Source organism: Triturus cristatus, chromosome 3_2, assembly GCF_964204655.1.
Source record: "Triturus cristatus chromosome 3_2, aTriCri1.1, whole genome shotgun sequence".
NCBI lineage: Eukaryota > Metazoa > Chordata > Amphibia > Caudata > Salamandridae > Triturus > Triturus cristatus.
Genome location: NC_140584.1, coordinates 75,559,332 through 75,631,420, shown reverse-complemented (window position 1 = coordinate 75,631,420; position 72,089 = coordinate 75,559,332). Strand labels below are relative to the sequence as shown.

Here is a 72,089-nt window from a genome sequence, read left to right as displayed (position 1 = left end):
TAGAAAGTAGGTATTTTCTTGCTCAGTCATCCCGTGTGCCTCTGATGGAATGTGGATTGCCTGTCTGGGTTTTGGATGACAGAAGGCTGGTGAGCAGGAGTGGCTCCATATAGTCTAGGTGGGTCAGGAAAGGGCTAAATAGACCTGGGCTGCAATTGGGGATGGGGGAGGAGATTTCCCTGCACCTCAAAGGGCCTGGTCTGCCTCTGACCATGCCGTCTCCACCTCCTGCCAGGAAGTCACACCAGAGAAGGCAGAACTGGTTCTGGCTGGACACAGACACTCTCTGCCTAAGAGATCAAAGCATTTTGGGATATAAATATTGGGACCCAGATCCCTGAATTCTAGAACTCTTTTGGACCAAGAAGACTGCCAAGAAGAAGAGCTGGAGAAGCTGTGAGGAGGAACTACCACTTTGCTGTGAGCTTTGTTGTGTGGGCCTGCAGTGGCTGCTTCTGTCTTGGGCAGTGAAAGGACTGGACTGAACTTTCTACTATCTACTTTTGTGAGTTTCTCCAAGGGCTTGAGGTAGAGCTTGCCCCTTGTTCAAGAAGTCTCAGGAACAACAAAGACTTGGGAGAGAAGGGGGTGGGAGAGAAGGGGGTGTGAGATGGAGGAGCAGTTGGTGGAGTGGGAATCCCAATACGTGGTCAAGCTCAGTTCACAGCTAGCGACTGCTAATGAGACAAAATGTGAGGAATATCGCAGCCCCATGCATCAGAAGGCCAGGGCAATCTTGAGATCTAAACAATTTAAAGTGTGTGAGATGGGAAATAAAGTGGGGAAATTGCTAAGATGGCTTACAGGCGGGAGGAGGGACAGAGGTGGGTGCCCAAGGTTACCACACCTGCTGGACAAGAAGGAGAATCAGCAGCAGAAATAGCACAGGCATTTGCAGACTATCTACGTTGCCTTGGGGGGAATTATGGCTGACATCCCCGTGCCACTGTTTGTGGGGAAGGGAGTGAAGCCTCTGGAGGAGGAGGTCTGGGAGGAGGAGATTGCGGAGGCTTTCACTTAGGTGAATAATTGGAAGGCCCCCAGACCTAATGGTTTTCCCCCTGAATTCTTTAAATGTGTTAGGAGTCGGGTAGTGAAGCAACTATAGGCTATGCTTTGTGAGTCCAAATGAAAGGGGACCTGCTGAGGGATCTGTGTCTCCTCACCCAGTTTTCCTCATACAGTCTGATCTCACTCCTGGGTGTGGAGGTGAAACTACTGGTGAGGGTGTTGGCAAATCACCTAATGCAGGTTATACACCAGATGCTGGCACAGGCCCAATCAACCTTTATGCCATAAAGAGCCATCAGATATATCAACAGGAAAGGTTCCAGGGAATTGACCTTTTGGCATGTAAGAAAACAATCAATGAATTCAAAAGAGTTTCGTTTGCATAAACTGCAAAAAATCATAAATAAAAAGATAATAAAAAAAACAAGCATTGGCACAACTAATAGATCTTGCCTTTGGGACATTATAAGCATTTAGCCATGCAACACATTATCCTGCGTGCTACAGCATCTACTGTTCTTTAACGTGAAAGCTTGGACACCACTAGACACATTATAGCACTGTATTGATAAATACTAATTTAAAAAGTCATAGGCTTTTGCTTCAGTTCTTTTGACAGCGAAACACATTTCCTTCCAAAAACAATTGAATATATGAATTTCTAGACATGAGACTCTTGTTGCACGTTTAAATATAAAAATATTTTACAGTGGAGAGCAAATAGTGCTTTAAACATGGACTTACTTCATTAGAAAGAACTGTAATTAAAACAGTTAACAATATATGGAGCTGTCCCATGTTTGCCACTTTATTACCAAGGTGTGAAAGAAGAAAAAAAGCAGTAAGCAGGAGGGGTTCCGGGCATGAATAGGCCCCCTCGGAAAGCATTGGATATTTGAGATCAGTCTTTATCTGCACAGCAAATGTGATGGGATAGGAGGAAGAGACAAACAGGAGACAAAGAAAACAAGTCAAGGAAATTGTGGGAAACTGTTAGTTTTGTAAACTAAAGATCTGTGTATGTGTGTAAACTATAAATGCCAATAGCTAGGTGTGTTTTATTAGAAAAGCCAAAAAAACACAATCTCCCTCACACAGAAGCCGTGTGTTCAATAAATGCACCCAGTGGCTGATACACGTGCGTAAGTGTAGATCCATAATCAGGGAAGACATTTCTTCTGCCAAAAGATATCCACCTACGGGTAACAAACCTGACTATGTGTGTCTTACACTCACTTCCTCAGTACTGGTGGAGAATCTGGTGGCTTTTGACTTAAGAACATCGCACTTGACGCCTACTAATATTAGGATGGCACTTAACCCCCCAGATTCATTTACCAACCGAACATTTAATATGTCAGCGCCAATTTGTATTGGGGACTCGTCTCTGCAAAACATAGATTGATGTTTAATGAACATATCTCCTTCATCTCAATCATTGGAAGCTATACAACTAGGGGTAGTCAATAGCCATTGCATGGGACCAATTTCTAACAACAGCACTGGTGGGTATGAACACGTGGAAGAGCTCTTTAGGACTACGGGAACACTACAGGATGCTCTATCTTCCACCCCAAGTAATTACATTATAGTACCATTGGTTCCCAATTTGGGAAATGACATGGAGAAGAGCTTGCACAATTCTATCAATATCCAGGATACCACCACAATGACGCTCGTTTCCTGGAACATAGCAGGGCTGTCCTCTAGGACCTCTTCACCAGACTGGTTCGTTTTTATAGATAAACAGGATATAATAGCATTTCAGGAGACATGGGTGCTTAAACCAGTTTACCGCCCTGGTTACCTAAATTTTTCAAAAAGGCAGACCCGCAGGAGGGTTAACAATTTGGGTAAGGCAGCGTTCCTGCTATAAGATTGATGAAATTGTGATCGATAATCTCGATATTATGGCAATACTCATCCGGCCCAAATACCCCCCAAACCTACTTGTTGTCAATGTGTATGCCAGGGGCATGGTGGTAGGAAGATTATCTAAGACAATCTCTGAACTCAACAGTTTGTTAGACACAATGAGTGATTCTCATAATTTAGTTATAGTAGGTGACTTCAATACTACATTTGAGCCTCTAGATAACGAGGATAGCAATCTCAGTGCAGATGAAGATGCCCAATGGGGTTTTCCCCTATTGGAGTGACCACCAATCAAGAAATGGACCAAGGCAGCACTCCAACTCAAAGCATTAGGCCTAGAGAGGGGAGTTAGGGCAGTGAACAGTAGAACACCCTCGTACCGCCTTGGAACCCACACATATAGCAATGGTCTGAGACACAGTCATATTGACTATATTCTCATTCATCTAGAGAACTGGTCGTCTCTTGTTGATATGGAGGTTTGTGCAAGGAAGGAAAGCGACCATAACCAGTTGATGTTAAAATTTATGGTATCAGGCCTCCCAAAATCCCTGCCCATAGTTAACGAAAGTAATGACATGAGGGGGTCAAACGGTCAAGGAATGTTGGAAATGAAAGTTCTCTTGTGAAAATGAAGGAAGTGGTGGCAATTACCCTAGATGGTCTACACAAATTTACCAACCATGGTGAAATTAACTCTAATATTACCCAAGTACATGAGGCCAAGTTTGATAAGATTAGGAGTTTCTTTGTCAAACCATATAACCCAAGCAATAGGCCACCCCTAAACCAGGACCACTCGTACAACAAGGCATGCAAGGAAGCATATAAGCAGTTATCCCGGGCAATCAAAACCAAAGACATGGGCAAAATCAAAACAGCACGAAAAAAAGTATAAATCCACACAGATAGCAAAAAAGGAATGGGATGAATTACGCTGGCTAGAACTCTTACAGGCTAGCAAAATGAAAAAAAGGCAATCATTTTGGCAGCAGGTAAAGTGGGACAGAGGAGGCTCGAGCCACATACCCAAAAATCACATAGCTCCTGATCAGTGGGTCTCTTTTTTTGAGGATCAATTTGCAGTAGGAGAGTATGTTCTTCCCTTTCAACTGCCCAATATAGATTCAATAGCAATTTTTACAACAATTGAAGTGGAAGCCGCCATGAACTTAGTGCCAAAGGGCAGGGCCCCTGGCCCTGACTGCATCCCGGCGGACTTGTTTTTATATGATAAAGACAACTGGCTCCAGTATATCCAGTTGCTTGCTAATTCGATAGCCAGTGGAGCTTCTATCCCCGATTCTTGGCGAGGAGCCAAAATACTACCCATTTACAAAAAGGGGGTTCGTTCCAGTCCTAGCTATTATAGACCAATCAGTTTAATCGACTTCACCCAAAAGATCATGACCAGGTTAGTGCTGAATCGAATCCATATTTGGATTACAGAGAATAACATACTATACCCATTTCAGGCAGGTTTCAGGGCCCTCGTAAGTACAATTGACCAAGTCTTTAATTTTATAGCAATCTACTGGCGTGTCGTATTACTAGCGGGTGGCACTATCTATGCTGCCTTTGTAGATCTCAAGGCTGCATTCGACACGGTCCCGAGAAATAAGCTATGGGCTGTTCTGAAAGATCTAGGGCTACCTTTGGAGCTCTTACAGCTTGTATTTAAATTGCACAAATCTAACTATGCACAGGTCCACTGGGGATCACAGGGAAACATCACTCCCAGGTTTCCAATCTCAAAAGGGGTATGCCAAGGGTGCGTCCTGGCTCCCACCCTGTTTTCATTGTTTATAAATGGGGTGGTTAACTATTTTTTATCGCACTCTACTGATGATCCTTCTGTTGCAGGCACAAAGGTCCCAATACTTATGTTCGCTGATGATACCCTAATTCTATCAAAAACTCAAGTAGGGTTACAGCGAGCATTAAGTCGCTTCGAGGCATTTTGCACAGCACACGAGTTAGTGGTAAATGTGGACAAAACTAAATTTATGGTTCTGCACAAACATAAAGTAATCAAAGCTAGAGTTGTTATGAATAAGGAGCTAGTGGAACAAACTGACATATTTACTTACCTTGGCATAACACTAGGCCGTAACCTAAACTGGAAACCTCAGATAGATCTTATGGCACTTAAACACTCCCAGCTGGCAGGAGAACTTCTGAAAGAACATAAGCTCTCCCAGACCAAGCCGGTTGGCCCTGTACATAAGATATATAATACCAAGGTTATGGTCTCTATTCTCTATGGTTCGGAACTCTGGGGTTTTGAGAACCTGTCCCCACTAGTCCTGGCTCAAAATAGATTTGTGAGAGGTTTAACTGGTCTTCCCCAAAGCACTCCACTTTTTTGATCTAGGGTGCAATACACTGGTAGAGGTTGTAAGATTTAGACCACTAGCCTACTGGAGAAGACTATGGTCTACCCCGGAGCTAGTTCATTATGCTCAAGCGCTCAAAGATGTTAGAGATGCTGATACCTCTCATAAGGTTAGTTGTTTGCAGAGGGTGAAAAGCTCATTAGTGAACATGGGTATGAGCCACTGTGGGAAGATCGGGCAAAAAATGTGTTTCCCACCAAAAAAGCTTTTAAAGAGGCATACTGGTCAATGATCAAAGCTGCCAATTTGTGTTCCATCAACACCTCATCACTGACCAGTATCTTCCTGGGGCACAAGTCCGAACCAATGTATGAAGACTTCTGGGACTTCATAACGAAGTCCACTGACAGAAAATACTTCTTCCAGTTCCGGATAGGCACATTACCGATCAAACATCTCACTAAAAACTGGCATAATACCCCAGACAGGAAATGTTCATTTTGTCAAAACCTGGATGAGACATTACCTCACATTGTATTTGTATGTCCAGCATGCAGCTCTCCACGGAGCAAATGGCTAAAACCAATTTGCTCCAACATGGGCAACAGGTCGAGTGCTACCGCAGTACAAATATTGAAAACAAGCACTCAGGAGACCATTGTGATTGCCTTAGCAAAATTTTTAGGTTGGGTATGGAGAATTCGACTTAAGATTGGAAGCAAGTAGTAGGTGACAGCAATCATTTTTTATATCTATTCTGTATTTGTCGCATTGTCATGCCTTATAATTCACTGCCTGTATTGGGTCTCTAGCACACAGTGAGATTAAGCTCTAAATGGTCTTAGACGAAATGAAAGGTAACCAACACAAATAACTGCTAAAGGATAGTATTAGTTATACATTTTTTAAAACTGTATAAGCTTTTAACGAAATATTAAGTTGTCTGTTTTGATCATGTATTGCCAACATTTTTATGAACTGTTTATTGTTAAGTATTGGTGACAATGTGTGTATGTTTTTTGTTATATTACATATTTATTGTGTCTTTTATGATCAGCATGATCGAAATAAACACTTAACTAACTGTTTGTAAACTAAACATGCCATCAGCTAAGTGCATTGTATTCGGAGAGTCAAAAAACACAACATTGCTATTTAACGAGCCAAGGCAATAGTAAAAAATAGTGTACCGAAAATAATAAATGGCCAGCAGGAAAAGACAGAGTGGAAGTAGGAGTTGGATGACGGTCAAATTGCTGCTTGGGATGAATCTGTAGCAGCGGTTAGGCGCTATAGACAGGAATGTTTATATAAAGGACGAGTACATACATATCTGCCGCACGGAGCAGAGGAAGTTCCAGTAGATGAATGGGCGCTGCATAGGCTTGTGAATGTGGCTAAAACATTCCTCAACGCACCCGAAGGCCCAGCTCTGGGCTACAAGCTTGGCCACACAGTGCAGCAGTGACTCAGGCAGCCGTGGGGGCCGGGCGGGCAGGCGTCGATGAGGAAGCACTGGCTGGAGGCCCGTGGTGCTGTTCAGAGTATGGCCCCAAACAGAGGAGCTTGACAAGGGCTGAGGCAGCTCGACCATGGGAAGTCCAGGACACAACTGAGGAGGATGGGCTGGTCTGAAGAAAAAAAAAAGAGTGCAACGAAAAAGTAAAAAGTAAACTAAAGAGTAGGGGGACAAGTAACAGGGGCAGTGTCCATGGGAGAGAACATTTACGGTCAAGTTTCGCATTACAAGTCTAGCTCTCACGGCCGACGAATCAGGCGATAATATTTTTAAGGGCAAAGGGCAAAGGGCAAAGGTTCTGCTTCCGCTAACCTTGATCACAGACGGCGCGAAGCATGAACACCAGAAGGATGTTCTCAAAGCATTTTCTGCTGAAAGGTGGGTTTACCTTTTGCTTAGTAATGGCGGCTTTGAATGGGATATATGCTGAGCCAAAATAACAGCTGGTTGCCTTCGTTTGTAGAAAGGAAATACATTCGATCGAACCACAAGGGATATTTGGACTCAATAAAAGAAGACTTAATCGAGGAGAGTCTAGCATATACAGCCTCAAATGATACGGGTGAAAGACTTTTGAACAAAATAGTTTGACTTTTAAATAGTGAATATTGAGAGTACATAGACTAAGAATAAATCACTGATATGATATATTATTGACACACAGGTACATACATATGCTGAAAGATTGATGGTGAACTACCAGGACGGAAGTAAAACCGGTTATAAGGTATGAGGGAGAAAGAATGAGTATATTAGACCGTTATATTCGTCAGTCACTCCTGATTAGATACATCTGCTTAGCTGTGCTTAAATTTCATGTAGGTGTTTTCTGACCTTTTAAAAAAAGAGGAAGACAGGGAATGGCAATTCTATTTTAGGGCTTGATTGCATGCACAGTACACACCCTAGTTTAATGTTGGCGGCTAAGCCCAGTTTGATAGGAGTAGAAATACACTTCAAAATATTTGCAGAATTGCACCACGTCCCACAATTTCATAATAGGAGTCGCATTGATAATACAATGAATAAGTGCATTATCTAAATGTATTAAATTGCTGTAGACACACCATACGTAGATTGATAGGTTGTCCCAGAAAATTAATTGTGGGTTTCCACTCAGCATAACAGATTCACAAATTGGATAACTTTATTGTATATCACAACAATCACGGGTGCATAGTGGTGTGGTCTGTTGAATACACACTACAACCTGTTGTTTATTATATTTTACAGCCCTGAAGAAGTCATGGGGAACTCCCAATCCGACAAAACACATGCTGGCTGGGCTAAAGAAAGAAAAAAAATGAACAAGAAAAGGAACCTGTGTGCGTTATATTGTGTACTTGATTGTGATAGGATCTAGCGTGTGCTAAAGGTCTTGTTTAGTGTATGGTGATGAGCTTTCATATCTGTTTATAGGGAGGTAGGGTGATTCCTCCTTCCCTGGGGACACAGCAACATACACTGTTGTATGAACTCGTGAACAGTGAGCGCCAGAGAGTAACCCAGTATATTGTGACCCACTCTTTTTATGTTTGTCTTCTTCCGTGTTCGTATTACTCTTGTCTGTATTGGATTCTGTAAAACTATCTGACTGGCACCTTTTCTTATCCTTGGTCATTTTCCATTTGTGGGGTTGCACGATTATTTACTACGTTCTTTCTTTTTGTCTTTCTTTTACATGACTTCCCCTTCACCCACTCCCACAGATCTCTTATTCGGTGCACCCTTCTGTGTGTCTCTCTCCTTTCCCAAGCCCCAAACTGACCACCATTCCCCCGTACCTGAAGGCAATGGTTCAGTACTCCCTCCTTCTCTCTGACAGTCGCCTTTGTTGGTCTTCCCTTTGTGCTGAACTGCTCTCTGGTCGACACTTGACTGCTGTAAGACATTATATAAAGTACCAGTTGCTCATCCTTCGATGGTGCTGCATGTTGCCCGCTTGTCCCCTTCTTCGTCCTCACGCAACTCACCCTCCTCTCATTCATCGCTCTCATAGTACAAGACCAGAGCATCCTCACCGGCACCCTCCACACACTCTCTCTGACGTGCCTCTTTCTTTCTGTCCCTCTCACATTCATCCATGTTCGATGCTGAATCCTTGGCTTGTCTGACGAAAAGGAAACATTCCCTTGGGATAGGGTTGGCTGTGGCGGACCCCCACCATGTCTTCCGGCCAGCGTCTCGAGGCCGTTATGTGCCCCACTGGCAGAGCCCCCTGTCTGTCAGCCTCTGACGCTGACTGTGCCCTGACCCCCCCTGGCTGCACTAACCAGGAGCGTCCTGTGCATCACCCTGCCCTTGAACACTTAGAGACAGCCGCCCTCTCCCTGTCGGGACCTCTACCAAGCCTTTGCTCTTGTCCCCACTTTTGCCAGTAGCCGCCCCTCCATCCCCAGTCTCATCACCCCAGGCTTGCTCCCAGGCAGAATCCTACTCTTTGCGTGCTTTGCACATTGCTATCCAGCATGCCTCAGTCTCCTGGACCAGGTAGCGTTGTTCCCTGATTTGGGCTTCAATATCTACAGCTGCCCATCTATTGCTCTGTCCCTTTTATCCCATGTGCTCTGCTTCTCCCACCCTTGGCTTCCTCCCTATCTTGAAATCTGAAATCTATGGAGTGACCTATATATATATTGTTTTAACCCTAAGTAAGATGTACATTTGTGTACATTTGTTAATCAGATCTACAGAATATCTATATATTTGGAAACATAAATATTATACATATTTATACACAGAGATACACATATCAAGATATATATACACATAACATGCCTAAAAACAGAGTTAATACATATTATACGTATCTGTCTTTCCGTGCTCCCACATATTAAGCGCAGTCTTATGTCCCCTTACGGCGGCAAGCCACCATGAGCTGGTGTTGGCCATTTACAGATGTTTGTATTTATTCATTCTAAAAACAATACTCGGAAATTGTGAAAAAAACACAAGATTAAATTGAAAAAAAAAATGAATGTGAGCTTCAAGAGACTGAGATCTGCCCACTGCTTCCACGCCAGTCTGCAGGAGGGGAAGGGGGTCGGTCTCTGTTCTAGCGAGTCTAATCTCACGGTGTTGTTTTCAAGGAGCTCTCTATCAGTATTCCCAACAGTCCTGCGACAGCTGTTCATTCTCAGCTTCTTCAACCTGCCTGACCCCATCTCCGCCGGCAGACCAGCAGAGGATTTGGGACAAATGAGTTCTATTAGCTGCTCCCGATGCAGCCAGTTTATTTGTGCTGTGACAAATATTTCCCCCATTAGGGTCTTTGTATCTCTTACCCGCTTAAATTTATTCACTTACATTCCAAATCAGCGCCTCATTTAAAAACCCATCTCGCTAAATTGTTCCGAGTGAAACAAAAAACGCGCACTAGTAATACCAAATGGAATTGTAATAGGAAGGAGAGGATTCAAACTTTGATTGGATATTCCTCGTCATAACTTCTGGTAATACGATACTGCTTGGTCTCAAGACAATACTGCTTTCATATTACCATGAACACTGTAAATTGTGCAATCAGTATTTTAAAAAGGCGTTGGTAAAGCTAAAATGTAAAACATGTTTACCACACAAAACACAAGATCGAAAACCATATGCTATATTTGTTTTATATACATATATATTATTGAAAGTAACATAGGTTTCGATATTGGCAAGACTATATATATATATACACATATACACACACACATATATATATATATTACAGAGTGGCTTACCAAAGAGAGGAATTCCTTGGATTTTTCATCATTGATAACTTGGCACCCGTTTGACAGATCTTCATGAAACTTTGTAGACCTATTCTTTCTTCTACATTGCTGGATAATGCAAAGTTTTGCAGTGAACGGTCCAGGGGGTGCAAAGATAAAAGAGGGGTCCCAAAAGGTGTTTTTCCACCAATGGAACTTTTGTATCGTGCATAGTGTGAAAACAGATGGATGAATTTACATGAAGCTTGGCAGAATTACACATTATGGTGCGCAGATGATCCTTTTGTATACTACAGGTAAGTATTTGTTAAGTTATACGGCATTTTAAATAAGTGATATCTGTTGTTACTGTATTTTCGTGAAAGTTTGCAGTATTTTGCAGAAGTAGCAAAGTTTGTAGTGATGTCGAGTCATTATGTGATTGGCTAATGACTGCCTTTACAAAAGTTAAAGGCAGCCATGTTGATTTTAGATGCACTTTGCCTGTGTTCTGCGTTTGAGCCTTAGATACAGGTAAGTATTGCGTTTGATATTTTTCCCCTATCTTAATTTTTATAAGTTTCTCTATATTTAAAATAAATGTATGGTGTGCAGTGGTACTGCCCCAGGAGTACCGCAGTATGAAAAATACATTTAAAAAAATGTTTTTAAAAGTATAAATTAACCATAGTACACTGAATTATACAAATATAGTGCACTGCAGTGCATTTTCCATTTTAAAGGTATTTACATTTTCAATAAAAAGACTACATAGTACTGCAGTAATACCTAGAACTTACTGCAGTACCTAAAAATGTTTTTAAAAAATGTGCAGTTCTCCCTAAACTGCTGTAAAAAAATGTAGATATACTAAAAAATACATATGTCCACCTATTAATTTTTAAATTGAGTGGTAATAGTTGGGGAACAACAATAAAACCTACTACTTACCTACATCTGAGACCCTTACGCAGAGCTCACTGAAATGCAGAAAGCAGACAAAATGTGCTAAAAACGACGTAGCTGCCTTTTACTTTAGGTAAACACAGCCATTAGCCAATCACATACTGCCTTATCATGAGAATGTACTCGGTACACGGCAGCACAATATGTAACAAACTATTTTCAAAATTATAACTTTAACATTGCTTACACTTTTCACATACACTGCCAAAAATGACCATTCACACCAAATAATCAAATTCCCTGCCACATTACTTCTTCATCCATTAATACACTTTCACACTACATCTGTTTCAATTATCACATTCCACTGTAAGCCACTCCACCCTATGCCATTACACTCTAAGCTATTACATTCTATGCCACCCCAGTCTACGCCACTCCACTATACTCCACTTTACTCGATGCTAATCCACTCTACTGCACTCCACTCTCCACTACTACACTGTAGGCTATTAAACTGTATGCCACTCCATTTTTGGACACATCAGTGTACACCAATACACTGTATGCCCTTCAACTCAATGCTACTCCACAATATGCTATTCCACTGTATGCAACTCTACTCTGCAACACTACACTCTATACTATTCCACTGTATGTCTCTCTACTCTATGCCCTTACAGTGTACACCACTGCACTGCCCGATATTCTTCTTTACGCCACTCCACTGTACACAGATCCACTATACACCACTCCAATCTAAGACAATCTATTATACGCTATTACACTGCACATTCCTCCATTCTACTGCACTTCATTCCACAGCACTCTCCTTTAAGCCAATCCACTCTACTGTGCTACACTCTATGCTATTCCACTGTATGACACTCAACTTTACACCACTGTACTCTTCGCTAATCCACTATACTCCACTCCTCTCTACCCCACTCCTCTCTACTCTACTCCACTCTACATCTCTCCACTTTACGCCACTCCACTCTACACCACTACACTGTAGGCTATTGCAGTGCGGGTGACTCCATTTTAGGACACTCAAGTGTACACCAATACACTGTAATCCCTTCAACTCTACGCTACTCCACTAAACACTATTACATTGAACCGAACTCTACTCTATGACACTACACTCTATGCTATTCCACTCCACTGTATGCCACTTCAGTGTACACCACTGCACTGTCCAATATTCCTATGTTCACCAATGCAATTTACGCCCCTCCACTGTACACCACTCCACTATACACCACTCCACTTTACGACAATCCACTGTACGCTATTACAGTGTACATTCCTCCATTCTATGGCAGTACATTCCACGCCACTCTGTTTTATGCCAAGCCACTCTACTGTGCTACACTCTATGCTATTCCACTGTACGATACTCAACTCTACACCATTGTACTCTATGCTATTTCACTATATGACAATCCACTGTACCTCACTATACTCTACACCACCCTACTGCATGCTACCCTACTGTACACCTCTCCACTCTAACCTATTCCACTCTATGTCACTCTATGCCACCCCACTCGACACTACTCCATTCTGCCATATTCCACTGTACACCTCTACATTGTACATCATTCCACTATACACCAAGGATCTCTAGAACACTCCACTCTATGCAACTCCACAGTATGCCACTCCACTCTACGGTATTCCATTGTATGCTATTCCACTCTACACTATTACACTGTAAGCAACTCCACTGAACGGCACTCCATTGTATGCCACTCTAATATACAGCATTCCACTGTATGCCACTCCACTGTATGTCACTGCACTCTACACCAACGTACTCTAGCTCACTTCCCTCTATGCCCCTCCACTCTATACCGCTCCACTCTACACCACTGCACTCCACTCTATGCACTCCACTCTATGCCACTGCACTCTACGCTTGTCCCCTGTATACTACTCCACTCCACGTTTTCACTCTTGCCACTAAACTCTCTACTATTCCACTCTATGCCATTCCATTCTAAGCCACACAACTCTACATTATTCCACTCTATGCTACTACACTCTACAACACCCCACTCTATTCCACTCTACTATATGCCACTACATTATACGCCGCTCTACTCTTTGCCACTGCACTCTCTGCTACTCCCCTGCACACTGTTACACCCTACCTCACTTCCCTCTATGGCACTCTATTCTATAAAAGTCCAATTGGTCGCACACTGCTCTACCTACCAGCGTGTTGCCCCAAAGAATTGTGGTCCCTGAAGTCAGCGTCGGCGGGTACGCCTATGCCTGAGTCATGAGTGCAAGTAAGTATAGCGTTAGCCATCCCTGGACACGTGTTTCGAGGTAGTTGCCTCTCATCAGCAGGGAGTAGGTGAGTGTGTAGGGTTGCTGTGTAGGCTGCTAAAATAAGTGTTCTCAGGTAAAGTACCTCTCGTAGCGCGCAGGTGCGTAACCATGAGCTCGTCAGCTCCACCGGCTCAAGGAGCCTGAATATTAACAAAAGTCCAATTGGTCGCACACTGCTCTACCTACCAGCGTGTTGCCCCAAAGAATTGTGGTCCCTGAAGTCAGCGTCGGCGGGTACGCCTATGCCCGAGTCATGAGTGCAAGTAAGTGTAGCGTTAGCCATCCCTGGACACGTGTTTCGAGGTAGTTGCCTCTCGTCAGCAGGGAGTAGGTGAGTGTGTAGGGTTGCTGTGTAGGCTGCTAAAATAAGTGTTCTCAGGTAAAGTACCTCTAGTAGCGCGCAGGTGCGTAACCATGAGCTCGTCAGCTCCACCGGCTCAAGGAGCCTGAATATTAACAAAAGTCCGATTGGTCGCACACTGCTCTACCTACCAGCGTGTTGCCCCAAAGAATTGTGGTCCCTGAAGTCAGCGTCGGCGGGTACGCCTATGCCCGAGTCATGAGTGCAAGTAAGTGTAGCGTTAGCCATCCCTGGACACGTGTTTCGAGGTAGTTGCCTCTCGTCAGCAGGGAGTAGGTGAGTGTGTAGGGTTGCTGTGTAGGCTGCTAAAATAAGTGTTCTCAGGTAAAGTACCTCTCGTAGCGCGCAGGTGCGTAACCATGAGCTCGTCAGCTCCACCGGCTCAAGGAGCCTGAATATTAACAAAAGTCCAATTGGTCGCACACTGCTCTACCTACCAGCGTGTTGCCCCAAAGAATTGTGGTCCCTGAAGTCAGCGTCGGCGGGTACGCCTATGCCCGAGTCATGAGTGCAAGTAAGTGTAGCGTTAGCCATCCCTGGACACGTGTTTCGAGGTAGTTGCCTCTCGTCAGCAGGGAGTAGGTGAGTGTGTAGGGTTGCTGTGTAGGCTGCTAAAATAAGTGTTCTCAGGTAAAGTACCTCTCGTAGTGTGCAGGTTCGTAACCATGAGCTCATCAGCTCTACCGGCTCAAGGAGCCTGAATATTAACAAAAGTCCAATTGGTCGCACACTGCTTTACCTACCAGCGTGTTGCCCCAAAGAATTGTGGTCCCTGAAGTCAGCGTCGGCGGGTACGCCTATGCCCGAGTCATGAGTGCAAGTAAGTGTAGCGTTAGCCATCCCTGGACACGTGTTTTGAGGTAGTTGCCTCTCGTCAGCAGGGAGTAGGTGAGTGTGTAGGGTTGCTGTGTAGGCTGCTAAAATAAGTGTTCTCAGGTAAAGTACCTCTCGTAGCGCGCAGGTGCGTAACCATGAGCTCGTCAGCTCCACCGGCTCAAGGAGCCTGAATATTAACAAAAGTCCAATTGGCACTCTATTCTATGCCTCTCCACTCTATGCTTTTCCACTGTTCGCCACTTCACTTAATGCCACCCCATTCTACGCCCCTCCACTCTACAACACTCCACTCTAATTTATTCCACTGTATGCCACTCCACCATAAGCCACTCCACTGTACGGCACAACACTGTACAACACTCCACTCAGTCTGCACCACGCTACTGAATGCTATTCTACTATACACCACACCACGCCACTGTACCACATTCCACTCTACGACCTCTACAACACGCTACCCTATGGCAGTGCACTTTATGACACTCTCCTCCACTGTACTGTACCACACTCCACTTAATGACACTACGCTCGAAGGTTCTACACTCTACGTTTTCAATTTTCTTTTTATTAAAAATAAAAAAAACATTGAAATTCAATTAATAAACAAAGGTTAAACTTTAGTTATAGTTAGGAAAACTTGATTTCTTTCTATACAAACCAATCCTAAATTACACAAACATTAGAAATTTTACAGTTAAAATGATACCTTAAATTTATAAATTGTGCACCACTCTTACATTAATATAACTACATTAATTCTTTAGCTAAAAAATAAAAGTTAAAGTGCAAAAATGTTTCAATTTCTAAACCTGAACTGATATCTTTGAATTATAATTTATGCAACAACTTCAAATTATAAGAAAGTGCTCATCTCCATACGCAGTGTATTCAACTCTATAGCCACACTACGTTAACCATAATGTGCGCCTTCTCCCTGCACTGCTTATACTGTTTTACATTATCTCACTCATACTATGTAAAATATGTAAAATAATAGTATTTACAAGAACAGTTATGACATTGAAAATCAAATCTTTTCTGAGAACATAGGGCCTAATTTATGGCTTTTTGGAGTAGGGCAGCAGAGATCTTTTAAAGTAAAAAATGCCATAAGGGTGAGTGCAAGTGTGTGGTGCTGGTGTGACAGTGAGTTACAAATTCCACGATGGTGCACAATAAAAGAGTGTTTTTATTTGTAGGTCCACCGGAGAGAGTACAAACAGAAGCCAAGCAGACCTAATAAAACAAAGGAACATTCTGGAATTCCCGAAGTTGGTGATTACAGACTGGGTAAGGAAAACTTGTGCTCTACACTGGAAGCCCCCTTTAAGTATCTTTGACCACAGCATAAAGATATGCCAAAAACTGATCGATAAAATCTAGCTAGATATCACCTGCACTTTTCCCATTGTAAAGGGATAGTACCTACATTTCTCAGAAGAGGTCCAATGCTTTTAATAGGAGAGTACTAGCACTTCTCAGTAGCAAAAAGGCAATCTGGAATAGTGAGTACCTTCACCTACTATATTTCCATTTCAAGCACTACACATAGGATACTACATTGCTCAGAACAAAGCTACTTGGTTGAGGGAGATACTAAGATTAGCATGTAGGTTAGGGTTTGTTGGACCCCGTGGGTGATACCATCCCTCTACAGAGTTATCATATGAATTGGACATTCGATAAATTTAAACACAAACTAAAAACATTATTTTCTGATTCTCTTCGAGCAGCACTGCTAAAAGGCTGCTTAGACATAATTTGATTAATATTATTATTATTGTTATTATTATCATCATCGTTGTTTGGGGGGCGTGTAATTATTACTAGTAGTAGTAATAGTAAAATTAGTGGTACTGTTATTATTAGTTGCATTAATATTCTTGTTGCTAGTAATAATAATAATTATTATTATTGTTATTATTCTTAACATATAATGATTGATTAAAGCGAGTGTCCTAGATGAAAGTGACCTAGTCTAATGCCTGATCACGGGCTGATCAAGGTATGGCTTTTCTTTGTAAATGCCCACAAACTCATGAATTTGTTGGCATTCACAATCCTCTCTCAGATCCTGTTGGAAGTGGCCCTTTTTGCAGGGTCATCCCTGAACTTTTTGCCTTCTTCCTAGTGTTTTTTCTGACCTGGTGTTGGTAGCTTTAGGACTCTGGGCACTTTAGCACTGCTGTCCAGTGTAAAGTGCATGTGCTCTCTGTGGTAAACATGGTAAGATTAGTCTACACCTGTTTGGCGTATTTAATTTACCTATCAGTCCCCAGTAAAGTGGTATCTAGTATACCCGGGGCCATTAAATTAAATGCTACTGGTGGGCTAGCTGCGCTGCTTGCGCCACCCACCAAAGTAGCCTTTCAAACCTGTCTCAGGCCTCTGCCATTGCAGGGCCTGTGCGCACAGGCTACTGCCGCTGTGACATGGCACGCAAAGTGGTTGCCACGTCTGTAACCCCCGTTTTTCTGCATGTCAGTCACCCCTAAGGTAGACCCTAGCTAGCCCAATGGGCAGGGTGCATTGTAGGTAAAAGGTAGGACATTTACATTAATTGTGTGACATGTACTGGCAGTGACAAACAGCCATTTTGGTTTCTCACTGCTGTGAGGCTGCCCTCTCATAGGAATGCATTGGGAATTTCGTGATAAGTGTTTCAGTGGTAATTCCTGATATGAAAGGATTAGCATGGTCAAGTTTGGTATGTTTGGAATAGTGATAATAAATGCTGCATAATGGTGTGCGCAGATTTATGATCACTATTTTAGAAATACCACTTTTAGAAGTTGGCATTTCTGTGTGTTATGTGTCTTAGCCTACCTGATGTGTATTGCATGTCTGGCTCTGGAGTGACAGGGGCTGGTGAGGTGTGTGGCTCCAGCCGTCTGGGTGAGTCAGCGCTAGGCTGAATGGGCAGATCTGCATTTGGAGTAGAGGGAGGAGTAGCCCCTGACCCTGAATAGGTGTGTGCCTGCCTTGTTCAATGCTGGGTCCGCCCCCCTTTGATATGTTTGAGGATGGAGCCCAACCTGACAAAGGAGGGTGTGAGCCCTGTAAACAAAGTGCTTCAGCACCCCCCAGAATCAGTTGGGATTGGTTCCCCAAGCCCTGTGCCAGTTCAGAACCAAGACAAATCCAGTATAAATATTGGGGCTCTGACCCCATGTAAGTGTGCTGTTTGGGGGTGCTGCATGTACTTGCTGGGCCCCAAGAGGAACTGCCACGAGGGACTGCCCCTCTGCTGGAGGGCTCTGTGAGCTGGCCAGCCTGGGCCCAGCCTTGCCTATGGAGCTCTGGACTTAGTCCCTGTGAGCGCTTCAAGAATCCCCTGGACTGGGCAGACTCCGGGGCTGGGAAGTGCTACAGGCTCCTGTGTACTTAAGCCCCTGGAGTGGGCTTGTGCTGGAGCAGCTCAGCCCTGAACCGGGAAGTGCTGCAGGATTCCTGGGCCCTTGAGCCCCTGATGTGTGCTCGTGTCGTGGCAGCACGTGGTGGCTGTTGTTCATAGTGCCAGGAAGCCTACCCGCACTTCTGGGTCTCAGAGAGGAGCCACCGACATTGTCAAAAAAGAAAGTCCAGCGCCCGTGCCTGACTGTGGGCGGGGCCTGCTGAAGCCACTGATCCAGAGCCTCACAAGCTCCATTTCTGCCACCCCCCGCCGCGGAGAGGGAGGAACGAGTCTCCAAAGATCGCCGGTCCCAGGGAGGAGCCCGGGCAAAAGGAGGAACGGTCCCATGAACAGGGCCTGCCAGGCGGTTTGTTGAGAGCCAAATTCAGCCCTCGAAGTCCCAGTGAGTGGGGTGGAAGAGGGCACACGGTTGGTGCCGATCGAGTGCACCAGGAGGAGCCCAGTGAACAGGGCTCCCGAAGCACAGTTGGTGCTAGTGCTTGTTTTTTCTGTCACAGCCGCCCTGCAAGAGCGTGGGCGGCTGCAACAAGGGGGCACTTTGATTTTAGAGTCCCTTAGTGGGGCTCGAGAGGCACTGCGGTGCCAAGGTTAATTTTCCCAGCTGCACCGCAAGAGCTGGGGCAGCTGCAACGACGGGGGCATGCTTGTTTGGATAACAAGGAAGGGGTGAGGTGCACCCCCTGCCCCCCTGTGCATCACACATATTTCTCTGCTGCATTGGCAGCCGGAGGGCCTGGTGGAAGACCTTATGATTATCGAGGCCGGACTTTTGGACAGAGGGCACTTGGAGACAGCCCAGACGGGCCACAAGGAAGGCCAGTTGGTCTGGGGTCATTTTTGTGGTGTTGGTAGGGCGCAAGGCCCTAAAAGGATGCATAAGGTGTTTATGCCTGAGGTGATGTATGCACCTAGGGAGTGTTACTACGGTGCACTTCTAAATGTTATTTATGCCTAATGTGTTTATGCATAATATGTTTCCGCTAAGTACAGTATTTTACCAGTAGTCACTGGTTGATCTCATTACTTACCTGTTCTTATGGTTTCAACAGGGGCCCGATTGGCCCTGTCCTGTGTATAATCCCCTGTGAAGTATTGCCTAGTGCCAGGTGGCACAGTGTACATTTTTGATTATGATTCTAATGTGTTTATGAATAATACAAAGGCTATTTTTGATATAACCTTGTGTGGAGTTTCTTTTGTGGTGTGCCTAGGGTGTCACTGCTGTGTGTGTTGTGCAAACGCTTACACACTGCCCCTGGGATAAGCCTGGCTGCTTGTGCCAAGCTACCAAGGGAGTGAGCAGGGGTTATCTTCAGCGTGTAACTCCCTTGCCCTGACTAGAGTGGTGGTTTCTGCCTGGCTGAGGCGCTTGCCCTAGCCAACCAGAAATCCCATTTCTAACAGATCCTTTCCCACAATGGTCAGAGATTAACTCCAAGAAGGGGCTAGAGCAGTATCCTTCTGAGGTGATAAGGGGAATGGAACAGCCCAGACATTGATACATTTAGGGGTCTTCTCCATAGTAAACATTTTTCTCAATGCACAGAACAAAAAAACCCAGAACAAATATGCATTTGCACAGCATGCCACCTTTCCCCGCTGAGGAACATTCTGCTTTGCATACAACTCCTAAACTTACAAATCTACAACTATGCAAAGGAGTATGTGTACAGCTGTTCATTTCTACAGTGATTAAATGGAAATATAGAAGTGTGGGTGCTTACTGTGAGGAAAGTGCTTTATTCTATTGTGTGGTTGGGAGACCTCACTGTGTAATTAACTAACTACCTGTACTGGGTCCTGTCCGATTTGTTTGAGAGATCCTAGCTCAACCCTGGGTAGCAGTGGCTCTGAGCAATCAGGCTTTATCAAAGGATCAATTGTAAAGATGTACCAACACAACACAGCTGAATAAGAAAGAAACAAGACTCAATAGAAATCCAACACTTTTGTTGTATTTGTATGCTTAAATAGACACCTTAAAGACACAAATCCATCAGATGGTTCCAGAGATATGAATTTTCAAAAGAACAGTAAATAACTGCTTTTTCATTCAGCGCAATAAATCGCTGTAATTTACTGCACCTGCGGTCAACTTTGCAAATCTGGGATTCTTTTATAGAGTGATAATATACTACTTCGGCCCACTTTGGACCGGGTGCGAGTTACAGGTGTCATAGATGCTCAGTTGAACAGTCAAATCACAGTCAAAGCAGTCCTCAGTCCTATTCCAGGTACTATGCATGAACCACCTTAGACTTTAATGGAGTGGTGCTAATGCAAGCGATACAGGATGATGAAGATGCTGAAGGATGCTGAGGATGCTGATCCAGAGACGGGGTCTTCCTGGTCCTACTCCTCTGTGGGGTGTCTTTGACCACAGGGGTCGATACCCCTCAAAGTCAGGTTGAAGTCTAACCAAAAACCAAATGCCACTAGTTTACTAACCCTTGCTGGGCAACCAAACCACACTTGGATGACTCTCCCAGGTCCAGCAGATATGGGTGAATCTTTTGATGATCAGGATTCAGTCTCTCAGTCTGCACATTGGCGCCCAGAGATGGTCAGGCATTTTTGGATAACAATTGACCCAGGTAGGCTTCTTCAGCTTTTGTGGCCCTGTAGCTTTAGCAGGAAATCAGTCAACTGACTCTTTGAGTCACTTCTTCTGTCTAAGGCTCGAGAATGTATTTTCCTCTAGCAGGGCACCACAGGCACAGTCCTCTATTTGCTAGCCCAAGGAGCAGGAGATACCGGCCAGGCTTGGTACAGCCTTTTTTCATATAAAAAGACACAACATATTATATTTTCAACATATAATCAGGGTTTTTAATACAAAGGTTTTTTCAATAGCACTGCCAACCCACATTGAACAAACCAATAGATTCTGTTGCATTCAGAAATAGTCAATGCAGAAAGGTATATCCACCTAACAAATTGTGCATGTTTTATTAAAAAGTATCCATTCCTAATTTCATAGAAAAATGTAGTCCAATGAATGAAGTTTTCTCTTGGTGTTGTTAGAGAGGATAAATCGACAACGGTACAATCTCTCAAAGCAAAATAGTCCATGAGACCATCAGCAGGACTCAGTGTTGGAAATCAAAGACAGAATATACAGCCCCCTTAAAGATCAAATAAAATGTAAAATAACAGAATCAACATAAGAATGGTACGCCGAAAAAGACAATTTAATGTGGACCATTCACCCACAATGTACCAGCACAACTCATGTCTGAGTGACATATAAAGTATCTCTAACTTCACCAAAAATGTGCCTACATGCTTCCAAAAGGGGTACAATCAATAACCTGCAAAGTGCCATAATCTAGGGAATCCTGTTAAGTGTGGCATCTAGCTAGTCCAGAATGCACCACTCTGCCTACTCCCAGAATGTCAGAACCCTTCTTTTGGTATGTAGAGCTTTAGAGGGTGGCTACCCGTGGGCTACACACCCATGCAAAAAAACAGTTGGCCACGGCTTCCCCCTCTGTCCTCGATGCCAACTTGTCTGCAAGAACAAAAGAGCAGCCCCTCTCATGTGTATCCACCATTTCCTCTTTAAAGGTGGCTTTCCCTTTGAGGCTCACCTTTTGGGCTCACACCCTGTTTGGCCTTCCTTCCAGGGAGAGGCCACACTTCTTCCAATGGCAGACGCTTTGTGTTCCTTCCTGAGAGTCATCCACACCCTCCTCCCCTCCCGCCCCACGATAGGAGGGCAGAATGCTGTATTGTGGCCAGCAACCGTAAATGGTCACTGGAAAACTTTGGCTAACAAAGTGGCTACTAACTAAAGTTTTGCAAAATGTTGGAGCCTCGTCAGGTCCCACAACCCAGGATGCTCTGTACAGGATTACTTTTTTTTTAATTATTATTATTTTTATTGGGAGTTCATAGACTTAATAAACAAACAATAATATCATGTAGAAATACATATTTCAAAATATTAAGAAAGGAAAAGAAAAATTAATTTAAATCTAAAGTACAAAGTATTACAGTATTATAAATATACATTTCAGAATACTCAGTAGTGCAATCATATTATTCCTATAATACAGAAAAAGATCCTAGTAATTTAAAGTGCAAAGTGCTAAATCAGGATACATACTTACATATGTGCCCTATCTTCTTGTACCAAATGTGACAAGAGTATGGGAAAAGATCAACTTAGCCTAAAGTGCAGAGTGCAATATCCGAACAGATACTACCTACATATATGTTCTCTCCTTTTATACCCACTACACGATGTTATCCTATATTTCAAACACACTCCAATATTTCTCATACTTTCCTACTGCTCCTGATCTTATTGCATATTTCTTTTCCAATTCTTGTATTCTAGACAATTTTGCCCTCCATGTATTAAAGGTAGGTACCTTCTCTGTTCTCCACAATTGCAGAATTAGAGATCTTGCTATTAAAACTGCAATAAACAAGCCTTCCTCGTGTGTAGAGGTACAGGAGAGTAGCCCAAAACTGCCGTAGATTTATCAAGTAAAATGAGGGGATCAATTATAAATGTAAGATATTTCTCGATCTCCTCCCAGAAACTCAGGATTTTTGGGCACTGCCAGATGATATGCGTCCAGGTTCCTTTCTCTGCACAGCGAAAACATTTATCTTCTATTGGCGAGTATATTTTATGAAGAAAAGAGGGTGTTCTATATATCAACCATTTCGCATAGTATTGCATGCGTTTGAAGTTTGCCCCTCGGAATATAACTGCATTAAGTTTATTAAGCCTATTCCAGGTTTATTTAAGAATCTGTATATCTTACCTTTTCTTCCATCTATCCCTAACTTTTTTGTATAGTGAAAGAGATTTATTGTCATCAAAGATCTTAATCCAGTTGCTAATTTTCCGTTGTGTGGGGGAATTAGGGGCGTCGCTAATAATAGTTTTATAACGCAGGCTTTCCATATCTAGTTTTTCCAATATGGGTTTCAATCAAATAAATGACCATTTTAAGATTGTGTTTGAATGTTGGAGTCCCGTTTCAATCTCCGCCCAGGTTTTCCAACAGTTCCCCGTGATGAAATCCTGGATTTGGACATACCCGTTTTCTTCTCACAACCTTAGTATATTAACAGACCTGTTTCCCCCGTATATATATTTGAAAGCCTAGTTGAGATATTAATTCTTAGAATATCGTACTGTGCTAAAAGCTGAGTTTTTTGTTTAAGTAGCCATTGTAGGGTCTTATAACGTACTTTTTTAGGGTATTTAGTCACTCTTGTGGGGTCTATTATGTTACACTCCCTTAGGATCTTTTTCATGAAGAAGTTATCTGCCTCTTGAGGATCTAAAAAGAAAAATCTAAAACTGTGATGTGCAAATGTCGCATAATAATAATTTCTAATATTCGGAAGAGATAGTCCTCCATCAACGACAGGATAATTTAAAGTGCTAAGGGCTAATCTTGATACCTTATTTGTCCATAAGAAAGAGGAGAACATACTGTCTATTTCTTTAAAAAAAAGTGGTCTGTATTGCACAAGGAGCTGCACTAAAAAGAAAATTAAAAAGCGGAACAATAGACATTCTAATTAACGTGACTCGTCCTATTATTGATAACGGCAGCTGATCCCATCGTTTTAACTGAGACTGTACCTTTTTTGACAATGGAATATAATTTAGGGAAAAAAGATCTTCTACTCTCTCAGTTACATAGATCCCTAAATACCTCTTTGAACGGGTGTTGTATGTGTGTCTAAATTCTAATAAGAGAGAATTCACACCGCAATTGCATAGTATAATTTCTGTTTTAGACTTATTGATTTTATAACCCCCTATTTTTTCAAAGTCTGCAAAGTCTGCAAAGATGCTCATAACTTCCGTCTGGGTATTTATCTTTGGGTTCAGGAAGAGAACAATGTCATCAGCATATAATTTTATGTTCGTCATTCCTTGTACCGGAACCGTATGGGTTCTTTTTTCGCTGATTGCAATTGCTAATGGTTCTATAAACAGAGCAAATAAAATCGGGGAGAGGGGACAGCCTTGTCTGGTGCCTCTATTTATTTAGCATGTCCCTATATTAACAGAATCGATTAAAATTTGGGCCTGTGAATTAATATAGAGTTGTTTCAATAAAAATATAAACTCATTTGGGAAGCCGAAGTTTTCTAAAATTGTGACAAGACAGTTCCAGGAAACAAGATCAAATGCTTTTTCGGCATCTAAAAACCAAATCTGTGCCTCAACCTTATTGATATTTAAAAAAATCAAGTGCCTCTAATAAAAAAAATTTATTAGTATAAAGCTGTCTCCCTGCTACAAAACCGCACTGATCTGTCCCAATAAGAGATCCCACCATCTTATTTAGCCTGTTGGCAAAGAGTTTAGTAAACATTTTGTAATCAGTGTTTAAAAGGCTTATTGGCCTATAAGCAGACCCTCCAGGATATCGCGATTTCGCGGCAAACCGCGAAATCGGCACTTTTGCAAAAATGCCGCGATTTTTACAAAAGTGCCCGCAAAATCGGCACTTTTGTAAAAAAAGCGCGATTTTTACAAAAGTGCCCTCCGAATCCAATTGGCGATATCTCACTCTCCCCCGAGATTTCCTAAGTTAGGGTGTTCAATTAGATGAGTAAATTGATGTTTCCAAGCGTGGAAGGTGTCTCGGCCAAGTACGTGTCAGAAACCAGCGAAATGGGTTTATTTGTCGCTTTCCAGTTTATATTTAGACAGACCGTATGAGCTGTCTATCTGGGTCAGGTTTCGGTCTATTGAAGTACATTTAACAGATAATGTCATTGCTTTCTTCACACTGGCCTCAGACGCCTTCCCAATTGCATTTTGCCATTGTTTTTAAGGGATCTGAGGAAACAGTACCAGTGGAGAAGCAAGGGTGACATACAGGGGCGTAACAAAGGTCCCCGCAGTCCGGTGGCCCAGGCTTACCCATACTGGAGGGTGCCCCCTCAGCCTTTGCAGGGGGGCTCCCTCATGTTTTGTCACGCCACTGGTGACATAGGCCCTGGTGCAAGCAGGCAAAATGCCCTCTCCCCCATCCTCTGAGTGGTTACAGAAAGTCATGATTTGGGTTCAGCAGACCCCTATGCCTATGTATGGCACCACTGCACTGTGATTTTTACTAAAGTGCCCGCAAAATCGGCACTTTTGTGAAAAAATGCGCGATTTTTACAAAAGTGCCCTCCCAATCCAATTGGCGTTACCTCACTCCCCCCCGAGATTGCCTTGCCCCCCCGCGATATCTCCAGACCCCCTTCTATTGCCAGGGGGGGGAGCTCTCGCCACGGGTCCAACTAATAGAAGGAGGGTCCTCACAGCAGGGCAGGCGAGGTGGTGTATATTTACATTCATCACCTGCCCTGCTGGCCCTGCTGTGCTGTTCCCGTCATAAGGACTGCAGCTGCTGCTCACCTCACCGTCAGCCCAGGTAAGGAAGCTGTGTTGTGGGGGGCCTGCCGACTGTTTAGCGAGCGGGTGGCCCCGGGGGCATTATGTTTTGGGGGATCGCCGCACACTGGCATTTTTTTTTTCTTAAAATGGTTGTGGGCCCGCCGCGTGCCCAGTGTGCGGCGGGCCCAGGGGGGCATTCTTTTTGGGCCCGCTGCACACGGGGTACGCGGCGGGCCCTGGGGGGCATCATTTAAAAAAAAAAAATAATGTTGGGCCCACCGCATGCCAGGTGTGCGGCGGGCCCAGGTGGCATTCTTTTTGGGTCTGCCGCACACAGGGCACGCGGCGGAGCCTGGGGGGCATAATTTTTTTTTTAAACACAAATGTAGCCTTGAAGCCAAACAAAGTGTCTACATTGTAAATAAACCAAATATACATAGCTTCAGCTTGTTAAATACTTCAAAAAACGAAGATATCTGTGTTTGTTGTAGGAAAAACTGCAAACTAAAATGCCGCAAAATTGCCGCTAAATTTTCATATTTGTGCCGCTAAATTTCCATATTTGTGCCGCTAAATTTGCTAATCCATGCCGCTATATCCTGGGGGGTCTGAATAAGAGTTCACATTTTCACTGTCTTTATCTTTTTTTAAAATACTAACCACTACTGCCATGAGGAAAGATGCAGGTGGGTCACCCCCTTGTAATAAATAATTTGCAAGTCTTAAAAATTCGGGGCAGAGTACAGTAGAAAATGCTTTAAAAAATTCTGCGGGAATGCCATCTTCTCCGGTAGCTTTACAGTTAGGCAAATAGCTGATAACCGCATCTAATTCTTCCTTCGTGAATTCGGCTAGTAGCAGCTCTTTACAATTATTTTCCAAAGTTGGAATTGGCAATTCCCGCAGAAATTCATTGATTATTTCTAAGGATGTAGAAAATAGGCCTCAGCTAGGCCTACCAGTGCAAGGGGTTCGCCCTTCTCTGCACAAAGTACTCAGACTATTAGAAAGAAGTTGGCACAGAAACTGAAATAGAAAATACATAGTTTATTAAACCTCAGGAGGTGGAACCACATTCACCCAGCACCCTGTGGTGCTGAATGAAGGTAGCACCCAGAGTAGAAGAACCATGGGTCTTTTATACCCACACAGGGGCTCAGGAAAAGGGCGGTGCAGGCATACATGAGAAGAGTTACATACATAGATGGTCATACAGAAATGCACTGTCAATAGCAAGGGAGGAGCTAGCCGTTGCTGACTCTGGTAGAAACAACCTGATAGTTACAGACTAAAAACAGATGCATGGACAGTTAGATATTCCTGCGCATGTGCAGGGCAGCAGAGTTTAAGTATAGCCAGTCCTTTAAACAGAGCACAAGGGAAGACAAAATGGCTGCCAGAAATACAAAATGGATTCCACAAAATGTACAGGATAGCCTGTAAATACCAGATGGATTCTGCTAACGCTAATTTAATCGCAGCCAATTTTCGACAGACGACCCTTTTAGCGTTAGCTGAAGACATCTCCCATAATCCAGTAGGAAAAATGAAAAATATGCATATTAATTTTTAATAAATTTTTTTTTTCTTTTCATAAATTTCCTAATTCATTGCTAGGTGGGCATTTCTCATTCTAAATATTGTTAAGCGGGTATGTATGAGGTATAAACAGAAGTACAAAGGGAACAGAGAATTGGATCATACAGATAGCAGGAGAGAGTAATTACTATTATCAGAAACAGAATTATTAGCTTTCTAGTCCTAAGCAAATCCTAGAATCATCCAGTAAAAACATTTTCACGGCTCCTATGCATTTCAGTTACCATCAATTTCAACTTCAAAAACATTTTCGCTAGACTTTTCCAGTGTTTCTTTTATGAGGGCTAGAGTATCTATCATTATACCCAATACACACATTAAAGCAGTCAGACATATTATTTACAAAAATGATCCTGGATCCAGAGGACCAGGAGAACTACACAGAACCATGAGAATTAGGACGAAGAGCTGCAAAGGGTTGCTCGTCCTCAAAAATGGGACGATCAATGGGGTACATTTTCAACAAAAAGAAAAAGAAGTCCTTGGGAAATTAAAGCCGCTGTACAACCAACCAGAGGGGAGTCTTCTCCCTGTGTCCGTTTGAGCCTCACAGGCAGGCTCTTGTTGTTCCCACGGTGGAGCTGCACAACTCGCAACTCAGGAATCATGGCCCAGTTTCAAGGGAAAAGTTTCTTCTTTCAGGATAGGGCAATCACCCACCAGGGCAAATGCGCTCAGCGATCCTGTCCAGTGTCTCAGGCAGTGCATCAGTTTTCTTCATTTCAATCTAACAGGCACCAGAGACACAGCACCTGTACCCTGAACTCAAGTCCTTCCCTAACTCCTGTATTGCTCTGCTGGCATACTGCTCTTTCGTTGGGGCCATGGATTGCATTCAGTGTGCCCAGGTATCTCCTTTACAGCCACTTTGGGACCAGGATTCAGAGGCCTGATGCTAGGATCTCTGATGCAACCCTTGTTTCAAAGGGGGTTACCTCAAGCAAAAACCTTCTTCCCTTCCTGGTCGGTCTGTGACTCTCAGCTGGGCATCAAAAGCTTGATCCACGATTTCTCCTTTCTGATTTGTGACCCCGTCTTTCGCCCAAGATAGTAGCAGGGGTACGCTCATCACAATGCTTCCGGCCTTCTACCTTCACTGAGGTCCTGGTTGCCAGTAATGCCTGTGCTGGTTACCTTCCCTTTGACTTCAAGCTGGACTGGTGCTGACTCCTCAAGCTGGATCTGATGTCCGCGCCCCTCTGGCAATGGTTGTAAAGCAGCAAATATCTATTGGTGGACAGAACAAAAGGTCTTTAGACAAGGCACAGAAATAATCTATCAACAGAGAGGATAGTCTCAGAATACTTCCTAGTCCAGGGACGCCCCATATATTAACAAGGCACCCTGGAACCACTTTCATATATGGGAGAGTAAATAAAACAACAGTCTGGACCTATTGGCAAGTATAAAAAGAACTCTTTAGTGAACTGATAAGAGTAATACGTCACCCAATGCCAAGCAGTCAAGGAAGTCCGTGTTCATTTCTAAAGACCCTCAAGAAAAAGGAAATGTTACACACGTTTACTCCTAAACATTGCATCATTTGTACAGGACTGCAGACACTTCTAAAATGATGTTTCTTAATTAAAGCACCTACATTGTATACTCAGGACCATGCTCTTATGTTATAGGAGCAACAGGAAAATCTAAAACTGCTAATTTAACAAGGATTCCTATTACATACAGAACTAAAAACTTCAACATAATGGGTACATGTTCTCCAGCAGAACATCTTGTGACTAACAGACTCCTGTAAAACAATATTTTCCTCAAAAATGTTTGCTAAGGTTCACATGGGCATCTTCTCTGCATTCTATTTTTCACAATCCAAACTATGCAACATCAGCTCTAGCAAGGACTGTCAGTTTATTTACACAGACTAGCTAATAAAAACTAGCAATGCCCTTGCAAAAACTGTATGTAGCATGAGAATAACAAACAATAGTGGTGTTGTCACCTGAGAATTTTCAAACAAAAACTACCCACAGCTAGTTCCCCTTAAAGATCAAATAAGGAAGCAGCAATCTAGACTACTCATCCTCTCATAATTCCATCAGAGAGGATGGGTAGTAACATAGCAAAATATATTTATTCGTTTTATTAATGCTAATAATGTTGAAAACAGTATTACTGAATAGCCAATTAAATGTCTCATGGTTATTTCACAGACATTTTAGACAGGCTCGAAAAAAATTAAGAAAAAGAGAGAGAACACATAAATTTGCCTACCCTTAATTTGTAGAGGAGCTAGCCTCCACTCCCCAGTTTTGACAGTAAGAAACCTGTACCAGGTTTCATTCTGTCAACACTATCAACCCCAATTTGTAGCAACTGGGCATAAACAAACTCTGAGGAGCGAAATAGCACAGTTCAGCTAGCCAAAGAACATATTCCTTTAGCAAATGTACTAGTGCAACATGAGGCCGCATGAATTCAAACTGAATCCCATTACTTCCTGAATTCAACCCTAAAAACATTTATACTATATATATATATGGCAGAGCCATTGTCTTTTAAAGAGAGGTCACATATACTATGTTCATGGAGTGCACACAAAAACTTGCTTTTACCAAAAAAAAAAAAAGGTAAGCAAAAACCTCTTTCTTCCCCTGCCATTTCGTCTTTCAAATGTCGAAATGTCAAAGCAACGTTGTGCTGAGCCCTACAGGCTTCTAAATGTAGGACTTTGACCTATAACCTATGCAGTTGTCCCAGCATGCATGCAAGGTTTTCATGCGGTGCTTCCAAGTCAAAGTGACCCTAAAGACCGAAGACAGAGCAGCAAAACCCACTCTGTGTGCCTACCAGCAATTTCAGAGGTAAGCTTAATAACTTCTGCCAATTTTTGTACATTGATATGTATAAGCAGTGTGCCAAGCGTTTGTCTAGCAGTATAGATGGTCTATGCTTACATATGTGCATTTACTGGGGCGTAAGGCAGTTTAAAAACTGATCTGACCAGAGAAAACTCATTTAAATAGTGAATTTTTACCCAATTTCGACTTTGATTTTCAGGGCACTTAAAAATTAACATCCTACAATGTTTTTGCATAATAGTCATCCCCAGAATGTCCTCTACATATCCCAGAGATGTGGCATCAAAAATGTATAATGTATACCCTTATAAAAATGAGTTTTGTACGCCTGGGTAAAGTGACATTTTCACATGTAATTGACCCCCTATTGCTGTATAGCACGGCTTAAATGCAATTTGGATGCTAGGAGGTCACAGTATCATTATTAGGCATTATAAATAGTAAAAAACGAATTTGTTTTTGCACCTATTTGAAATAACATTTTTTTTTATATAATCAAAATATAATTTTTTTTGTTAATAAATCTAATCATTTTGATGAGTCTACATATGAAAAGCGAGCTACATCCCTTGCCTATTACATTGAAACACATTAATTCTTAGCCCTAAGCACAGAAGCTTAGCTTGAAACATCTTAAGTCTGCGCCACTTTTAAATGAAGGACAGTCATTATTATTTAACATCAAAACCCACTCTTATCCTTATTTAAAAAGGCATTAACAAAAGAAATCCCTACTGTCAATCTGTCCTCTGTTTATCAAAAAATAATGAAACTACATTTCTAACTGTTAAAACAGCAGTCTGAAATGCCGCATTTTACAATGTGTTTGACTGTAGCTGTTCTCTGCGGCCGGAGTCCGCAGAGAACAGAAATAGTCTTGCTGACACAGCTGTTTGACACGTAAAGGCGTCGAAATTCACACACCTTGCAAGTCAACCTTTCAAGCCAACACAAATCTGTGGTGCTGTATAATGTGAATGCCTTTTAATACCCTATACAAAAGATAAATGCTGTGACATTTTGTATCTGAATTTAGTCTATTGTAAAACACACAATTTCGTTTTTCTCTTTACACAGGTCATCTTAATTTTAACTTTCTAAAGGTAAAACTCTTATCCGATAATCCATGTTATTTTTGCGCCACAATTTCCACTGAGAAAATTAATTCTCAATTGGAAAATCGTTTTTATATAGGCATATAGCCCTTAAAATTTCAAGCAAGAGCATCATTTTACTTTTTGTGTAGGATAAATGCAACAGTTTTTAAAACAAATAAAAACAGTTTTCTATGGAAAGTCTAACTGGTCTTTGCACAAAATAGGGCCGAGGAAGGCTCCTTGGGTTTCGTTCCTCAGCTGCCCTGTCTCATCAGAGAAGCTAAAAATAGCCCCTCAGCGCAGAACCGGGCCACAGCGATTGCTCCTAGCCCCCACCTTTCTCCAAGGCTGTCCTGCTGCAAGCATTACACATTTTCATGTCAGTGAAGCTTTCTAAGCAGTGATTTCACCTCCTGGTTCACTCCCCTATTTTTAGCCCCCACCTTACAAGCTGCAAGGCCAAAATCTGCCTTGCACAGCCCTGAAGCTGTCAAAGACAAAAAGCCCTCCTAATTTTATGTAAACTGCAATAATTTGCCCTATGGTAAAATTAATTTTGATATACAATTTCCTTTCAGGGGTCATAATTTTATTTTCTAGTCTCAGATTAGCAGGTTCAGCTTAAATTAGAACCTACAACCCTGTGGACCCAGCACATTGGCTCACTGAACCACCAAGAACACAAAGCTGCATAGGAACAATTTGCAAATTCGAAATACCCACAATTTTCTCAAGCTAAACGGTTAACCGGTCCCTAATTACTCTTCATTAATACTTTTGTACATTAAGGGTGTCATCAAATCACAGGGGTTGCTCTTTCTCTAGCTACACCCCTCTCAATTTCCTTTTGCGACTTATTGATGGTGATGAGACCAAATTAAATTTACTCCTTAACAATTTTACTTCTCAGAATTCTTTCACATATTCACAGTCATTCAATCACACGCTTTTTCCAGTGCTAGCAACATCCAAAACACAATTTACCACACCATAACATGTAAACACACATTTAACCCACAGATCAACACTTAAGACAGAAACAAAAGACAGCCCACAGACTGTACTTAAACCAAACCATTTGTAAATACTAGTTGCAAGTCATATTCACCAGATTTGGCTGGCAGAACACCAAAAAAAAAACGCTCTGCATCTCATCACTTATGAATGTTACTAAGTGCACAGACCAGGATCCTTTTATGTACATATTTAGTTCCTCGGGGTACTAGTCACCACTTACAAGTATTTTTATTCCATAATGCGCTGTACATTATAGAAGAAAGACCATACTTAATATACATATCCCTATTAGGCGTCCCCTCCGGGGGGGGGCCAGTTGTGCTTCATCAAGTCTCATTTCGGTACCATTCCAAAAGCAACACATCTGTTGAAGTGTGCTAAAGACAGATATGCCAAAAATAGTGCAGAATATGCAATATTATAATCAAAGTAGCACTTAAGGTACCTTTAGTACGATGTGCCGTTCAAATCAATTCAGTTAGAGAAAATTCTCCTCATTACCTGCCTATGTGAATTGCAAGTCACATATGTCAAAACAAACCAAGTTGGCCAACACAAAATATACCATACTCAAAGCCACAGTAAGCGTTACTAAACTACCTTACCAATCACAGGCATCAAAACCAACAGCAAGCGCCGCAGACACTTACCAATCACTTGGTGTCCAGATTCATCCTGCCAAGTTCTAAAATCGACCAAATGGTCACTGCACGGTGAATCAACAGAAGAGATCTCAGTCGAGGACCGGTGCCACCTGGATGGTCAGATCAGAAAGAAAGGAAAAGTCGCCGTGGATGCCAAGACTCTGGTCTTATCGGGCAGTGATCACGTCCAGAGCGAGATTCCAATCCTTCATCGCGACCAATCCTTTGGGCATCCGAGTCACCGATGAGCCCCAAGTTGAGGCGCCAATTGTAGAAAATAGGCCTCAGCTAGGCCTACCAGTGCAAGGGGTTCGCCCTTCTCTGCACAAAGTCCTCAGACTATTAGAAAGAAGTTGGCACAGAAACTGAAATAGAAAATACATAGTTTATTAAACCTCAGGAGGTGGAACCACATTCACCCAGCACCCTGTGGTGCTGAATGAAGGTAGCACCCAGAGTAGAAGAACCATGGGTCTTTTATACCCACACAGGGGCTCAGGAAAAGGGCGGTGCAGGCATACATGAGAAGAGTTACATACATAGATGGTCATACAGAAATGCACTGTCAATAGCAAGGGAGGAGCTAGCCGTTGCTGACTCTGGTAGAAACAACCTGATAGTTACAGACTAAAAACAGATGCATGGACAGTTAGATATTCCTGCGCATGTGCAGGGCAGCAGAGTCTAAGTATAGCCAGTCCTTTAAACAGAGCACAAGGGAAGACAAAATGGCTGCCAGAAATACAAAATGGATTCCACAAAATGTACAGGATAGCCTGTAAATACCAGATGGATTCTGCTAACGCTAATTTAATCGCAGCCAATTTTCGACAAGGAGACCTGGTGAGATGTCTGATAGATGTCTTTATAATGTTTAAGAAACACCTCGCCTAGTAGTGGCGTCGTTTTTACGCGAGTTTTAGTTACTTTGTCTTGAATGCATTCGGCTCTATTTCGGACTTGCTTTTCCTTTGCTTGCCAGGCTAGCAATCTTCCCGAGGCCACACTTCTTCCAATGGCAGGGCTTTGTGTTCCTTCCTGAGAGTTGTCCTCACCCTCCTCCCCTCCCGCCCCACCATAGGAGGGCAGAATGCTGTATTGTGGCCAGCTACCGTAAATGGTCACTGGAAAACTTTGGCTAACAAAGTGGCTACTAACTAAACTTTTGCAAAATGTTGGGGCCTCGTCAGGTCCCACAACCCAGGATGCAATGTACAGGATTGCTTGTGATATATTTACTAAACTTGCCATTTGTGCAAAAGGTACATTACATTTGGCTTGAGCATCAAGTCAAGTAAAATGCAATTAATCTTTTGATACTCTGAGTTATCATATGTAGTAGCCCCGCTCAGAAGTTAGCACTGCTGAGTGGGCAGCTAGTATTCTGTACACACCAATGGGGCTATGAGCATTTCTACAGTGAAATCTTGTTTTTTACTGTAGGGACTTGTGGAACACATGCCCTACTTTTTCATATATATAGCACCATGCCTTAGGGCTCGTTAGCCCTGACCCAGGTGTGACATATATATTAAAAAAGAAGAATAGGGCTTTGCCATTATTTTAAATACCAAAATCGAGTTAGCAGTTGAAAACTGCTCTGCCATCCAGCATTGGCAGGCCGGGAGTCATACTTTTCTTTGTCTCACTCGTGGTGTCATAATAAGTGCGGCAGTCCATGAGAGACACTTTAACGTAGTAGCCCTGGGTACATGAGAGTGTAAGTAAGGTAACTTAGGCCAATTGTGGATAAACAAATCAGACATATATCTTTTGACGGTCGGAGAACAGGCACTGAGGTCTGTTAGTAGACCTCAGGGAACATTCAGAGGCAAAACATCAGTAGCATCAGTACAAGAACTTAGAGGTGAGCTTGCAAAAAGAGCCATTTCCTTACAATCAGATCCCAATATACCTATTTACTAATGAGAATGCCAGTATTCTCATATTAAAAGTATTGCACCAGTGCTGAGAAAAGACAATACTCTCCCTTCCAAATGAAAGAAGTGCAGGTACTTATCAGCCATGCCCATATTTCTAGGTCTATGCAAAACTATCTGCTCCAGTCCACATTCTGGAACATGTAGGCATATTTTATCATATTACATTAGCAGTATGATAAGTCCCACAATGCAAAGAAAAACCCTGGCTGAAGCATCTTCTTATGCATGCACAGGCGAAACCTGGCGGCTATGACTCAGTACCTTATGGTACCTGCACACTATAACACTGTTTTATTAATTGCTTTGTGAATAAGAGTCTCTTAGTATTATTCATGAAAGCCTTTATTCTCCTATTGTACGAAGGGCACCAAGGCCAGATTTCTTGGGGACCGTGCTCCCGGATGTCCAGTTTGATACAATCAAGGGGAGAATTACAAAAAAAGGCACGCAACGCAGCGCAGCCCCCTGCAAGGCTGCGCTGTGTAGCGCTGTGTTCCCTTGCACTAGCGCTGATTTCAGCTGCCGTGCGTCATGCACACATCGTAGTGCCATAGCACCAGGGTGTGTGCTTTAGTGTAGCATAGGTTTTGTACAGAAAGGGTACACTTCCTGTACAAACTACTATGCAAGGCACAATGCAAAGCTTTTCCCACTTTGCATACGTGTTGCACAGTGCAGCATGCATGCAAAGTCGGAAAAGGAAGGAGAAATGAAAGCATTTCTCCTTCCTTGCACCTAGTTGAAAAGGGCGCCGTTTTCTCACGCTAAACCTAATCTACTGCTTTTAGTAAATCGGGTTTAGCATGAGAAACCTTGGGTGGTTGCATGGGAGCGCCCATGCACCAACCCCATGGCGCAAAGTATTGCGAAGCAGCGAAATGCGCTTTTATGCGTTACTTTTACGTTATTTCCAGCGCTAAACAAGTTTAGCGCTCAAATGTTCATTAGGAAAAAAAGATTTTGCTCCGATTTGTGTCACTTTTGTGACGCAAACACGGCGCAAAATCTTATTAAATCTACCCCTTGATTTCGCATCCCTGGTTGCTTTGCTGTGCCTCCATGGGTTGCAACTCACTCTGAGGCAACATGGTTATACCCTGGCTTGTGGTTTAACAGTGCCTCCATGAGTTGTGCTTCTTTGCCTTTGGGTGGCCTGGCATGTATGTACTTGATTGCTTAATAGTGCCCTCAGGAGGTGAATCTCTCTCTCGCTTCTGGGTGTATCCCGTTTAACAGTTCAATCGTAGATTCCATCGATTCAAACTCTATTCACCCTATGACGGTCTCAAGGTAAGAAAAATACATCTAAACGTGCTCCTACAATGATCCTGTCCAGAATAATATAATCATATTAAGAAAATGTTCAGAAAATAGGACATGCACTGTACTCACAAAACCATTATGTAGACTTGTACAAACACTACATGAACAAAGCGACATGCACAGATGTGAAGAAAGCCAGAATGAAGCACAACCGAGACATTGTCGCCTCAAACCAGCCTCTTACTCGTATCTCATTACTTTTCTGTGCAAGGAATACTATCATGGAGAAAAGTTACTGTTCATAAAGCGGATGTCGTTTCGCAAAAATTACATGTATTTCACAAAAAATAGTAAATTTTGGACACCCCTAAACAAGACTATGTAGATCCTCAAAAGAGTAGAAAAGTAACCAAATAAGCAATAAACAAATATTGGAAAGAATACAGGAAAATGCCACACCGTGCACTACTTAACTCTAATTATTCATTTACTGTCACTCATATATTAACCTATTCTGCGCCAAGGACGTAATGCTTACGTCTTCTACCACAGTTGCCGTGTCTGTGTGCCGAGGACATAACTGGTACATCCTCTGTACACATACAGGCAATCCCTCCGCTGTTTGCAGCAGAGGGACTTCTTTTTTCCTTTTTCAGCCTCAGGAGCAGTGGTAAAAGAGCTACCCCTTCCACCTGAGGCATTTTTTCTTTTAGATCGTCGGCCATGGCACGCTGACGTCATTATATTGAAAGTGAAATGTGAAAGTGAAAAGGCTCTGTTTTTTTGTGGAAAAATGCGCTGCATCCATGTTGAGTTTTGGATCCATGTCCTGTCGCACGCACTAGGTCTACCCTCACAAGTGTGGTACCATTTGTATGGGGAAACTAACTTGGGGGGAGGGGGTGGAGGGTGGAAGGAAGTTTGTAGCTCCCTGCAGATTCCAGAACTTTCCTTGACAGAAAGGTCAGGAATATGTGTTTTATAGTCAAAGTTTGAGGATTGCAAGGGAGTCTGGGTAATAAAACATGGTGAGAGCCACGCAAGTCAGCCCACCCTGGATAGCCTTAGGTTGGCTTGGCTTCCCTAGGTGCTGGTTGAGCTAGGGACCAAAATCTAGGGGAACAAAAATGGTAGAGCAGTTGTTAAGACCAATTGTCCTGGCCCAGGGATGCTTCCCGTGCGTTGCCGGGTCAAAGGAGCTCCGACCGGGCCCCACCAGGCCCCGGGGCAGGTGTTTCGACCCCGGGCTCCATTCTCCTGCCTGCTGCACCACCAAGGGCCCAGGACGGGGGTCCATCACGCCCGGGGAGACTCCCCTTGCTTGGCTGGATCCAAGAGCTCTGACCGGGGCCATGGCGGACCCTGGGGTCGGTGGCTCCTGTCTTGAGCTCCGTCCTGTGGCACACCGCATGGCCAAGCCACTGGGACGGGGTCCCGTGTGCCAGGGGAGGCCTCCCTCGTGCGGTTGGGGTCCAGAAGTCCTGACCGGGCCCGGGGCCCCGCCTAGCCCTGATGCGGGCACGCCTGCCCTGGGCTCTGTCCCCCATCCTGCCATACCGCCAAGGGCCCGGGAGGGGGGTCCATCGGACCCGGGGAGGCTTTCCCTGGTCAGTCGGGTTGAGAAGCTCCTACAGGGGCGCTGGTGGGCCCTGGTTGGCTCAGAGGTTGGTCTCCCCGGTACTGGGCTCCGTCCTCCAGCCGGACGCCTGGCCAAGTACCTTGGATGGGCCAGGATATCCGACCAGGTCCTGGTGGGTCATTGGGTGGGGGCTCGCATCCTGGGCCCCGTCCTGAGGCCAGCTGTGTGGCAAAGCACCCTGGACAGGGTCCTGCGAGCCTGGGGAGGCCTCGCCGGCACGGCTGGGTCCAGGACCTCTGAACGGGGCTTGGCTAGGCCCCAGGGTAGGTGCTCCCACCCTGGTGTCCATCCTTCATTTTACTGCACCACCAAGGACCTGGGAAGGGGGTCCATCGTGCCCAGGGAGGCTTCCTCTGTTTGCTTGGGTTCAAAAGCTATGACTGGGCCCCGGTGGGCCCTTGATGGGGGGGTTCCCATCCTGGGCCCTGTCCTCAGGCTCCAACTGGGTCCGAGTTAAAGGTCCATCAGTGGCCCCACTTACAACACGTGCCTGAGGCCCAGCCAGGGCTCCGAGCACCTAGGCCACAGATTCCCCCCCCCTCCATGGACAAGCGGAAGTCCTTTCGTTACAGAACAGCACAAACAGATGGCTGTCCCTCAGCCATCTGGTTGTGTGCAATGCTTTCCAATGGTGCATCCAGATGATCCGGCTGCCCTGAAAATCCCGATAAGGGCCCATTTGATTCTTTGAACCCAGCCAGGGCTCCAGGAGGGTGTGTGATTGGACCTTTGGTCCCCTCTGTCACTCGCTGCGCACGGATTACAAGAATGGAGGTAGCCTTCCCCCGGATTACTAGGGACAGGGTACTCCCGACCCCCTTGCGGTCCAGCGGTTGTCAGTAAAGTGGCGCCAAGGCCCGGGACGGCCTGCCCGGTCTCCCATGTGACTCGGTCCGCACCTGCTTCCCAGCCCTGTCCAAGTCTGCCTTCCCTGAGAGCAGGCATAGACATGAAGCCGACATCCCAGGTGCCCTGGAAGTCCTGATGGGGGCTCCTCTGCTTCCTCAAGCCCGGCAGGGCTCTAGGAGGTTGGGTGTGTTCATGCTGGCTGTTCCCTCTGTCACTCAGTTCACACAGATTACAAAAAAAGGGTGGTAGCATTCCTCTTGATTATTAGGGACCTGGTACACCTGACCCTCTTGCGGTCCAGCGGTCATCAGCCGGGTGCTGCCAGTGCAAGTTCCCCCACAGGCCTAGGTCTTTGCCTGGCTCGCAGCCCTGCCCAGTGAGCCTTTCCTCCGAGCCTGCCTTCCCCGAGGCAGGGACACAAAGTCAACATTCCAGTGCAGAGTGGTCTAGCCAGCGCAGTATACTCTGATTGATTGGGCATGTTTGTTCTGTTTAGGTATGGACTGTTTGGCAAGCCTCAGCTGTTGTTTCAAGCAAAGAGCTTCCATTCTGCCAAGGACCATCCTACTCGAGGTCCTACCATTTCCAGAGGCCCTACCCAGCAGAGCAATGGTCGAGCGGGCTTGGCAGTTTGTGTCCCCCCCCAGTGGTCTGATACCAAAGGATGGAGAAGCCCAGGGGATGCACGGAACCACCAAAGGTAAGTAGCTAGGGACCCCTAGGCGCCCATGTGCAGAGTGGTGGATACACCAATTCAAACATCCATAGGATAACACAGGGTAAGTCGTGGTTGGTATTTTCTTGTTTCAGGACCCTTCCCACCAATTGGAGGTTGGAGAGCCACCCCACTCATAGATACCCATGGAACCAGAATACCTACACCAGGGAGCCCGGGTGCAGAGGTGCCAAGTGGTGTCGGAACCGCCCAAAGGAGCCAATGGAGGATTTTGGAAGTCAAGTGGCTACAGTGACCTGTGGACCAGGACGGTGGAACTCAAACATGGATTCTGGATGAGAAATACCTGAAAGCAGAGGGGACAGAGTCCAAACCATCCGGAGGTGGCCAGTATGACCCGGAACACAATCCCACCACTTGTAGGAGGTACTTGCTGTAGCACAACTTTGTTGATGAAGAAGCTGTTGAGCCCAGGTGACAATACAGGAGGCTAGGAGCCGTCCACAAGTTTCCTTATGACAGATGAAGGATGCCAGAGGGTCAGTGGTCAACAGCACCACCAACAAGCCATGGCAACTGCAACAGTTGGGTCAAAGGAAAATATGCTTTGTTGCAGACCAGCAAGGTATGTGGGACTAACCCAGGAAGGATAAGTCAGGGCCGGCCTTCAGCATGCAGGATAGCCTGCAAGAATCATTGGAGCCCCCTAGAGGGCCTTCTGGAGGCAGGCACAGTGAGTTGCAGTTAATCCTCAGCAGCACACAGAAGATGGAGGCACATGTTGCAGAGGATGCATGTCGTCCTTGAAGCTGTGTGATGCTTGAGGCTGGGGTTTCGTGGAGCTCGAAGATCTATAGTGAGGAGAGTCAACAAGCCTTGGCGACGGTAAACAGATTAGGTGCACAGGGATGTGGTTCAAGTCGGCTGGAGAGGGATTATAGTCTCCCAAGTTGCAGGGGAGACTGGTCAGGCCTCTGGCGAGCCAACAAATCACCACCTGTGTTGTAGAGTCAGGGGGTGTCCGTGGGACAGCAGGATCAGCAGACTGGTCATCATCATTAAAGTGCTTGCGGATGCAGGAAAGTGACTCCTTCACTCCAAGGGAAACTCCTTCTTGCTTGGAAGCATGCAGAGTCCTTGCTGACTTGGAAGATGCACAGTCACATTTTTGCAGAAATTTGGTAGAGTGTGGAGACATAGTTGTAGCAGGAGTCTTCCCACCAAGAGCAGTCTTGTCTTTGGTCCTGGTTCAATCCAGCAGCAGAGTTCCAGTGCCCAACAGCAGAAGTGTCTTCAGACAGGTCTTGACAAATCTCGACAAATTCCAGGATGAATCTAAGGACCCACCTTCAGGGGAGCCCTTAAGTAAACCTACAAGGGAAAGGACATCTAATGCGGTGATCCACCTATCAGAGGAGGTCAGGGACGCAATTCAGCTGGCCTTGCCAGTCAGATGCTCCCAGGGGCCAAGATTCAAGATGGCAGATGCAAGTGGCCATCTGGAGAAGCTCTCGGCACCTTCCTAGGGAGGAGCTGGGCAGGGGGATGGACACTCCCCTGTCCTTTGTGTAGTTTTGTGCCAGAGTTTGAGCCAAGGGCTCTTCAACTGGGCAAAACTGGTCAATGCAGTCTGGTGGCGCTTGGAAACCCCCCCACCCTACTTAATTCTAAAGGAAAGGTGGTCATACCTATCTTTTGCAGGAAATCCTTTGTTCAGCTTCCCCTGCCTGAGTTAGGCTCATGAGCAAGGGGACAGAACAGTTTCTGGTGTCGGCAGTAGCTCGGGCTAGCAGGCAGACACTGTAAGGCTACACAGGTAGGTATTGGGTTGTCCTCGAAGAAGCCCCCCAGTACATTGTATAATGCAACTAACATTTGAATCAATGTCGTTGCATGATTAACACATGTTTGATACCAAAACATGAAACAATCAACAGAGGAGTGTATTAAAGTAATAGCAAAGGGGAAGAGCAAACTTGCAGATGATCACAGTAAATTATCACTGTTTGAAAAAACCCATTTGGTTTTTTAAAAAAGCCCTCACTCACCAACCTGGTTGGTGACATGCTTCATCATTGGGCCCCACCAGGAGTGGCCGAGTGCCACCCTAGGGTGCTGCAACGCCAGATTACTGCGGAGCTGGTAAAAAAAGGTGTAAAGTGAGAAGTGAATTTAGTGAAATTTAAAAATGTCCAAATTGTTTCAAAAAGAACATTAATGATTTTGCCAATCGGACATGGGTAAAAAAAATTGTTGTGTGGGATAAAGAACTAGAATTAAAAGTTCATGTATTATCCCTGAAAGTGCGGTCAACATGTTTCTGCCTACATGAATGTTAATCAGGCTTTCATCAGGACCAGAGGTGTAAATATGAGAACCCGGCGGTATGGGCGCGCTAAGGCCCACCCTGGACAAGGGTTTGCAAGTGTTAAAAATATCAAAAAACACTCAGAGTAGATTCCGCCATGTGTAGAGAGGAACCGAGTTTATTCTAAAAAAGAGTATAGTTGTGACAAACGGAGACGTACAACATAAAGAAACACAAAAGACAAACAAATATGCGTCAGTATGCTTCCAAAGATGTCACAATTTAGAAACATGCAAACGTGCTCTTCAAGGTGCACTTATGGTAGCAGTAACCAGGTATCAGGTGTTGCTATCCGTGGACTCGTGCAACTAAAAAGGACTGCCAGCGGTGACCTTACGAGAGAATAAAACGACAAACGATCCCTCTCTAATTCATAGGAGATCGAGATGCCCAAGTAACGTTATATATTAACAAGTGAACTAGGCCAACACGTAAGTGACCAAATGTCAAAATGCTACTGGGCAAAACATAAATGCAAAACGAAACGTAATGTTCTTACAAGAGGTGCAAAGGTTCTAAGCACCATGGGTCATGTGAGGGGGGTGGTGGTGAAATGGCACACCCAATGCAAGAAAAGGAAACAGAAAAATAACAAAAACAAAAGGGAGTAAATGCCGAGATTCATAGTGGCAAACATATATACTTAGCTGCTGATCGGAGAATGACTCACGCCTGCAACGCCAGGCACCCGTTATGGACCTACATACACCCTCATCTAAGCGGACCCCGACGATAGAGGATCGGTGGTCCGATGACGAAATATAACGCCACGAAAGGATGAGGGCACGGTCACATGAGACATCACGTAGCGTCCTGGTTGCACAGGCCAGTACTCAGGCTGGGCCAATCAACAAGAGGAGTCTGAAGATTTGTCAGAATGACGTTTAAAGAGCTGGGTCAATAGCGGCTTGATGCAGTAGCTGAGAGCCACCTAACTGGTTGCTATGGGGAAGTACCCGAACGGGCAGGAACAGGTACACCTCCCAATTGACAAGTAAACACAAAGATTGTACGTGCATACCATGAAATTGCATCTCATTTATTTTGAAATGCCAAAGTAATCGCTGCAACGATTCCGTTAGAACGTATGCAGGGGAAGAAAAGGAAAGAGAGCAGGCCATATAAAGAGGTGGTATACAGACTAGATGGTCAGTAATATAGTATTAAATTAAATTAAAGAAACCACGTAGCCACAATATAGAGCTCAGAACAGTGTGGCAATTATTGCGCAAAAATATGACTGAGACAAGCCTGGGTAAGAACACAAATAGTTAGGTAGGATGTTTAAGACAGCAAGAAACAAGGGGGTTTGTGAGCAAAGATTAATACTTAGTCAGTCACCATACGGATACAGGCAGTGGCAACGGTGGGTTGGTCACCTATAAAATGGTGGCCCATGGGATATTATCATTCAGTCCGTTGCGATATGTCCCAAGGCGGTACACCCATCTCTGCTCTTTTTCATAGAGAATTTTCTGGGTGTTTTTGCAAGCGGAGACCTGTTCAATTACTGTCCATCTCATATCATTGATCACCACACCTGATATTACTTCGGTGTTCGCATATGATTCTACTAATGTGGTGTATTTGATATCTTGCCCCTGTGATCTACGACACGTAGGGATGACCACTCGCAAAGTCAAACTACGCATATGCGGACACCGAAGTAATATCAGGTGTGGTCGGGCCACCGCCAAATTGAGTGAACGCTTTTTACAAGCCAATCACACGACCAATGATATGAGATGAAAAAGAGCAGAGATGGGTGTACGGCATTGGGACATATCGCAACAGACTGAATGATAATATCCCATGGGCCAACATTTTATAGGTGACCAACCCACCGTTGCCACTGCCTGTATCAGTATGGTGACTGACTAAGTATTAATCTTTGCTCCCAAACCCCCTTGTTTCTTGCTGTCTTAAACATCCTACCTAACTATTTGTGTTCTTACCCAGGCTTGTCTCAGTCATATTTTTGCCCAATAATTGCCACACTGTTCTGAGCTCTATATTGTGGCTACTTGGTTTCTTTAATTTAATTTAATACTATATTACTGACCATCTAGTCTGTTTACCACCTCTTTATATGGCCTGCTCTCTTTCCTTTTCTCTCCCTGCATACGTTCTAACCAAATCGTTGCAGCGATTACTTTGCCATTTCAAAATAAATGAGATGCAATTTCAGTGTTCTAATCTGTGTTCTCTGCTATGCACGTACAATCTTTGTGTTTACTTGTCAATTGGGAGGTGTACCTGTTCCTGCCCATTCGGGTACTTCCCCATAGCAACCAGTTAGGCGGCTCTCAGCTACTGCGTCAAGCCGCTATTCACCCAGCTCTTTAAACGTCATTCTGACGAATCTTCAGACTCCTCTTGTTGATTGGCCCAGCCTGACTACTGGCCTGTGCAACCAGGACGCTACGTGATGTCTCACGTGACCGTGCCCTCATCCTTACGTGGCGTTATATTTCGTCATCGGACCGCCGATTCTCTATCGTCGGGGTCCGCTTAGATGAGGGTTTACGTAGGTCCACAACGGGTGCCTGGCGTTGCAGGCGTGAGTCATTCTCCGATCAGCAGCTAAGTATTTATCTTTGCCACTATGAATCTCGGCATTTACTCCCTTTTGTTTTTGTTATTTTTCTGTTTCCTTTTCTTGCATAGGGTGTGCCATTTCGCCACCACCCCCTTACGTGACCCATGTTGCTTAGAACCTTTGCACCTCTTATAAGAACATTATGTTTCATTTTGCATTTATGTTTTGCCCAGTAGCACTTTGACATTTGGTCACTAAGGTCTTGGCCTAGTTCACTTGTTAATATATAACGTTACTTGGGCATCTCGATCTCCTATGAATTAGAGAGGGATCGTTTGTTGTTTTATTCTCTCGTAAGGACACCGCTGGCAGTCCTTTTTAGTTGCACGAGTCCACGGATAGCAACACCTGATACCTGGTTACTGCTACCATAAGTGCACCTTGAAGAGCACGTTTGCATGTTTCTAAATTGTGACATCTTTGGAAGCATACTGACGCATATTTGTTTGTCTTTTGTGTTTCTTTATGCTGTACGTCTCCGTTTGTCATAACTATACTCTTTTTTAGAATAAACTCGGTTCCTCTCTACACATGACGGAATCTACTCTGAGTGTTGTTTGATATTTTTAACACTTGCAAACCCTTGGTCAGGGTGGGCCTTAGCGCGCCCATACCGCCGGGTTCTCACATTTACACCTCTGGTCCTGATGAAAGCCTGATTAACATTCATGTAGGCAGAAACATGTTGACCGCACTTTCAGGGATAATACATGAACTTTTAATTCTAGTTCTTTATCCCACACAACAAATTTTTTTACCCACGTCTGATTGGCAAAATCAATAAAGTTCTTTTTGACACAATTTGGACATTTTTAAATTTCACTAAATTCACTTCTCACTTTACGCCTTTTTTTACCAGCTCAGCAGTAATCTGGTGTCGCAGCACACTAGGGTGGCACTCGGCCACTCCTGGTGGGGCCCAATGATGAAGCATGTCACCAACCAGGTTGGTGAGTGAGGGCTTTTAAAAAAACCAAATGGGTTTTTTCAAACAGTCATAATTTACTGCGATTATCTGCAAGTTTGCTCTTCCCCTTTGCTATTACTTTAATACACTCCTCTGTTGATTGTTTGATTTATTTTGAGGGGAGTAGGAGTGTTCCTTCATTGTTCTCTTCCTCTCCTGTTGATTCCCGTGATACCAAAACATGACCAGTTTCGGGGTAGCCATTATGTACCTGGACATCTTTACTTGCTAGTGTCCTCAACATACCTTAAAATGGCTGCCCACACTTACAAAGACCAGAGAATGGTGTCCCCGGTTTGTAGGGGTGTCCCTGCTCATGCAGGGGTACCCTCACACTTAGAACCATGCACCTTGCCCTTGGGCTTTAGCGCCTACCTTAGGGGTGACTTATAGATTTAAAGTGCAGGGACCAGGATATAAGGAAGGCCTTATATCTATGTGAAAGGTGCATGCACTATTTCACGCAGACGGCGATAGCAGCTCTGCAGACACAATTTTCATGGGCTCCCATGGGTGGCACAATACATGCTGCAGCCCATTGGAGACCCCTTGGGTACCTATGCTCTAGATAACTCAGTACTATATACTAGGGACTTACAGTAGTATACTAGTATGCCAATTGTGGGGTGTGCAAAGTACTTACCAGCAAATTTAGAGGAGAGGGCACTGCCACTTAGGTCCTGGTTAGCAGGATCCCAGTGAACTACAGGCAAAACACACTGAAGCCAGGCAAAAAGTCGTGGTATCTATGCCAGAAAGAGGGCTAGGGGAGATTCGTATTTTGCCACTAGAGGTGAAATTCTCGGACTGACCAAAGCGAAAGTATTTGCCGAGAATGTTTTCATTAATAAAGAATGGAGGTTCAAAGATGATCAAATACCGTTGTAGTGCCGACCATAAACGATGCTGACTGGTGATCCGGCGGTGTTATTACCATGACCCGCTGAGCAGCTTCTGGGAAACCAAAGTCTTTGGGTTCCGGGGGGAGTAAGATTACAAAGCTGAAACTAAAAGGAATTGAGGGAAGGGCACCACCAGGAGTGGAGCTTGCGGATTAATGTGACTCAACATATGAAACCTCACCCGGCCCAGACACAGAAAGAATTGACAAATTGAAAGCTCTTTCTCAATTCTGTGGGTAGAGGTGCATGGCCGTTCTTAGTTGGTGGAACGATTTCTCTGGTTAATTCAGATAATAAACAAGACTCCTCCATGCTAACTAGTAATGCGACACCCAGCGGTCAACATCCATCTTCTTAGAGGGACAAGTGGCGTTCAGCCACACTAGATCGAGTATTAACAGGTCTGTGATGCACTTAGATGTCCAGGGCAGCACGCATGCTACACTGAATGGATCAGCGTGTGTCTACCCTCGCCACCAGGTGGGGCAACCCGCTGAACCCCGTTCATGATAGGGATTGGGGATTGCAATTATTTCCCAAGAACAAAGAATTCCCAGTAAATGTGTACCATAAGCTCATGTTGATTAAGTCCCTGCCCTTTGTACACACCGCCCTTCACTACTACCAATTGAATGGTTTAGTGAGGTCTTCGGATAAGCTCCACTGTGGTCGGCTAAGGCCCTGGTGAAGCGCTGAGGAAACAATCAAACAACTATCTAGAGTAAATAAAAGCTGTAACAAGGTTTCCGTTGGTGAACGTGCGGAAGGATCATTAACGGTGGAACGACCCGAGTGACTCACAGCGCAAGTCCGAAACACTCTGCCACCTCCCAGACAGAACACACCATAGACTCAGGGCCTGGCCCTCACGTGGCCAGGCTGGAAGAGCGGGCGGCCACCGGGTTGCTTGGGTGACTACCGGGTGCAGGAAAGGCTCTTCCACCTTGGAAGGACCCGAACGACAGATGTGTGAGGGACAGGGGATGGCCCTGGCCGCTCCAGGAGGGGCACAATGGTAGGCCCTCCTGAGATGGACACCACTCTCACCCAGCATGACCCCATGGGGGTAAACCAAATGGCAGTGCCTCCCTGGGCTGGGAGTGCCTCTGAAGGTCCATCCACCCGGGCCCTCCATTGCCTTATCCTAGCCAGACATAGGGCAACTGGCGAGTGGTCCTACTCGGACAGCAAGGCACCCTGGAAGAGAAGAAGTCGAGGCTGCTAGGGGACCCCAGCTCCTCTCAACGGGAGGTGTGTTGGATGGTGAGCCACCTAGCTTTTCCCTTCCAATGCCTCTGATCAGGGCAGCGGGCGGGCTACCCACCAACCCACTGGCATGGCTCAGGGTCTCTACCCAAGTGGGGGACTCTCGATGTTGCAGGGGTTGAGTCTGGTGGCAGATGGCTAGCGTGCTGGTGAAGCGACCCTCCCTCGTTGCCAGGTACCTGGTTTATGACCAGTCCCATGTGGCTGGGCTGAGGGTTTAGATTCATGCAGTCTCTCCCGGTCTTCTGGGAGGGACCAGCAGTGGCAGGGCTGCCTGCTTCTGTCGTTCTGAGAGCCCCCCTCACCTGTGGGGGGGACTGGGGGCTCCTGGGCCGAGCACCCGGAAATGTTCTTCAAGTCGCCGAGGCAGACTCCCAGAGGAGAAGCCTTGATGGGCGCTGGGCCTTCTTGTCATGCGGGCGGTGGACGGAAGGAAGGCGCTGCCTTCCTTTTGCCTCCCGTGCACCTGCAGGTGGGCAAACATTGCAAATATGTACCTGTGACTCCTGGTGGTGGATCACTCGACTTGCGTGCCGATGAAGAAGGCAGCCAAGTGCAAGAATTAGTGTGAATTGCAGGACATATTGATCACTGACAATTTAAACGCACCTTGAGGCCACGGAATACTCTGGTACTACGTCTGTCTGAAGGTCGCTCGATCCTTAACCCCTTCGATGCTCATGACGGAGCGGTTCCGTCATGAGCATCGGTTGAGCTGTGCTCATGACGGAACCGCTCCGTCATGAGCACAGCCCCTGGGGGAAGCGCTGGCGCTCCCCCCCTGGGGCATCGATCGTGCCCCCACAGATGGGGATGGCAGCGGAAGAGTTTCCGCTGCCACCCCCGAGCCCCCCCCACGCTTCCTGATGACGTCAGCGCGCACAGCGCGCGCACAGCGCGCGCTGGCGTCATCAGGAAGCGATGGACGCGCTGGAATTCATTTCTTCCAGCGCGTCCAACGGGGAGGGTAAGTGTTTTGCTGCGGTGTGGCGGGGGGGGCGGAATTCCAGGTCCTTGAGGCATCGGGGGAGAGGAAAGAGTATTTCCTCTCCCCTGATGTCTCAATGCTGTGCATTCCTGTCCCACGATCGCGCACAGCGTCGCGATCGTGGGACAGGAATGCCCCCACTAGACCCCAGGGATGTTGTTTTTGGCCATTTGGGAAGCGACCCCTTGGGCAAGGGTCGCTTCCCTGGGGGACAATTTTTGGACAGACTTTTCTGCCCCCCCTGGGGCAGATCGGTCCACTTTCGGTCCGTTTCTGCCCCCAGGGGGGGCAGAAAAGCCCACTAGACACCAGGGAATTTTGTAATATCGTTATGGGAAGCGACCCCTTGGGAAAGGGTCGCTTCCCTGGGGGAGAATTTGTGCACAGACTTTTCTGCCCCCCCTGGGGGCAGATCGGTCCACTTTCGGTCCGTTTCTGCCCCCAGGGGGGGGCAGAAAAGCCCACTAGACACCAGGGAATTTCGATATATTGATATGGGAAGCGACCCCTTGGGCAAGGGTCGCTTCCCTGGGGGAGAATTTGGGAGAATTTGTGCACAGACTTTTCTGCCCCCCCTGGGGGCAGATCGGTCCACTTCTGGTCCGTTTCTGCCCCCAGGGGGGGCAAAAAAGCCCACTAGACACCAGGGAATTTCCCAATTTTGTTATGGGAAGCGACCCCTTGGGCAAGGGTCGCTTCCCTGGGGGAGAATTTGTGCACAGACTTTTCTGCCCCCCCTGGGGGCAGATCGGTCCACTTCTGGTCCGTTTCTGCCCCCAGGGGGGGCAGAAAAGCCCACTAGACACCAGGGAATTTCGTTATAGTGATATGGGAAGCGACCCCTTGGGCAAGGGTCGCTTCCCTTGGGGAATAATTTTTGCACAGACTTTTCTGCCCCCCCTGGGGGCAGATCGGTCCACTTTTGCTCTGTGTCTGGCCCCAGGGGGAGGGGGTTGCAGAAAAGCCCACTAGACACCAGGGAATTAGTGTAAATAAAAATGGAAGTGACCCCTTTGGCAAGTGTCGCTTCCAGGGGGCAATTTTTATAATATGTATTTGGCCCACCCGCCCCTGGACAGAGTAGCCTTTTTTTTTCCTGCTGTTTTCTGCCCCACCTGGAACATAACGATTGACCATTTGGGTAGTAACATAGAATGTTGTTATGTTTATTGTTTTTTTTTTGTGAATTGCAATAGTAATGTTTTTTTTTTTTACTTTTTTGTTCTAGGTAAAGGCTTTTGCTCTTTTCAGTTTGCCGTGTTTCTGGTGGTTCTGCTGTTTGTGTAGTTTGGTAAGAGACTCTTTTTTGTACAATGTAAATGTGTTTGATTTCTCTGCATGAATTTTTTTTGCAAATGGTGTAATAATAGCAGTATGTTTGTTTTTTGAGTGTCAAAAACTTTTTGCATTGGTGCTCGATGTGTATTTTGTTGTCTTGTGAGTAATTTTTTTTTTTTTCTTCTTTCTAGTTTGATATCGTTGGTTTTTGCTGTGTCACTGCAGAGTTGGTTTCTGGTGAGTGCAGCTGTCTCTTGTAATTGGATTGTATAGTTTTTGAGTACATTGATCTTTGTGATAAAGGTACACATTTCTTTACTTACTCGGTTTGCACATTGTTGGTTGTTGTTGACTTGTTTGTGCAGTCTTCTATCTTAGTAAGTATAATGGCTAGCCGCAGGATGACTGCCCAGCAGGTTGTTGGTTTGCTGTTTGAGTCTTCCTCTGATATTGGTTCAGAGACTGACTCTGCATCTGAGGGAGAGGAGGCAGGGGACGATTCTGGCAGTGAGTTGTCTCTCCGTATGGAGTCATCGGATGATGAAGATACTCTTAGTGCGGATGAAGTGCCTGTGTTAGAGGCGGAGACTGATGTGCCGATAGTGCGGCAAGAGGCATCTGGGCTGCAGCCTGGGGCTGCAAGCCTTCCCGTTGGTGTAGTGCGGCAAGAGGCATCTGGGTTGCAGGCTGGGGCTGCATGGCTTCCCGTTGGTGTAGTGCGGCAAGAGGCTTCTGGGCTGCAGGCTGGGGCTGCAAGGCTTCCCTTTGAAAGTGATGACCTCTGGGTTGCCCCTGGCATGGTGCAGCCGGCATTGCCAGAGTTTACTGGTGTTCCAGGGTCTAGAGTGAATACTGAAAACTTTTTGCCGGTCAATTTTTTCAGTTGTTTATGGACGATGTGTTTTTTGCAGAGATTGTTGAGCAGACTAATTTGTATGCCGAACAGTTTTTGAGGGACAGCTGTGCCAGTCTTAAGCCACACTCTAGAGCTACCCGGTGGACTCCTACAAATGTTGAAGAGATGAAGAAGTTCTTGGGTTTAACTTTTTTGATGGGCTTGCTAAGGAAGCCATCAATGTCTTCATATTGGTCTAGCAGTCCCTTGATGGCAACGTCTATTTTTCCGGCAGTCATGACTCGTGACAGGTATTTGCTTCTGCTTCGGATGATGCATTTTGTTGATAATGGTTTAGCGTTGCCACGAGATCACCCTGACTGTGACCGTCTTTTTAAGATTAGGCCTGTCCTTGATCACTTTGTTGATCGATTTTCTGAGATTTATGCCCCTGGGAAAGAAATTGCAGTGGATGAGTCTTTGGTGTTGTTCAAGGGCCGCTTGGTTTTTAGGCAATACATTCCTAGTAAGAGGGCACGCTATGGAATAAAGCTGTATATGCTGTGTGACAGTAGGACTGGATATGTCTCTAATTTCAGGGTGTACACCGGTAAGGAATCTAGGTTTAACCTCCCTGGTTGTCCGTCCACTTTTGGAGTGACTGAGAAAATTGTTTGGGAACTTGGAAGAGGATTTTTTAACAAAGGCCACCATTTATATGTAGATAACTTCTACACTGGTGTGCGGTTGTTCAGGGAATTGGCCAAAGTGGACACTCTTGCTTGTGGCACAATCCGCTCTAACCGTAAAGGTTTCCCGAAAGAACTTGTTTGTCAAAAGCTTGTGCGGGGACAGTGCAGTGTGTTGCGTTGCCAGGAGCTTCTTGCTGTGAAGTTTACAGACAGGAGAGATGTCTACATGCTGACTACCATCCATGATGAAAGCACTGCACCTGTGACTGTTTGGGGTCAGGTCGCTGAAGCGCGCAAACCTGTGTGCATTTTAGACTATAATAGGCACATGGGTGGTGTTGACAGAGTAGATCAGAGGTTGGAACCTTACACTGCTCTTCGTAAGGCTTACATTTGGTACAAGAAGTTGGCTATCCCTTTTTTCCACTTGGCAATGTTTAATGCTTTTGTTGTGTTCCAGGATTCTTGCCCTGAGTCAAAGATGACTTTTGCTAAGTTTCAGGAGTCTGTAATAGGCAGCCTTGTTGTAGTGGAACAGGCAAGTGTTCCTAGAGTTGGACTGGTGGAGGATGTTGCTAGATTGAAAGAACGCCACTTTCCAGATCACATTCCTCCCACACCCGCAAAAGATTTTCCCAGTAGGAGATGTAGAGTCTGTTGGCGAAAAGGTTTGCGGAAGGAGAGTCGAATGTACTGCCCCGACTGTCCTTCTCATCCTGCACTGTGTCTCTCTGCTTGTTTTAGAGCGTACCACACATGAAAGAATTTTTGGGAGGATTCTTGAGTGGTAAAGTGAACTGCCTGGTCTGTATTCTTTGGATAATTTGATTCTGTTTCAAGGTTGGTGTTAGTGCAATGTATTTAGTTGCTGATTTTCTGTTAGAAGATTTGTATCTATTTGCAATTTGTTTGTGTTTTTATTTTTTTCTAAAAAAATCCTAAATGTGTTGGCGGTGTGTGTAGGCTTGTGCTTGGCTGTTGGTGTGTGTGGACTGGCACTTGGTTGGTGGTGTGCGCGGAATGGTGCTTGGCTGGCGGTGTGCATGGACTGGCGGTGTGCGTGGATTGGTGTGTGGCTGGTGGTGTGCGTGGACTGGAGCTTGGCTGGCAGTGTGCGTGGAATGGTGCTTGGCTGACGGTGTGCGTGGACTGGTACTTGGCTGGCGGTGTGCGTGGACTGGTGGTGTGTGTGGACTGGTGCTTGGCTTGTGGTGTCCGTGGACTGGAGCTTGGCTGGTGGTGTGCGTGTACTGGAGCTTGGCTGACAGTGTGCGTGGAATGGTGCTTGGCTGGCGGTGTGCGTGGAATGGTACTTGTCTGGTGGTGTGTGCGGACTGGTGCTTGGCTGGTGGTGTCCGTGGACTGGCGCTTGGCTAGCGGTGTGCGTGGACTGGTGTTTGGCTAGCGGTGTGTGTGGACTGGTGCTCGGCTGGCTGTGTGTGAGTAGTGACTTTCTGCTGGTCACTACACACACTGATAGCTGAGTGCCACTCCACGCAATCCATCAGCCTGTGTAGTTGCTGTCTTGATTGTGGGCGTGTGAAAGTGATGGGCCCTTGAATGGCGCTGTCTGCTGGTGTGAGTTTTGTTATGTGATGGGCCCGCGGCTGGCGGTGTGAATGGTTTTGTATGTCTCACACGTATGAAAGGTGTATGAATGGCCTTTAAAGAGGTTGGTGCCTTGTCGTGGCTTTACAGCTCACGAGCTGTGAGTCAATGGTTCAGTTTCTTGCCCTTTCAATTATTACCAGTGCATTTCATTTCTGTGAAATCACTTGCTAATACAATTGTATCTACTGAACCATCACTCACCCTCGTGGCAAATCCAACCAGTATGTGTGTGTGCTTGCGGATTAGATGGCTGTGCAGTAATATTTGTCTTTCTGAAGCAGGGTGTACCTTGTCCCTTTTTGGTGAATTTTGTAATGTGTTGCTTTTGTGCCTGGTGGTGCGAATGGTCTTGTTTGTATCACGTATGAAAGGTGTATGAATGGCCTGTAAAGTGGTTGGTGCCTTGACGTGGCTTTACAGCTCACGAGCTGCGAGTCATTGGTTTGGTTTTTTGTGAATTTAATTATTGACAGTGCATTTCATTTTTGTGAAATCTCTTGTTAATAAAATTTAATACACTGAACCATGACTCGCCCTCGTGCCAAATCCAACCAGTATGTGTGTGTGTTTGAGGAATAGATGGTTGTGCAGGAAACTTTGTTTTTAGTTTCTCTGCCAAGGTACACTTTCCATTCAAGAATAACCCACCAACTGTAGATATTGTCGAAAACCCATGGGAGTTCATGGTGATGTCTCTCTTGTGAATTCAAAACATTTTTTTATCCCCAATGTCCTGCAAACCTCAAAATGTCTGCTACATTTTCTTTGCAATATTATTCCAAAATTCTCACGCTGTAGGAACAATAGTTAATCTGGTTTTGCAAGGGGGGTCACTTTGGTTTTTGGCCCGGTGCTCGGCGGCCATCTAGGGAAACCTACCAAACCCATGCAATCTGAAAACTAGACACCCGGCGGCTTTCAGGGAGGTATGGCTTGCGTTGATCCCCCAACGTTTCCTTACCCAGAATCCCCTGCAAACCTCCATTTTTGCTGAAAAAATCACTTTTTTCACACATTTTGGGGTGGGAAAGTAGTGGCATCACCGGGCTCACACAAATTTACCACCACCCAGCGTTCCCCCAGGTCTCCCGGTAAAAATGATGCCTCACTTGTGTGGGAGGCCCAAGTACCCGCGGCAGGCAAGGGCCCAAAACGTAGTGAGGCGACATCAAAATGGCCTATCGCAAAACCACCTGGTTTTGCAAGGGGGGTCACTTTGGTTTTTGGCCTGGTGCGCGGCGGCCATCTAGGGAAACCTACCAAACCCATGCATTTCTGAAAACTAGACACCCGGCGGCTTCCAGGGAGGTATGGCTTGCGTGGATCCCCCAACGTTTCCTTACCCAGAATCCCCTGCAAACCTCAATTTTTGCTGAAAAAATCACTTTTTTCACACATTTTGGGGTGGGAAAGTAGTGGCATCACCGGGCTCACACAAATTTATCACCACCCAGCGTTCCCCCAGGTCTCCCGGTAAAAATGGTGCCTCACTTGTGTGGGAGGCCCAAGTACCCGCGGCAGGAAAGGGCCCAAAACGTAGTGATGCGACATCAAAATGGCCTATCGCAAAACCACCTGGTTTTGCAAGGGGGGTCACTTTGGTTTTTGGCCCGGTGCGTGGCGGCCATCTAGGGAAACCTACCAAACCCACGCATTTCTGAAAACTAGACACCCGGCGGTTTCCAGGGAGGTATGGCTTGCGTGGATCCCCCAACGTTTCCTTACTCAGAATCCCCTGCAAACCTCAATTTTTGCTGAAAAAATCACTTTTTTCACACATTTTGGGGTGGGAAAGTAGTGGCATCACCGGGCTCACACAAATTTACCACCACCCAGCGTTCCCCCAGGTTTCCCGGTAAAAATGATGCCTCACTTGTGTGGGAGGCCCAAGTACCCGCGGCAGGCAAGGGCCCAAAACGTAGTGAGGCGACATCAAAATGGCCTATCGCAAAACCACCTGGTTTTGCAAGGGGGGTCCACTTTGGTTTTTGGCCCGGTGCGCGGCGGCCATCTAGGGAAACCTACCAAACCCACGCATTTCTGAAAACTAGACACCCGGCGGCTTCCAGGGAGGTATGGCTTGCGTGGATCCCCCAATGTTTCCTTACCCAGAATCCCCTGCAAACCTCAATTTTTGCTGAAAAAATCACTTTTTTCACACATTTTGGGGAGGGAAAGTAGTGGCATCACCGGGCTCACACAAATTTACCACCACCCATCGTTACCCCCGGTCTCCCGGTAAAAATGGTGCCTCACTTGTGTGGGAGGCCCAAGTACCCGCGGCAGGCAAGGGCCCAAAACGTAGTGAGGCGACATCAAAATGGCCTATCGCAAAACCACCTGGTTTTGCAAGGGGGGTCACTTTGGTTTTTGGCCCGGTGCGCGGCGGCCATCTAGGGAAACCTACCAAACCCATGCATTTCTGAAAACTAGACACCCGGCGGCTTCCAGGGAGGTATGGCTTGCGTGGATCCCCCAACGTTTCCTTACCCAGAATCCCCTGCAAACCTCAATTTTTGCTGAAAAAATCACTTTTTTCACACATTTTGGGGAGGGAAAGTAGTGGCATCACCGGGCTCACACAAATTTACCACCACCCAGCGTTCCCCCAGGTCTCCCGGTAAAAATGGTGCCTCACTTGTGTGGGAGGCCCAAGCACCCGCGGCAGGCAAGGGCCCAAAACGTAGTGAGACGACATCAAAATGGCCCATCGCAAAACCACCTGGTTTTGCAAGGGGGGTCACTTTGGTTTTTGGCCCGGTGCGCGGCGGCCATCTAGGGAAACCTACCAAACCTACACATTTCTGAAAACTAGACACCCGGCGGCTTCCAGGGAGGTATGGCTTGCGTGGATCCCCCAACGTTTCCTTACCCAGAATCCCCTGCAAACCTCAATTTTTGCTGAAAAAATCACTTTTTTCACACATTTTGGGGTGGGAAAGTAGTGGCATCACCGGGCTCACACAAATTTACCACCACCCAGCGTTCCCCCAGGTCTCCCGGTAAAAATGGTGCCTCACTTGTGTGGGAGGCCCAAGTACCCGCGGCAGGCAAGGGCCCAAAACGTAGTGAGGCGACATCAAAATGGCCTATCGCAAAACCACCTGGTTTTGCAAGGGGGGTCACTTTGGTTTTTGGCCCGGTGCGCGGCGGCCATATAGGGAAATGTTAGAAATGAGGGGGCTCTGGTTGACGCAGGTGTGAACCCACAACAAGCAGGGACCCTTTACTTCTTGTCAGGGCGAAGGATGACTCCCCAGAATAACCCCTGCTCACCCTCTAGGTGCGTGGCGCGAGCAGTCTAGGCTAAGTCTCAGGCGTACACGGTTAAGCAAATGCAATTACACATACAGTAAACCCCTTGCATGCACCACAAACGGACACCCATCCGGGAGTATATAAAAATAAGCTTTTATGTAGTTTCAGCAGAGTTAAATACAAGGCCCAGTAACGTTGAACTGATGGGGCCACAATTCTTGGAAATACGGTCAAGTTCTCTTGGTTTTACGGAAAGTTCTTTAGGCGGGCACAAGGTAACTGTAGGCCTCAGCGCACTTCGTGCTGAAGCAGCGCCCGGGGAGCACACAGCAGATGACAGGGAAATAAGAACGTTGCGGACCCTGGATCCGATGCGAGCTCGCGGTCGAGTTCGTAAGTACAGTACCTTGTTTCTTGACGCAAAGGCGGGTGCAGGATTTCAGCGGCTCTTCGACAGAAGAGCGAGGCGGCGTCCGGGGCTCCCACACTTCACGATGGGGGTCTGATCTTCAGGCTCACGACAGGAGCGGGGTGTTACAGGTGGCGGGTGAACAAAGCGGGGCAGCCGGGCACGCCGATGCGTCCGGGCCGTCCGAGGCTTGGAGATGCTCACAAACGCCGATTCCGGCGGGAGGGTGAAGGGGCACAGCGAGCCTCCACGAGCGAGGTGACGGGGCAGCCCAGCACAGCGTAGGGGGAGCGGCTCCGATCGAGCGAGGCTCTTCCCAAGGCGGGGGCGGCTAAGCAGTCCTGGTCACGGCTCAGGGAGGGACTGGGCACGAGGGTCACAGCTCCGGCGAGGGAAAGGACACCACAGTCCAGCAGCAGGCGAGTGAAGATCAGGTAGAGCCCAATGTTCCTGGGGCTCAGTTCAGGGGGCAAGCTCAGTTCCAAGCCCTTGGAGATCGTTTTGGAAAAGCACAAGTTTTGAAAGTAAAAGTAAAGTAAAAGTATTCAGCAACAGTTTCTCTTCTCTCCTTTGGCAGCAAGGTCACCACTGCAGGCCAATCCCCCAGGATAGGGACAGTCTTCCTCCTACAGCTTTCCCGGTGCCTCCTCCTCAGGCAGAGATTCTTCTTGGTCAAAAGCGGATCTAGTTTCTTAGGAGCAGGGCTCCTCCATTTATACCACAAATCTTTTGTTCTCCCAGGCCAGGGGGGCCCTTGCCTAGTTCAGTCCGGTTTCTGAGCACTTTGTTTACGTGATGCAGGCTTCTTCTTTCAGAGTGCAGGGCAGAGTCATCAGACGCTCCACAGGGGGTGGAGCCGGCATCGAGGTTGCGGAGCACTGTCCTATTCAGAGCCTAGGAGCACTCCTCCCACCCATCTACCTGTCGATCGTCCTATTCATACCAGGCTACCTAGCCCTGCCCATCTGGGTTCCCCCAGCCCTGTCACTCACACCAGCCAGACATCAGATACACATCACGCAGAGGCGGCTGAAATAGTTAGGCAAGCAAAGGCCAACTTTCTAAAAGTGACATTTGCAAACCCGGAATATTAAAATAAACCTTGCGAAAAGATGTACCTTATCATTCCGAGTTCAGGCATACTAAACTCGATCTCCTACCATGTTCCCTGGGTCGGTTAGGATCATAGGGTGTAATAATCCAGGCCGCCCATACTGGCCTATGAGAACAGGGTAGCCTTACAGTAGTGAACAACAAAATGGCGGTCATTCACTACCAGGACATGCCACGCATCTAGGCTTGTCCTACCTCAGGCTCACAATGCACCCTGCCCGTGGGCCTACCAGAGGGGTGACTAACATGCAGCTAAGGGAAGGTTTCGGGGACCGGCAAGTGTGGGCACTTGTCGGTCGGCGCGTCAGTACCAGACTGCACGCAGGCTCTGCGACGGCAGACCTTAGACGTATTTTACCGGCCGCTTCCGTGGGTGGCACAACCCGTGCTGCAAGCCCACCAGCGGCGTTTGCCTTTACATGCCCTGGCGCTCCTGGCGCACTTTACTGGGGTCTGATAGTAAATCAAACAATCCAATCATGGAATCCAACCAACACATACAATTTATAAAGGGAGCACTCGCACCGTGACACTGGTTGGCAGTGGCACAGCGCGCTGAGCGGCCAACACCATAAAATCACCTGAGGCACAGCGACAAAAAGAGGAAGGGAGACTCATGCCAAGGTGCCAGGTCTAACACGTGTCCCCTCCAGCTGAAAGGTGGGGAGAACTACCCTACCCCAGGGAGTTCCTCACCACTAAGGCGGAAAAATCTGGACAGACCGTCAGCATTGGCGTGATCTGTACCAGGGCGATGTTCCACCGTGAAATCCATCCCCTGTAGGGAAATGGACCACCTCAACAGCTTTGGATTCTCACCCCTCATATGCATCAACCATCTGAGGGGCCTGTGGTCCGTCTGAACCCGGAAGTGAGACCCAAACAAGTAGGGTCTTAGCTTCTTCAGCGCCCAGACCACAGCAAATGCCTCACGCTCAATAGCACTCCATCTCTGTTCCCGTGGAAGTAACCTCCTGCTAATAAAGGCTACGGGTTGATCTAGGCCCTCCTCATTAATCTGTGAAAGAACAGCCCCCACACCATGCTCTGAAGCGTCTGTCTGAACGATAAACTCTTTGGAGAAGTTGGGAGCCAAGAGCACGGGCGCCGTGCACATAGCAGTTTTCAAGGCCTCAAAAGCTCTCTGACAGGTGTCAGTCCAGATCACCTTCCTGGGCTGCTTCTTCGAAGTCAGCGCTGTCAAGGGGGCAACCAGGTTGCCATACCCCTTGACAAACCTCCTGTAGTACCCGGTGAGACCTAGGAAGGCTCTCACCTCCGTCTGGGTTTTGGGCGCCTCCCAATTCAGGATGGTTTCTATCTTGGGCTGAAGGGGTGCCACCTGGCCACTCCCAACTTGGTGTCCCAAGTACACCACGGAACCCTGCCCGATCTGGCACTTACTCGCCTTGATCGTGAGGCCTGCCTTCCGCAGCGCCATCAACACTTCCCAGAGGTGTCGCAAGTGTTCCTCCCACGTGGAGCTGAACACGGCGATGTCATCCAGGTAGGCTGCACTGAACGAATCCAGCCCAGCCAACACCTGGTTGACCAATCTCTGGAAGGTGGCAGGGGCATTCTTCATCCCAAATGGCATAACCCGGAACTGGTAGTGCCCATCTGGGGTGGAAAATGCTGACCTCTCTTTGGCCCCCTCGGTCAAGGCGATCTGCCAATACCCAGACGTTAGATCAAACGTGCTGAGGTAGTTGGCAGCCCCTAGCCGATCGATGAGCTCATCAGCTCTGGGGATGGGGTGTGCGTCAGTCCTAGTGACTGAATTGAGTCCTCTGTAGTCCACACAGAACCGGAGTTCGGGTGTGGCTCCCGGCGCTGCAGCCTTTGGGACCAAGACCACGGGGCTGGCCCAAGGACTGCTAGAAGACTCAATGACCCCGAGTGCAAACATCTTGGAGACCTCCTCCTTGATGCATGTCCTCACCCTGTCAGTCACCCTGTAGGCCTTGTGCCGTACAGGAGGGCTATCCCCAGTGTCCACATCATGGACGCACCAATCAGTGACACCAGGGACCAGGGAAAACAGATCAGAAAATTGTCCCAGCAACTGGCGACAATCATCCTGTTGCTCAGGGGTCAGGGTGGAAGAGAGGATGACACCATCCACTGACCCATCTTGCTCCTTGGCTGACAGGAGGTCCGGAAGAGGTTCGGTCTCCTCTTCCATCCCCGCATCTGTTGCCAAGAGCATGCCCACTTGGGACCTCTCCAAGTGGGGCTTGAGGCGGTTGACATGTAGGACCCGTAAGGGGTTCCTGGGAGTCTTCAGGTCCACCACGTAGGTAACAGGACTCTTTCGCTCCACCACCTCAAAGGGACCGGTCCACTTATCCTGGAGCGCACACGGCTCCACGGGGGCCAAGACCCATACTTTCTGCCCAGGCTGAAGCTCTACCAGAGTGGCATTCTGGTCGTACCACCGCTTCATCTCCTCCTGGCTGGCTTCCAGATTTGCCTCAGCAAGTTGCCTGAAACGCCTAGTCTGATTCCTGAAGGCCAGCATGTAGCTATATACATTCTGGGGAGGTTTCCTGGGAGATTGCTCCCAGCCTTCCTTGACCAGACTTAGAGGTCCTCTGACGGGGTGACCATACAGAAGCTCAAAGGGACTGAACCCCAGAGACTTCTGTGGCACCTCACGGTAAGCGAAGAGAAGGCATGGTAAGAGGACGTCCCACTTGCGCCTCATGGGTCCTTCTAGGCCCATTATCATGCCTTTGAGGGTTCGGTTGAATCTCTCAACCAACCCGTTTCCTTGGGGGTGGTAAGGTGTGGTGAACTTGTAGGTTACACCACACTCTTGCCAAAGAGATTTCATGTACTTGGACATGAAATTGGTACCTCGGTCAGACACCACCTCTAGAGGGAATCCCACTCGGGAGAAAATTCCCATCAGTGCACGTCCCACCACGGGGGCCGTCACGGTCCTCAGAGGAATGGCTTCCGGGTACCGGGTGGCATGGTCCACCAGGACCAGGATGAACCTATTGCCCATCGCTGTCTTGGGGTCCAGTGGCCCTACAATGTCGATCCCCACTCGCTGGAATGGAGTACCGACCACAGGGAATGGCTGGAGTGGAGCCTTCTGCTTCCTTCCACTCTTTCCACTTGCCTGGCAAGTCTGGCATGTCCTGCAGTGAGTATCCGAACTCCTGCGCATTTGGGGCCAATAAAAGTGGGTGACAAGCCTTTCAAAGGTCTTGTCCTGCCCCAAATGCCCTGCCAATGGCACATCGTGAGCTAGCCCCAGTAGGAAGGCTCTGAAGTCCTGGGGTACCACCAGCGCACGGGCTGACCCAGGCTCAGCAACCTTAGGCTCTGTATATAGGAGGTCGTTCTCCCAGTAAATGAAATGTGATCCTGACTGATCACCTGCGGCCTGGTCTGCAGCCTGCTGCCGCATACCCACGAGAGAAGGGCACTCCTTCTGTGCCTTGCAAAAGTCCTCCCTGGTGGGACCCCCTTCCTGCTGCCAGTGGGTCAGCTCCGGCAGGTCTCCCAGTTCAGCTATCTGCTCCCCTGTAGGCTCCAGGGCATCCCCCTCAAGGTCTGCTTCCTCCTGGACCGTGGGAACTTCAGGGGCCGGCTTCCCACGCCCCTTGCCCCTTCTCTCTGAGGCCGGTTCCTGGGCCTCCCTCTCAGGCTCCAGGACCTCTCGAGTACCTTTACTGGCTGCCATGGACCGTGTGGTCACACACGCCCAATCCGGCATACCCAACATCTCCAGGTGAGCACTCCGCTCCACCTGAGCCCAAGGTGAGCTCTCCAAATCGTTCCCTAGCAAACAGTCTACAGGCATGGCGGGCCTCACAGCTACCTGAAGAGTACCAGAGACCCCCCCCCACTCGAAGGGAACCTGAGCCACCTTGCAGTGCCTCTCTGTGTTGTCAGCGGCAACAACGGGATAGAATGCATTGGGGACCACCTGCTCTTGAGACACCAGGTGACACCTGACAGCGGTCACACTGGCTCCTGTATCTCTAAGAGCTTCCACCCTATGGCCATTTATGGTCACCCACTGCCTGTACTTCTTAGTGTTCTCAGGCAGCTGGGTTGGAGGGACCACTTCACGGTCTCCTAGCGAGACCAGGGACATCTCTGCGGGACCCCACCCACCTTGGACATCCCTCTCCTCCCCCAAGGCTACACTAGTCACCTGCCGGGGTGGGGCACCAGTGGGTGCTGGTTTACCAAACATCGGACACTTCACATCAGAGGCAAAATGCCCCAAATTGTTACACCTGTAACATCTTACGGGCCCCTTCTGAACAGGAGGACCTGTCGGGGCCCCGGTCGGTTTCTGGGGTGGGGGAGGCTGAGAACCCTTCCCTTGGTTCCCGTGGGGATTATTTTGTGGCCCTTTTTGGAACTGCTTCTGTTTACCCCTGTCCCCCCCACTCTTCTGCTGGGGACCCTGCCCACCTTTGGCGGAATCTCCCACGGTACCCTTGTGGACCCTGGTACTGACCCAGCGGTCCGCCTCCTCAGCAAGCTTCCTCGGGTTAGTCAGCTTACTATCGATCAGGTGCTGGCGCAGCTCAGGAAAACAATTACTGGACAAGTGCTCCCATGCCATTAGATCAAGAAGCCCTTGATAATCAGTCACCTTACTACCCTTCACCCAACCATCCAGCGCTCTGCAAAAGAAAGTCACATACTCCACATACGTACTATTGGGAATCTTAGTGCAACCCCTGAACCTCTGTCTATATAACTCAGGGGTCAACCCATACCTAGTCATCAATGCTTCCTTCATATGGGGGTAAGAATTACGAACATCAACAGGTAAATCTAACAGTGTGTCCCGCCCTTCACTCAGGAACCTTCCCCACAACCCCGCTCCCCAATCTTTCTCAGGGACCCGGTGGGAAGACATGGCTACCTCGTAGGCTCTGAACCACTGCCCGATGTCGTCATTCCTGAAGAACTCCTTCACTACATCCTTAGGAATATAAACTCTTGGTTCCGCCGATCCTGGCGGTGTGCTGCCACCAGAGGGATTAAGCTCCAAACTTTTGGCTTTCAGCTCCAGCTCCCTCAGCTTCATGTCATGCTCTAATTGTAGTTTCTTTTCTTCCATGGCTAATCTTTGTTTTTCCATATCCATCTGCCCATGAAGTTTCGCCATTTCCACCTCGTGTGCCCGGGTTGCTGCCCTGTCCGCCAACTCCTCTGGCGACAGGCATCTGCCGAACTCATGGACACTTTCTGGTGGAACCACTTCCACCTGATTCTCTGGTGCCTTTGACTCATACCAGGCCCTCAGCGCCTTTACGAGTTGCTCCTTCTTTTTCAATCCAGTTTGGGCAATCCTGAACTTGGAGCAAAGACCTTTCAAGTCTTCATTGGTACGATCATGAAGTGCGCCTTCCTCCCAATCTATGTCTTCAAATCCAGAGATTACGGAAGCCGCCCTTCCGGCGGAAAGTGAACCAGGCATGGCTCTAACAACGGAGATTCTTGGCAAAACAAAAACAATGCTAGCCTTGTGGCTGTGTTACTGGTCTGCTCTCCCTACGTGGTGATCAGTGATTCACTACACGCAAACCACAAATGCAAATCCGTAAATCCTCACCGCTGCCACCAATGTTAGAAATGAGGGGGCTCTGGTTGACGCAGGTGTGAACCCACAACAAGCAGGGACCCTTTACTTCTTGTCAGGGCGAAGGATGACTCCCCAGAATAACCCCTGCTCACCCTCTAGGTGCGTGGCGCGAGCAGTCTAGGCTAAGTCTCAGGCGTACACGGTTAAGCAAATGCAATTACACATACAGTAAACCCCTTGCATGCACCACAAACGGACACCCATCCGGGAGTATATAAAAATAAGCTTTTATGTAGTTTCAGCAGAGTTAAATACAAGGCCCAGTAACGTTGAACTGATGGGGCCACAATTCTTGGAAATACGGTCAAGTTCTCTTGGTTTTACGGAAAGTTCTTTAGGCGGGCACAAGGTAACTGTAGGCCTCAGCGCACTTCGTGCTGAAGCAGCGCCCGGGGAGCACACAGCAGATGACAGGGAAATAAGAACGTTGCGGACCCTGGATCCGATGCGAGCTCGCGGTCGAGTTCGTAAGTACAGTACCTTGTTTCTTGACGCAAAGGCGGGTGCAGGATTTCAGCGGCTCTTCGACAGAAGAGCGAGGCGGCGTCCGGGGCTCCCACACTTCACGATGGGGGTCTGATCTTCAGGCTCACGACAGGAGCGGGGTGTTACAGGTGGCGGGTGAACAAAGCGGGGCAGCCGGGCACGCCGATGCGTCCGGGCCGTCCGAGGCTTGGAGATGCTCACAAACGCCGATTCCGGCGGGAGGGTGAAGGGGCACAGCGAGCCTCCACGAGCGAGGTGACGGGGCAGCCCAGCACAGCGTAGGGGGAGCGGCTCCGATCGAGCGAGGCTCTTCCCAAGGCGGGGGCGGCTAAGCAGTCCTGGTCACGGCTCAGGGAGGGACTGGGCACGAGGGTCACAGCTCCGGCGAGGGAAAGGACACCACAGTCCAGCAGCAGGCGAGTGAAGATCAGGTAGAGCCCAATGTTCCTGGGGCTCAGTTCAGGGGGCAAGCTCAGTTCCAAGCCCTTGGAGATCGTTTTGGAAAAGCACAAGTTTTGAAAGTAAAAGTAAAGTAAAAGTATTCAGCAACAGTTTCTCTTCTCTCCTTTGGCAGCAAGGTCACCACTGCAGGCCAATCCCCCAGGATAGGGACAGTCTTCCTCCTACAGCTTTCCCGGTGCCTCCTCCTCAGGCAGAGATTCTTCTTGGTCAAAAGCGGATCTAGTTTCTTAGGAGCAGGGCTCCTCCATTTATACCACAAATCTTTTGTTCTCCCAGGCCAGGGGGGCCCTTGCCTAGTTCAGTCCGGTTTCTGAGCACTTTGTTTACGTGATGCAGGCTTCTTCTTTCAGAGTGCAGGGCAGAGTCATCAGACGCTCCACAGGGGGTGGAGCCGGCATCGAGGTTGCGGAGCACTGTCCTATTCAGAGCCTAGGAGCACTCCTCCCACCCATCTACCTGTCGATCGTCCTATTCATACCAGGCTACCTAGCCCTGCCCATCTGGGTTCCCCCAGCCCTGTCACTCACACCAGCCAGACATCAGATACACATCACGCAGAGGCGGCTGAAATAGTTAGGCAAGCAAAGGCCAACTTTCTAAAAGTGACATTTGCAAACCCGGAATATTAAAATAAACCTTGCGAAAAGATGTACCTTATCATTCCGAGTTCAGGCATACTAAACTCGATCTCCTACCATGTTCCCTGGGTCGGTTAGGATCATAGGGTGTAATAATCCAGGCCGCCCATACTGGCCTATGAGAACAGGGTAGCCTTACAGTAGTGAACAACAAAATGGCGGTCATTCACTACCAGGACATGCCACGCATCTAGGCTTGTCCTACCTCAGGCTCACAATGCACCCTGCCCGTGGGCCTACCAGAGGGGTGACTAACATGCAGCTAAGGGAAGGTTTCGGGGACCGGCAAGTGTGGGCACTTGTCGGTCGGCGCGTCAGTACCAGACTGCACGCAGGCTCTGCGACGGCAGACCTTAGACGTATTTTACCGGCCGCTTCCGTGGGTGGCACAACCCGTGCTGCAAGCCCACCAGCGGCGTTTGCCTTTACATGCCCTGGCGCTCCTGGCGCACTTTACTGGGGTCTGATAGTAAATCAAACAATCCAATCATGGAATCCAACCAACACATACAATTTATAAAGGGAGCACTCGCACCGTGACACTGGTTGGCAGTGGCACAGCGCGCTGAGCGGCCAACACCATAAAATCACCTGAGGCACAGCGACAAAAAGAGGAAGGGAGACTCACGCCAAGGTGCCAGGTCTAACAGGAAACCTACCAAACCCACGCATTTCTGAAAACTAGACACCCGGCAGCTTCCAGGGAGGTATGGCTTGCGTGGATCCCCCAACGTTTCCTTACCCAGAATCCCCTGCAAACCTCAATTTTTGCTGAAAAAATCACTTTTTTCACACATTTTGGGGAGGGAAAGTAGTGGCATCACCGGGCTCACACAAATTTACCACCACCCAGCGTTCCCCCAGGTCTCCCGGTAAAAAATGGTGCCTCACTTGTGTGGGAGGCCCAAGTACCCGCGGCAGGCAAGGGCCCAAAACGTAGTGAGGCGACATCAAAATGGCCTATCGCAAAACCACCTGGTTTTGCAAGGGGGTCACTTTGGTTTTTGGCCCGGTGCGCGGCGGCCATCTAAGTAAACCTACCAAACCCACGCATTTCTGAAAACTAGACACCCGGCGGCTTCCAGGGAGGTATGGCTTGCGTGGATCCCCCAACGTTTCCTTACCCAGAATCCCCTGCAAACCTCAATTTTTGCTGAAAAAATCACTTTTTTCACACATTTTGGGGTGGGAAAGTAGTGGCATCACCAGGCTCACACAAATTTACCACCACCCAGCGTTCCCCCAGGTCTCCCGGTAAAAATGGTGCCTCACTTGTGTGGGAGGCCCAAGTACCCGCGGCAGGCAAGGGCCAAAAACGTAGTGAGGCGACATCAAAATGGCCTATCGCAAAACCACCTGGTTTTGCAAGGGGGGTCACTTTGGTTTTTGGCCCGGTGTGCGGCGGCCATCTAGGGAAACCTACCAAACCCACGCATTTATGAAAACTAGACACCCGGCAGCTTCCAGGGAGGTATGGCTTGCGTGGATCCCCCAACGTTTCCTTACCCAGAATCCCCTGCAAACCTCAATTTTTGCTGAAAAAATCACTTTTTTCACACATTTTGGGGAGGGAAAGTAGTGGCATCCCCGGGCTCACACAAATTTACCACCACCCAGCGTTCCCCCAGGTCTCCCGGTAAAAAATGGTGCCTCACTTGTGTGGGAGGCCCAAGTACCCGCGGCAGGCAAGGGCCCAAAACGTAGTGAGGCGACATCAAAATGGCCTATCGCAAAACCACCTGGTTTTGCAAGGGGGTCACTTTGGTTTTTGGCCCGGTGCGCGGCGGCCATCTAAGTAAACCTACCAAACCCACGCATTTCTGAAAACTAGACACCCGGCGGCTTCCAGGGAGGTATGGCTTGCGTGGATCCCCCAACGTTTCCTTACCCAGAATCCCCTGCAAACCTCAATTTTTGCTGACAAAATCACTTTTTTCACACATTTTGGGGTGGGAAAGTAGTGGCATCACCAGGCTCACACAAATTTACCACCACCCAGCGTTCCCCCAGGTCTCCCGGTAAAAATGGTGCCTCACTTGTGTGGGAGGCCCAAGTACCCGCGGCAGGCAAGGGCCCAAAACGTAGTGAGGCGACATCAAAATGGCCTATCGCAAAACCACCTGGTTTTGCAAGGGGGGTCACTTTGGTTTTTGGCCCGGTGCGCGGCGGCCATCTAGGGAAACCTACCAAACCCACGCATTTATGAAAACTAGACACCCGGCGGCTTCCAGGGAGGTATGGCTTGCGTGGATCCCCCAACGTTTCCTTACCCAGAATCCCCTGCAAACCTCAATTTTTGCTGAAAAAATCACTTTTTTCACACATTTTGGGGTGGGAAAGTAGTGGCATCACCGGGCTCACACAAATGTACCACCACCCAGCGTTCCCCCAGGTCTCCCGGTAAAAATGGTGCCTCACTTGTGTGGGAGGCCCAAGTACCCGCGGCAGGCAAGGGCCCAAAACATAGTGAGGCGACATCAAAATGGCCTATCGCAAAACCACCTGGTTTTGCAAGGGGGGTCACTTTGGTTTTTGGCCCGGTGCGCGGCGGCCATCTAGGGAAACCTACCAAACCCATGCATTTCTGAAAACTAGACACCCGGCGGCTTCCAGGGAGGTATTTGCTTGCGTGGATCCCCCAACGTTTCCTTACCCAGAACCCCCTGCAAACCTCAATTTTTGCTGAAAAAATCACTTTTTTCACACATTTTGAGGAGGGAAAGTAGTGGCATCAATGGGCTCACACAAATTTACCACCACCCAGCGTTCCCCCAGGTCTCCCGGTAAAAATGGTGCCTCACTTGTGTGGGAGGCCCAAGTACCCGCGGCAGGCAAGGGCCCAAAACGTAGTGAGGCGACATCAAAATGGCCTATCGCAAAACCACCTGGTTTTGCAAGGGGGTCACTTTGGTTTTTGGCCCGGTGCGCGGCGGCCATCCAGGGAAACCTACCAAACCCACGCATTTCTGAAAACTAGACACCCGGCGGCTTCCAGGGAGGTATGGCTTGCGTGGATCCCCCAACGTTTCCTTACCCAGAATCCCCTGTAAACCTACATTTTTGCTGAAAAAATCACTTTTTTCACACATTTTGGGGTGGGAAAGTAGTGGCATCACCGGGCTCACACAAATTTACCACCACTCAGCATTCCCCCAGGTCTCCCGCTAAAAATAGTGCCTCACTTGTGTGGGAGGCCCAAGTACCCGCGGCAGGCAAGGGCCCAAAACGTTGTGATGGGACATTTGGGATAGGCAATGTTGATGTCGCCTCACTACGTTTTGGGCCCTTGCCTGCCGCGGGTACTTGGGCCTCCCACACAAGTGAGGCACCATTTTTACCGGGAGACCTGGGGGAACGCTGGGTGGTGGTAAATTTGTGTGAGCCCAGTGATGCCACTACTTTCCCACCCCAAAATGTGTGAAAAAAGTGAGTTTTTCAGCAAAAATTGAGGTTTGCAGGGGATTCTGGGTAAGGAAACGTTGGGGGATCCACGCAAGCCATACCTCCCTGGAAGCCGCCGGGTGTCTAGTTTTCAGAAATGCGTGGGTTTGGTAGGTTTCCCTAGGTGCCGGCAGGGCTAGAGTTAAAAAACTACAGCTAGTCACTTAGCCAAAAAAGGGTCATTTTTCACTGCAAAATTGAGGTGTGACCACCTTGCGTTTTGCGCCGTTTCCTGTCGCGGGCACTAGGCCGACCTGCACAAGTGAGGTACCATTTTTCTCGTATGACTTTGGGGAATGCGGGGCGGGTGGAAATTTGTGGATCCACGCAGATTCCGGAACTTTCCACCACAGAAATGTGGGCAAAATGTGGTTTTTTTGTCATTTTTTTACGTTTGCAAGGGATTCTGGGTAACAGACCATGGTGGGAGGCAGTCAAGTCACCCCATCCTGGATTCCCCTGGGTGTCTAGTTTTCAAAAATGTATAGGTTTGCTAGGTTTCCCTAAGTGCCGGCAGGGCTAGGGTTCAAAAACTACAGCTAGTCACTTTGCCAAAAAAGGGTCATTTTTCACTACAAAATTGTGGTGTGACCACGTTGCGTTTTGCGTCCTTTCCTGTCACGGGCACTAGGCCGACCCGCACAAGTGAGGTACCATTCTTCTCGTAGGACTTTGGGGAACGCGGGGTGGGTGGATCCACGCAGGTTCCAGAACTTTCCATCCCAGAAATGTGGGGAAAATGTGTTTTTTTTGGTCATTTTTTTACGTTTGCAAGGGATTCTAGGTAACAGACCATGGTGGGAGGCAGTCAAGTCACCCCATCCTGGATTCCCCTGGGTGTCTAGTTTTCAAAAATGTATAGGTTTGCTGGTTTCCCAAGGTGCTGGCAGGGCTAGGGTTCAAAAACTACAGCTAGTCCCTTTGCCAAAAAAGGGTCATTTTTCACTGCAAAATTGAGGTGTGACCACGTTGCGTTTTGCGTCCTTTCCTGTCGCGGGCACTAGGCCGACCCGCACAAGTGAGGTACCATTTTTCTCGTAGGACTTTGGGGAACGCGGGGTGGGTGTAAATTTGTGGATCCACGCAGATTCCAGAACTTTCCATTCCAGAAATGTGGGGAAAATTTGTTTTTTTGTCATTTTTTTACGTTTGCAAGGGATTCTGGGTAACAGACCATGGTGGGAGGCAGTCAAGTCACCCCATCCTGGATTCCCCTGGGTGTCTAGTTTTCAAAAATGTATAGGTTTGCTAGGTTTCCCTAAGTGCCGGCAGGGTTAGGGTTCAAAAACTACAGCTAGTCACTTTGCCAAAAAAGGGTCATTTTTCACTGCAAAATTGAGGTGTGACCACGTTGTGTTTTGTGCCGTTTCCTGTCGCGGGCACTAGGCCGACCCGCACAAGTGAGGTACCATTTTTCTCGTAGGACTTTGGGGAACGCGGGGTGGGTGGAAATTTGTGGATCCACGCAAATTCCAGAACTTTCCATCCCAGAAATGTGGGGAAAATGTGTTTTTTTTGTCATTTTTTTATGTTTGCAAGGGATGCTGGGTAACAGACCATGGTGGGAGGCAGTCAAGTCACCCCATCCTGGATTCCCCTGGGTGTCTAGTTTTCAAAAATGTATAGGTTTGCTAGGTTTCCCTAAGTGCCGGCAGGGCTAGGGTTGAAAAACTACAGCTAGTCAATTTGCCAAAAAAGGGTCATTTTTCACTGCAAAATTGAGGTGTGACCACGTTGCGTTTTGCGCCGTTTCCTGTCGCGGGCACTAAGCCGACCCGCACAAGTGTGGTACCATTTTTCTCGTAGGACTTTGGGGAACGCGGGGTGGGTGGAAATTTGTGGATCCACGCAGATTCCGGAACTTTCCACCCCAGAAATGTGGGGAAAATGTGTTTTTTTGGTCATTGTTTTACGTTTGCAAGGGATTCTGGGTAACAGACCATGGTGGGAGGCAGTCAAGTCACCCCATCCTGGAATCCCCTGGGTGTCTAGTTTTCAAAAATGTATAGGTTTGTTAGGTTTCCCTAAGTGCCGGCAGGGCTAGGGTTCAAAAACTACAGCTAGTCACTTTGCCAAAAAAGGGTCATTTTTCACTGCAAAATTGAGGTGTGACCACGTTGCGTTTTGCGCCGTTTCCTGTCGCGGGCACTAGGCCGACCCGCACAAGTGAGGTACCATTTTTCTTGTAGGACTTTGGGGAATGCGGGGTGGGTGGAAATTTGTGGATCCACGCAGATTCCAGAACTTTCCACCACAGAAATGTAGGGAAAATGTGTTTTTTTTGTCAATTTTTTACGTTTGCAAGGGATTCTGGGTAACAGACCATGGTGGGAGGCAGTCAAGTCACCCCATCCTGGATTCCCCTGGGTGTCTAGTTTTCAAAAATGTATAGGTTTGCTAGGTTTCCCAAGGTGCTGGTAGGGCTAGGGTTCAAAAACTACAGCTAGTCCCTTTGCCAAAAAAGGGTCATTTTTCACTGCAAAATTGAGGTGTGACCACGTTGCGTTTTGCGCCGTTTCTTGTCGTGGGCACTAGGCCGACCCGCACAAGTGAGGTACCATTTTTCTCGTAGGACTTTGGGGAACGCGGGGTGGGTGGAAATTTGTGGATCCACGCAGATTCCAGAACTTTCCACCACAGAAATGTGGGGAAATTATTTTTTTTTTGGCAATTTTTTAGGTTTGCAAGGGATTCTGGGTAACAGAACCTGGTGGGAGGCAGTCAAGTCACCCCATCCTGGATTCCCCTGGGTGTCTAGTTTTCAAAAATGTATAGGTTTGCTACGTTTCCCTAGGTGCCGGCAGGGCTAGGTTTCAAAAACTACAGCTAGACTCTTCGCAAAAAATGTGTAAATTTTCAGTGTGAAAATGTGGTGTGTTCACCTTAGGTTTTGAGCCACTTCCTGTCGTGGGCACTATGCCTACCCACACAAGTGAGGTACCATTTTTATCGGGAGACTTATGGTAGTTCAGATTTGTAAAGCAACTGTTATTACCTATTGATTTTTGATGCATTTCTCCCTTCCAAATGAAAGACATTGTGTAAAAAAAAAGTCATTTTGAAAAATGACCAATAATTTTCATGCAAGTATGAGTATTCCCAATTTCGAAAAAGTGCAAATATACACTGTTTCTAAACTCTGTAATTTGTTCCCATTTCAGAAATACAAAGGTGTTTTTCATACCAATTTTTCCATGTATACATTTTCACACTATAATTGCTATATACCCAGAACTAAAAAAAAACCATTACAAAATGCTGCTCATTTTTTTACTCTGGGTTCCTTGGGCTCTTGGTGAACCTACAAGTCCTATATATCCCCACAACCAGGAAGGTCCAGTGGATGTAACGGTACATTGCTTTCTAAGAGATGTCATAATTAGAAGAAGTTACAGGTGAAAACGTTGACTCAAAAGGCTGCTTTTTTCAACTAATTTTTAATTTTTCCTATATTTAACTGGTAGTTTCTATAAAGAAACCTTGATGGATCTACACAAATGACCCCTTGCTGAATTCAGAATTTTGTCTACTTTTCAAAAATGTATAGCTTTCCAGGATCCATTATTGTTTTTGTACCCATTTCTACCATTAACTGGAAGGAGGTTGAAAGCACAAAAAATAGCAAAAATAGGGTATGTCCCAGAAAAATGTCAAAACTGTGTGAAAAATGTTGGTTTTCTGACAAAATTCTGTCATTCCCTAAAAGCTGGAGAAATGGTGATTTCAGCCCCACAAACCCTTTTTTGATAGCATTTGCAGAGAAAAACCCAGAAGCTTTCATTTGCAGCCGGTTTTTCCCATTTTTCACAAAAAAACCAAAATTGTGTTGTATTTTGACTAATTCCTGGGAACCCTCTAGGAGAATCCACAAACCCTGGGTACCTTTAGAATCCCCATGATGTTGGAAGAAAAGGACGCAAATTTGGCGTGGATACCTAATGTG

General features: G+C 46.9%; 2 pseudogenes; both read left to right on the top strand.

Annotated features, from left to right (window-relative positions):
- Positions 1-46,125: 46,125 nt before the first annotated feature.
- LOC146856828 (18S ribosomal RNA) lies at positions 46,126-46,813 on the top strand (annotated as a pseudogene; the record flags this gene model as incomplete).
- Positions 46,814-47,813: 1,000 nt separating this feature from the next.
- Positions 47,814-47,966, top strand: LOC146856827 (5.8S ribosomal RNA; annotated as a pseudogene).
- The last annotated feature ends 24,123 nt before the right edge of the window (positions 47,967-72,089 follow it).